The sequence below is a fragment of the Eublepharis macularius genome, chromosome 1 (genome assembly GCF_028583425.1).
Source record: "Eublepharis macularius isolate TG4126 chromosome 1, MPM_Emac_v1.0, whole genome shotgun sequence".
Lineage (NCBI taxonomy): Eukaryota > Metazoa > Chordata > Lepidosauria > Squamata > Eublepharidae > Eublepharis > Eublepharis macularius.
Window position 1 is genome coordinate 249146981 of NC_072790.1, and position 72089 is coordinate 249219069.

General features: G+C 43.1%; 1 long non-coding RNA gene across 1 annotated transcript; it reads right to left on the bottom strand.

Moving 5' to 3' along the window:
- Positions 1-12997: 12997 nt before the first annotated feature.
- Positions 12998-28432, bottom strand: LOC129336290 (uncharacterized). Its single transcript, XR_008597657.1, has 3 exons — positions 28366-28432; positions 17345-17502; positions 12998-13411 (listed from the first exon to the last, which is right to left on the bottom strand). It is a non-coding gene; the product is annotated as an uncharacterized LOC129336290 (long non-coding RNA).
- Between the last annotated feature and the right edge of the window lie 43657 nt (positions 28433-72089).

Consider the following 72089-nt stretch of genomic DNA (forward strand, 5'->3'; position numbering starts at 1 on the left):
TGGTGTTCGAGGAAAAGTTATCTCATGATGTGATGAAAATATGATGTTATTTCTTTATTTATTTTCTTTATTTTTGTTCTTATGATTTGACCAAAGAATGATAGCCCCAGTCTTGTCATTTTAGGGAGTTCTTCTAGGGAGAACTCAGGCTGGATTTGAACAAGAACCCACTAATTTTGCCATTCATGATATTTACAAATCTCTCCTCCAGTACCATATTTCAAAAGAATTCAATTTTCTTCCTGTCAGCTTTCTTCATTTCCGACTTTCACATCCCTACATAGCAAAGGGGACTACCACAATGTGGATTATATTGAACTTCATCCCCAAAGAGACGTACTTATCATCCTAAAGGATCTTTTCTAATTCCTTCATGGCTGCTCTCAATCTCCTTCTCATTTCTTGGTTGCAGTCTCCCTTTTCGTTGATGATTGAGCCAAAGAATAGAAAATCTTCAACAATTTCAATTTCATTAAAATTCTGTAATTCCTCATTATTTTTTTTCTTTTTGATGCTCACCTGTAATCCTGTGGACCTTTCTTCTTTAACCTTCATCATTATATCTTCACAACTTTTATGCCAGTAATGAGGAAACCTGGAGGTTGACCCTGGAGGTCCCTTCTGACCTTACGATTCTATAATTATCTTCTGACACTATGATTCTATGATGATCTAAAATGACAGTCATTATTACAGCTCCACAACTGGGGAACATGTTGAAACTTACCCAAAAGAATAAGAAATTAAAAATGAATCAAAACCACAAATGATATAGTGATGCTAATTGCTAGAATTTATGGCAAGAAAGAAATTGATGGAATAATTCGTATTCTGATCATTCAGTACAGCGGAAGACAGAATCCATTTTTCATGGAGACAAAAAACAAGTGAACATAGTAGTGTGTCTGTTACCAAAATGGCTGTCACTGCTTTGAAAGATATAAAAGTGATTTTGTTGCAGCCTTCAGAAAGCTTTGACTCTGCAGTCTACCGGCTTTCCCAGCTCCTGTCTGCTGCAATAACTACTGACTTTAATTTGTTGAACTCTATCTTCCAACACAGTAATTTTTCTGCTTTTGGACCAGTTTTGAGCAACTTTCTCTCTCTTCCAGCGTATTTAGCCTCACAGATCCTGAATTTGGGAACTGGAATTTTTGGCTTTTTTACTGGAACTCTGCATTATTTTTGGCCGTTTCTCCTGGCTGCTGTGTTAATTTTGATTTGCGTCTGTAAAAGATGTCCTCCCTGATGCTACGTGAAAGATGGAGCCTTTCCAGATACAGAGCTAATCTTGCTCGTCTCTTGGGATGTGACAACCTTGCAAAGCTACACCCATTTGGTCATTTTTTCTTTCAACAAGACCATGGAAGGGTGACGCCTGTCTTCAAATGTTTTACTTGCAACGAGAGAATTTTTCTCAGAGATGTCTCTCTAGCTGGAGATGCCTTTGGAACCCAGATACGGTCTGCCTGCATATCGTTAATCAGAGCTCACCTCGATGTCTGCTGTTCGCTTCGTTTCCTGCCCTGGCTGGAAAGCATCACCTTCGAGGAGCCTATGTGTGTGCATTCTGGGCGGCATCTCCTGGATGCGCTATTTGCTCTGAATCGTGCAGAGCCTCAACCTGATGGCAGAGAAGCTGTGATTCAGCCCCGTGTCCTTCCTGGGCCATCTGGCCAGAATGGAATTGAACCTTGAGGGAATCCACACTCTGTCTGATTTATGACGTCTCTGCAAAGCAGCAGCATGCAGTTTTGTTTTTTAACTACGGCCTCACAGCGGAAGATGAAGCTTCGCTCACAATGAAAGATTTTTTCCAGTGATCGTGCTTTGCAATTTTGTAGTTTCATAAAATTTTTATACCTTACAAATATATATATTCACACATTATGCTAAGCATTTATATTTTTGCACCATTTTTATATTTACTGAAATAGTTAAGTTTTCCGATCAGGGGAGGGTGTTATGCCAATATAGATTAAAATCATATGCCAATGATCAATACTGAACAATACTAGGCCTAGCTTCTATACTCTCTAGATGAACTTTTAAACTTTACATGAACTTTCAGTGTATTTTTTCTATGTGTAAGGTAATTCAACAGGTGTGCTTTCATCCTTTGACAATTAATTAAAATAGTGGACTCTACTGAGATTGATGTTCTTCTATCAGAGATTCAACCAATGGTGATCGTCCAACTTAACTTTTCCTGACACTTGTTAGAGATTTGTAGTTTTGTTTTGCAGTTCTGACTATGACATAATTTTTTAACTAATTGGAAGGCTGTACTATGAAATTATGAATATTCAGTGAAGTGTCAAACCAATCAATATTTGTTTGTGCTATCATGTGAATAGACCCTAAATATTTGCATATGATTAGGTATATAATTGCAAACACAAAAAGAATAAGCAGGGTACTGATGGAAGAGATCTCTTGGGAGAATTTAGGTGAGAAAATATTTCTACCTATGTATTTCATGGAAACTTTGAGCAATGTTAAACTTAGGATTTATTGAGAAATGTTAGTGAACTTATTTCTTATTGCCTTTCTATGTTCTGTTGTTATAGGATTCATATTAATAGCCATTTATATTTTGATTGCTTGCTTCATTAAAAAACTAGGGTATGTTTTCAATAAAGTGAAATAAACTCTAGATTGGTGTCTGTGTGTTTGATGGGGAGTTGCAAAGCAATATTGAACCCTATATAAATAAATGTACTGATAAACAGCTGGTTCAAAGAACTTATCTGTTTGACAGGTCTAAGGACTAACTGCTTTCGGCTTCCCCGGAGAGAGATCCATCTTTCTCCTGGCAAGTTGAAACTTGGTCTTAGACACGGGCAACTGTCCCGTTACAAACCCATATGGATTTTTACATGCTTTAAAGTAAAGATTTGAAGCCATATTTGAAACCATATTTGAGCTGTTCCGTGGACAATGCTGTACTTTCACTCTGTAAGTGATCTTTGCTCTGGAAAACAAGTTATACAAATCGTTTGCAAAGGTTATGTACAGAAGTCTTAGCAAACAGTGGCTATGACCGAGAAAAGGAATGAAAGGCAGATACAGTATTTGGGTTCTAAAATGGGCTGCTTCATTAAAATTACAACAATTAAACATCAACTACAGCAAGGGCCTAACTAGAAATACAGGTCAGGCCCTGGGGCCACCCCTTCTGGCGCCCCCAGTGAAACACCTAGGCTAGACATTCCTTCCAAAGCAAACAAACGAGACAAAATATTAGTTAAAGAAGCCTTGGAAACATCCCTAAGCAGCCTTTAGGTCAACCCCGTGCTTGCTCTACAGCTGCCAACCTGGCTAAAATGTCCTGCCTGCTGGGACCCTTGTCCTCCTCATCTGAGGAGGACAATGCGACAATGGGCCTCTTTTGACAGCGCCTCACAGGCTGCTTGCCCTTGGATGTGCCCACCCTCTTTTTGGGTGGCATAATTATGATCCCTAATGTTGAAATTCCTTCAAAATTCAAGCCAAATTGCACGAACAGGAGGAGAGGGGGCCAAATTCAATGTGGGCAAAGGAATAAAATGGCTGCCACCACCAAACAGCAAAAATGGCCACCAAGGGCAAATAACCCACCAGCTCCAAAATGGTCAACAAGGCCCAGTGCACTAATGCCCACCGGAGAGGAGGCCTAAATGCTATCCCCAGTGAACTGGGCCCCTGAATGCCCTCTCCAGGGGCAAAGAATGCTCTTTATTGGGTGGGGGTTATAGAGTCCAACTCACCGCCCTAGGAAGACCAACTAGATAAGGAGGCCTCCACGGGGCCTAATGACACAGCCATGGAACACCCCAGGCCAAGGCCCCGCGGCAAAGCCGCAAATTAATAAGCCCACGCCAGCAAAAGTAAAGGGGCCAGGAATATGGGGAAAAAACAGCAAATAAATGAGCGGCCAAAGCGCCGTGTTAGGAAGCACCCATGCTGAGCAAAAAGTGCGGCCCAGGAAACGCTCCTCAGCCCAAGTGCCCCACTGCTGCCTTGCTCCAGCAGCGCACTCGTTGAACAGCCAGCTGAACACATAAAACACCTCCCTCAGAAATCCTCTATAAGCGCAGCCGAGGGAAGCACTCTACTGTGCAAAGAGCCCAGCCACAGCCTCAATGATCACTGCAGCCAGCCGGGAGGAATCCCCCGATGCAGCCTCGCCCAGCCAGAGCAACAGCCAATGGGTCCCGCTGCATCTCCAACACTCCTCATGCCGGGTAAGCTAAACAAGTGTCCTGCTTGACCCGAGCCCAAGGCACAACTGAGGCAACGGGGATGGAGAAGCCAGCTAAGGCTACAAAACTCCACCCCCTGAGCTAAGCCCCAGATGCAGGGCATGCCTTCTGCCTTCCTCCTTCTGAGGAGGCAAAGAGTGGCCACCGGCCTGAGTGGCTATTGCCACTGGCCAGGATGGCCAAATTTTGAAGAAACTTGATCTGAATAAATTTTACAACTTTATGGATTGGCTACGTGGTTTCTTTTTGTTCTCCATTGGAACTGTGTTTCCAGTCCAAACTAGTAAAAAGATACTATCTAACAGCTGGATAAAGGCAAGGGAGCATTTCCACCTACTCCACTCCTTGTACCAGCTGAGTTAAGGCGGGGGGGGGCATTGCCACAGCTCTGCTCCTTATACCAGCTAGGTTAAGACAGGGAGTGGGCATTGCCACCTACTCCGCTCCTAATACCAGCTGGGTTAAGATAGGGAATGGGCATTGCCATCTGCTCCGCTCCTGATACCAGCTGGGTTAAGGTGGGGGATGAACATTTCCAATTGCTCCGCTCCGGATCCCAACTGGTTCAAAGGGATCCTTTGAACCCAATGGTTCAATGGAGCAGGTGGCATTGGAGCAGGTGGCATTGCCACCTGCTCCATTGCTGATACCAACTGGGTTATGGTGGAGGTTAGGCATTGCCACCTTCTCCGCTCCTAATACCAACTAGGTTAAGGCAGGGGTGGGCATTGCCACCTCTCCACTCCTAATATTAGCTGGGTTAAGTTGGGTGGTGGGCATTGCCACCTGCCTCACTCTTAATACGAAAACTACAAAACCCACCAGAATTATAATTTTTAGTTTTAATTTATAAAAGTGCCAAAGTGCAATGCAAAAATGCAATACCAGTGAAATAATAATAAATACATAAATAGGTGTTCAAAATACAAAAGGTGCGTCCATACATTATATACAAAATACAATAAATGCAATCAACAATTCACAGTCCGAAATATAGGAGTAAAGTGCAAAGTTCCAGCGAGGTGGAAAAGCGCTGCTTGGTGGAGAGCCAACCGCAGACCAACTTTGGAGCGTTGGGAGAGCAGAGCATAGAACTGTTGTGAATTTCATAGTCCTAATTGCTTCATGCCTGATGATGAAGTGAGTTTGCCTCACAAAACGCGTTAAATAGAAATAGTGCTTGCTAAACCCTGTCGGCACCATAACGTGTTTATTTTGGGACTGTGAAACTTCATGAGAAGACACTCGGTGGGCTCTCCACCAAGCAGCGCTTTTCCACCTGCTTTGTGATATATCATACACAAGGAGAAATGCAAGATGACATATCTTACTATATAATTGAGTAAGCGTGTTTCAGACAACTCACTTTATACCCTGGTGCACCACCAGAGGGAGCTTCCGCAATGGAAAACCAAGGTATCTCACCATATTGCTCCAGAAACCATGCCATGGTGGGAAGCCCAGGCAGGGAACAGAAGCGGACCAAATGGAAATGCCCTCCATGTGCCTTAACCTGGCTGGTATTAGGTCCGGAGCAGGTGTCAGTGCCCACCCCCCAACATTAACCCAGCTGATATTAGGAGCGGAGCAGGGGGCAATGCCCACCCCCTTTCAGCCAGCTGGTATTAGGAGTGGAACAGTTGGTAATGACCACCACCACCTTAACCCAGCAGGTATTAGGAGCAGAGCAGGTGGCAATGCCTGCCCCCTGCATTAACTCAGCTGATATTAGGAGCAGAGCAGGTGGCAATACCCACCAGCCTTCAGCCAGCTGGGATCAGGAGTGGAGCAGGTGGAAGTGCTGGCCCCCCACCTTTACCTAACTGATAATAGGAGTGGAGCATGTGGCAATGCCCCCCTTCATGCAGCTGGGATCAGAAGCAGAGCATTTAAAAATGACCACTCTCCCCCTAATCCAGCCAGTATTAGGAGCAGAGCAGGTGGCAATGCCCACCTCCCGCCTTAACACAGACAGTAATAGGAGCAGAACAGGTGGCAATGCCCACCCTTACCTTAACATAGCTGGTATTAGGAGCAGAACAGGTGGCAATGCATGCCAACTTCAGACAGCTGGGATCAGGAGTGGAGCAGGTGGCAAGGCCCACTCTCTGCCTTAACCAGCTGCTATTAGGAGCAGAGCAACTGGCTGTGCAGGCCCCCCACCTTAACCCAGATGATATTAGGAACGGAACAGGTAGCAATGCCCTCCCTTCACTCAGCTGGGATTAAGAGCAGAGCAGGTGGCAATGGCCACCCCCTCCTCAACCCAGCGGGTATTGGGAGTGGAGCAGGTGACTGTCAAGGAGTTCCAGACCCCTGGGGCCCAGCCCAGCTCAGGGGAAGGGACACAGGCTGCCTGGAAGGTCCTGTTGCAAATAGCAAACCAAGTAAGCTGCCACCAGCTCCCCAGTCTATCCCTAGGCTAAGGAGTTAGGGAGCAAAGCTCCAGAGCCTATTAGGGAACTTAGCCAAAGCAAAGTCTACCTTGCAAGGATAAATTTACAGGCAGAGTTCACAGCAAAAGAATAGTTGTTTGGTAGGTGGATCTCAAGCACACATAGGGTGAGTTCAACAAAGGTTTTATAGCAGTGAGGCTTCAGAGTCTTAATAACCCACACAAGATAAAAATATAAAGGTTTATTAATTCCAGGTGCAGGGTTATCACACATGAGACAAAAAGTGAGTACAAACAAACAAAAACCTACAGCAGTAAGCTCTACATACCACAGTAAATTCTTAGGAGGCAAAGCAAGTTGGTTTCTCAGTTGTAGCAAGCAAAAGTCCCACAAAACAGCAAGGCAAAAGATGGAGCTTCAGTCCTTCTCAACAAATAGAGCCAGAAACAAAGCAAAAAAGCATAAGCAGAGGTCTAAGGTAGACACTCAACATAAGCTTCTCCATGTTGGTTAACAGCCGGTTTATATTGGTTCAAGCTGGAACCAAAGTGAGGCAGGCCTAACCACACCCGCTCCCAACCTGACCACATCACCTGACAAGTACACAAAGGGACGTGTGGAAGGTCTGCAGCTCTTGGCACACGACCCCAAACTACAGGTGTGAAGTTAATTACCAATTAGCTAGTAAGGACAGCTTATCTTGACTCAAGGACAGAGCATACATAACTTACTGCTAGCAAAAGTGAAAAGCCTCTCCAAAAGGGGGGAGGGAATTTCTCCAGCCAAGGAAGCCTCCAACCTAGCTCTCAAAAGGGCTTCCTATACTCTTAAACATTTTTTCTTTACAGTGACAATGCCCATCCCCCACCTTAACACAACAGCTATTAGGAGTGTAAGAGGTGGCAATGCCCACCCCCACCTTAACCAAGGTGGCATTAAAAGCAGAGCAGGTGGCAATGCCCACCCCCCTTCAGCAAGCTGGAATCAGGAGTGGAGCAGGTGGTAATGCCTGCCCCTGCCTTAACCCAGTTGGTATTAGGAGGGAAGCAGGTGGCAATGCCCACCCCCACATTATCACAACTGGCATTAGGAGCAGGGCAGATGGCAATGTCCATCCCCCGCCTTAGGAGCAGAGCAAGTGGCAATGCCCATCCCCACACCCCACTGTAACCCAGCTGGTATTAGGAGCAGAGCACATGGCAATGCCCACTCCCTTAACCCAGGTGGGAACAAGAATGGAGCAGCTGGCTATGCCCACTCTCTGCCTTAACCCAGCTGGTATTAAGAGTGGAGCAGGTGGCAATACCCACCATCCTTCACCCAGGTGGGATCAGGAGCAGAGCAGATGGCAGTGCCCACCCGGTGCCTTCACCTGGGTGGGATCAGGCACAGAGCATTAGGCAATTCCCTTCTTCCATTCACTCAGCCGGGACAAGAAGTGGAGCAGGTGGAAATGCCTTCCCCCTTCCATCAACTGGAATAAGGCATTGAGCAGACAGCAATGCCCACCCCATCTTCACCCTGTTGGAATCAGGAGTTAAGCAGGCAGCAATCTCTGCCCACCTTCAACCGGCAGAAGCAGAGAAGGTGGCGATGCCTGCACCCCCTTCACCCAGTTAGGATCAGGAGCGGAGCACATAGCAAAGCCCACCACCTGCCTTCTCCTGTCGGGATCAGTCAAGGAGCAGAAGGTAATGCTCGCTCCTCCTGTCACCCAGCAAGGAACAGGTGGCAATGCCCACCTCCCTTCACCCAGCTGGGGTCAGGCTTGGAGCAAGCATCAATGCCTGCCCTCCTTCACCTAGCCATAATCAGGTGCAGAGCAGAAGGTAATGCCCATTTTCCCTTCACCTGGCTGGGATCAGGAATGGAGTAGGTGGTAATGCCTGCCCCCCCCCCCTGTACTCAGCCTGTATCAGATTTGCAAACCCCATCACACCTTCATGTTACTTAGATCAGGAGCAGAGCAGGTGGCAATGCCCACCCCACTCCTTCACTTGACAGGATCAGTGACAGAGAAGGAGGGAATGCCTGCCTGCCCTCTCTCCCCTTTCTAGAGCCCATTGTATTTTTTCCCACAACGGGCTTTGTTTCTAATATAGTATGTTTGAGGAAGGGCTACTTACTAGGGCTTGCTTGAGTTTCCACAAGGGTTGTCAATTCTGAATTGAGAAATTCCTGGAAATTTGGCAATACAACCAGGGGAGGGTGCAGTTTCAAAAAGGGTTTTCTTATTATGTAAAAAAATTATGAAAGCCTCAGCTTCATTGTTTTAACTTTTAGGAAGAATTCAGACTGGATTTGATCTAGAACCCACTTATTTGTCTTTTTGGCCATCCATTTTATCCGCAAAATTCTCCTCTCCCTTTCTTATTCCAGGATGGGTGGCTGGCATTTCTCATTCCATACTTGGTAAGAATTTGACAGTGAGTCTGTGGAATTTTGAAACTCACTTTGCTTGCATAGAAATTAATGTGATGGTCCTGTAGTTGCTGTGCAATTTGGCAGCCTCTTTTATGGAAGTGGAATGTACACGGAGCGTTTCCAGTCCATGGAGTATCACTTCGTTTTTTGTATTTATTGAAATATTCTTGTTAAGACTTTGATGGACTCAGTTTCTGTAGCTTGAAATAACTGTTTTGGTATATTATGTCCTCCTGATGATTTATTTCTCCTGATTGCTATGAGTGCAGGTTTCACTTCACTTTCTAATGCTATTATTAATGATCTATATATCCAGCTTCAATTTTTTCTGTTCAACAGTGCATAATTCTTGTTAGATAAACTGGGATTAAGAAGAATCTGAACAGGACTGAAAATTAGCATCACTGCCTTTCTCATACCAAACAAGCAATGATTGTTCTCTAAAGTGACAATTAGGGGTGTGCAAAGGCACACTGTTTCGTTAAGAATCTGTTTCGGATACAGGCAAAAGTTTTGGTTTTCGGCTTTCGGGTTTGTTTCTGCTTGTTTCGGCTTACTTTCGGCTTTTTCAATGGGCAAATGCCTCCGTATTCCCGGACGCCTGGGGGAGGCATTTTCCCACCGAACCATCCCACAATTGGTGGGGACCTTCCGCTAACCCCTCTTTAACAACCCCCCAAGTTTCAGAACGATTGGACTTTGGAGGGCCATGTTATGGCCCCCCAAACCAGGTCCCCCTATCCTCGCATAAGAAAGGGAAGGGTGAGCATATTGTTAGCTTGCTGCTGCTCATCTTCTTCTTCATTATTTCCTATGGGGGAAAAATGAAGAGGCAGGCTTCCTTTGCCAGGGGTGGTATTCTGCATGCAAAATGCCCCCCAACCCTCTGGGGCCCTTCTCCCACCCTTCCTCCCACCCCCCACCAAGGCACAGCCTGCTCCCACTTGGGGAGGCATTTCATGGCCTCCCCAAGTAGGTGCTCTTTTCTCTACTACTTACAGCTGGGAGAGGCTTGTCTTGCCAGGGGTGGCATTTTGCATGCAAAATGCCCCCCAACCCTCTGGGGCCCTTCTCCCACCCTTCCTCCCACCCCCCACCAAGGCACAGCCTGCTCCCACTTGGGGGGGGCATTTCATGGCCTCCCCAAGTAGGTGCTCTCAGCCCCCAGAGTCCACCTCCTACAGCCCCACACAAACCCAATTCCCCCCAGCTGCCACACACAGACCCAAATCCCCACATTAGCCCCTCACAGACCCAAATCCACCCCCAGCAGCCCCACTCCCATAACCCCAGGAACAGGCTGGCAAAGGCCAGCCCTCTCCCTTTGTTCCCTATGCTGGGAGCTTCTAAACTCTCTTTACGTGGGCAATTCTGCACAGCCCAGGAGTGCCACAATGGTGGGCACACTTCTGAGTGCCAGCTGGTCCTTGTGAAAGAGCACCTGAACCACAGACACCCTCCCTCAAATTCCCCCACCACCTACAGAGATGGCTGGCCAGCCAGCCCCATTGTTCCCTATGATGGGAACCAACTGCACAACAAAGAATAAAACATGAACAACACAAAATAAAGTTTTTTAAAAATTATTTTCTCCCTTTCAAAGTACAAGTAGGCAAAGCGTTATGATACATTGCACCAGCAGTCCCCCACACAGAAAAATAACACAACTCACTTCACATCAGAGAATCACAAAAGCACAATTCCTGTCAAAAACACTTTATTTCTTGAACAGCTTTAGGTTACACAGCAGGGGAGCACACCAAAGGGCATTCCAGCATTCCTCCTCAGAAAAATAACACAACTCACTTAACATTAGAGAATCACAAAAACACAATTCCTGTCAAAAACACTTTATTTCTTGAACAGCTTTAGGTTACACAGCAGGGGGGCACACCAAAGGGCATGGCAGCAGTATCTTACACAAAAATAACACAACTCACTTCACATCAGAGAATCACCCAAACACAATTGCTGTCAAAAACGGTGAAGTGGGTTGTATTATTTTGTGTATGTCCTGTATTATTTTGTGTAGCATGTCCTGTTGTGCCCTCCTACTGTGTAACCTAAAGCTGTTCAAGAAATAAAGTGTTTTTGACAGGAATTGTGTTTTTGTGATTCTCTGATGTTAAGTGAGTTGTGTTATTTTTGTGTAAGATACTGCTGCCATGCCCTTTGGTGTGCCCCCCTGCTGTGTAACCTAAAGCTGTTCAAGAAATAAAGTGTTTTTGACAGGAATTGTGTTTTTGTGATTCTCTGATGTTGAGTTGTGTTATTTTTCTGTGTGGGGGACTGCTGGTGTAATGTGTCATAATGCTTTGCCTACTTGTACTTTGAAAGGGAGAAAATAATTTTTAAAAAACTTTATTTTGTGTTGTTCGTGTTTTATTCTTTGTTGTGCAGTTGGTTCCCATCATAGGGAACAATGGGGCATCTCTATAGGTGGTGGGGGAATTTGAGGGAGGGTGTCTGTGGTTCAGGTGCTCTTTCACAGGGACCAGCTGGCACTCAGAAGTGTGCCCACCATTGTGGCACCCCTGGGCTGTGCAGAATTGCCCAGGGAAAGAGAGTTTAGAAGTTCCCAGCATAGGGAACAAAGGGAGAGGGCTGGCCTTTGCCAGCCTGTTCCTGGGGTTATGGGTGTGGGGCTGCTGGGGGTGGATTTGGGTCTGTGAGGGGCGAATGTGGGGATTTGGGTCTGTGTGTGGCAGCTGGGGGGGAATTGGGTTTGTGTGGGGCTGTAGGAGGTGGACTTTGGGGGCTGAGAGTACCTACTTGGGGAGGCCATGAAATGCCCCCCCCAAGTGGGAGCAGGCTGAGCCTTGGTGGGAGGTGGGAGGTAAGGTGGGAGAAGGGCCCCTGGCAAGACAAGCCTCCCCCAGCTGTAAGTAGTAGAGAAAAGAGCACCTACTTGGGGAGGCCATGAAATGCCCCCCCCAAGTGGGAGCAGGCTGAGCCTTGGTGGGGGGTGGGAGGAAAGGTGGGAGAAGGGCCCCTGAGGGTTGGGTGGCATTTTGCATGCAAAATGCCACCCCTGGCAAGACAAGCCTCCCCCAGCTGTAAGTAGTAGAGAAAAGAGCACCTACTTGGGGAGGCCATGAAATGCCCCCCCCCAAGTGGGAGCAGGCTGTGCCTTGGTGGGGGGTGGGAGGAAGGGTGGGAGAAGGGCCCCTGAGGGTAGGGGGGCATTTTGCATGCAAAATGCCACCCCTGGCAAGACAAGCCTCCCCCAGGTGGAATTGGTGGAGAAAAGAGCACCTACTTGGGGAGGCCATGAAATGCCTCCCCAAGTGGGAGCAGGCTGTGCCTTGGTGGGGGGTGGGAGGAAGGGTGGGAGAAGGGTCCCAGAGGGTTGGGGGGCATTTTGCATGCAAAATGCCACCCTGGCAAAGGAAGCCTGCCTCTTCATTTCCCCCCATAGGAAATAATGAAGAAGAAGATGAGCAGCAGCAAGCTAACAATATGCTCACCCTTCCCTTTCTTATGCGAGGATAGGGGGACCTGGTTTGGGGGGCCATAACAAGGCCCCCCAAAGTCCAATCGGTCTGAAACTTGGGGGGTTGTTAGAGAGGGGTTAGCGGAAGGTCCTCACCAATTTTGGGATGATTTGGTGGGAAAATGCCTCCCTCAGGCGTCCGGGAAGACGGAGGCATTTTCCCATTGAAAAACCAGAAACAACCCGAAACTTTTCGAGTTATTTTCTTTCGATTAACCTGAAACGTTTCGGGTTTCCCAAAACGTTTCGGATAACCTGAAACAACCCGAAACAAGTTTGTTTCGGGTTTCTTTCGGGTTTCAGAAACCCGATTTGCACAACCCTAGTGACAATCATCTTTACCCCTCCACAACTAGGAACATGCAAAACTTACACAAAAGAACAGAAAATTCAAAAATGAATCAAAAACACAAATGATGTTGTGATGCTAATTGATAGATTTTAATGGGAAGAAATACATTGGTGACATAATTTGTATTCTAATTATTCAGTACAGCAGAAGAAACCATGCATTTTCCCTTAAGAAAAAAACAAAATGAATGCAACTGTTCACCTAACATACCAAAATGGCTGACACTTGCAAAGCAATATTCAAACTTTTAAAGAGTGTTTTCAGATATGATTTCCATTGTTTTTCTTGATGATCTAAGTTAAGCAAGTCAGTGCTAGGACACCTAGAAAGCCATCAACATGTCTTTCTGAGGAAGAATATTCTCTCATAATCACTTCCTAAAAAGGTTGACATTGAAGACCACATCAGTAATCTTAACTGGAAACGGCAGTCTAATTTTGATAGGTTTTGGTTCCTTAATTGAAGAGGCATTACTGGACATCTTGAAAAGATACTGATGAATCTGAAATGTAAGACGATGGAGGTTTTAAATGTGAAACCCTCTCCAAAAAAGTATGCAATATCATTAATGCTATAGTCTGCTGGGTATCATGAATACTGCCCCAAAAGGTTCCTCATGATTTCCTTCGCGTACTCTTCCAAACAGAAGGTCATGGTTTATTCCAGCCTCAATGGAAACTACCGAAGTGTGTTGATCTTGCCCATCTGAAGAATGGAACCGGAATAAGGCCCAGAGTGAAGTTGTTGTGTTGGACCACAGGTAGAGGTAGTCTTGCACATATAAGGGTATTAGGCCATTAAAAACTTTGTATGTTATGGGCCAGAACCTTGAATTAGACCTAGCAGCTATTGGCCAGTCAGAGGAGTGACTACAGAGCAGGCGGAATATGCATGCACAGCCTAATTCTTAAGCTGTAGCTTTCTGAATTAAGTGGAATTTCCAAATTGATTTTGATTGCATAACTACCTGTAGAGAGTGCATTATAGTAGTCTAGCCTTGAGGATACCATAGAATGGATCCTGACAGCCAGCCAAGTTAAGGTAAAGGGCCATCTTTCAGGTTAAACTAAGTTGGAAGGGATTGTTTTCTTCAACTGCATTTGCTTTCCCAGCAGTTATCCTGGGTCCAGTGTAACCCCTAAGCTCATGACCAAGTCAGAAAGGGTCAGCTGAAGCTCTCAAAAGTGGAAGCCCAATATCCTTCAAGACCTCAGTCCTCCCAACCAGCCTCTTTTCTTGTGTCGTTTTCAGGTTTTTTTCCTTTCATCCAGTTAGCAGTGGCTCAACACTTCTACAGCATCCCCAGGATAAAGAGATATAGAGTTGAGTGTCTTTAGCATGCTGATAGCATCCAATTCTCAAGATACAAACTCTTTTTCCTAAGGGCTTTTCGTAGAGGTCAAGAAATGTGCGGATCAGACCACACCCTGTGGAACATCATAAAACAAATTCCACACTGATCATTACTAATCTTCAACAGCAGCACTCTGAATCTGGTCCATAAGGAATAAGTTAAACCCATCTAAAGTACCTACTGCTCCCTCCAAATGTTTCAACTAAATCCAACAGGAAGGGAAAAAAGGAGCATGGTCCAATCAGAAAGAGGTCATCAGCTAAGTCCCCCAGTGCCATCTCTGCCCCACGGACTTTAAACATGGGTCCGGATAACTCCTTCTTTGAATGACCGTAGGATGGTGCCCAGAGTTAGTGACTGGATATGAGAGATGCCTTATTTATATGATCCGGGTATGATTTCAGCAACCACAATGGACAAGGGTCCAGAGCACAAGTGGTGGCATTCATTGAACCCCGGATCCTGATAGCATCCATCAAGGTACCTGGGTCAAAATCATAACCCCCCTGCCTTTTGGAAAGCAGGGCCAAACTGGCTACAAAAATCCTATGAAGACCACATAAAGGAGTCCTTGGTGTCTATCATAAATCAGTCCCTAACTCAAGACACCTTCCCTCAGCTTTTCAAAAATGTTGGTACCTCTGAGATATTTTTTTAAAAAAAAATCTTGGCCAAGTGGTTGAGAAAGAAACAGCCAACCACCTCTAGGCCTGGTTGAGGAACTCTTGTTCATTCGACCCTTTTCAGTCCTGCTTTAGGCCAGACTGTTGAATTGAGCTGGCTCTGGTGGCTGTAGCTGATGACCCCTACCTGAATGTAGACAATCACCATGCTTTCTTCTTGCTCCTTCTGGATCTATCTATATAGCTTTTGCCACAATAGATCACACCATCCTGCTGAGGTGTTTGAAAGTAGAAGTAGTTATCAGAAGATGAATTGTTCCTCATGGCATGAACTCAAAGAGCTGCTATTGGAAATCAGCTATACTCAGTGAGGGAATTATCTCGAGGGGCTCCACAAGTTGCAATATTATCCCCATATTATTCAACCTCTATGTAAGACCTTGAACTCATTCACAGCCATAGAATTGGATGCCATCAATATGCAAAGTCCACTCCACTCTATAGCTCATTATCCAAATCCCCTGGTGATGCAGTAGATGTAATGAGTCACTGCTTTACAGCTTTGTGAATTGACTGAAAGACAAGAAGTTGAAGTTGAACGCAGTCAAGGGGGAAGAGATGTTTGTTGGAGAAGCAAAGACCGTGAAGGACATTGTGCTTCTGACTCTGAATGGGTTCAACTGCTAAAAAGGCCTTCTCACAATGCAGATTAGCCCGGAAGACGACCCCCTACCTTGACATGGCTGATCTGGCCATCTGGATTCATGGCACGGTAACATAGAAACTATACTTCTGTAATGCTTTCTACAAAGCTTTCCCTTCAAAGTTGACTCAGGGCCAAGCTACAAGTGACGAATGACACTTGAACGGCAAGTGTATTTCTCCCTGTTCACTTGCCCTCCACTCAATCCACTTGCCGTTCAAGTGTCATTCGTCACTTGTAGCTTGGCCCTCAGAGACTCCAGTTAGTGCGGAACACTGCAGCTTGTTTATCTCTCAGGAGGCAGACGGAGCATGCATATCATTCCCATTCTGCAGTCACTCCATTGGCTTCCCATCAGTTACTGGGCTCAATTCAAGGCACGACTATCACATTCAAAGTCCTTCATAGCCTTGGCCCCTCATAGCTGTGTGACCATGCCCAAGCTATGTTCCGCCACAACAGCTTCGCTCATTTGAACACGTCCTTCTGCAGATACCACTCTTCAGTTGAGAGACATGGACACACATTTGCTTTGCTTCTGGTAGCCCCCACCTTATAGAATGGCCTGTCTGATGACGTTCGGCGGGCTTCCGCTCTCCTAGCTTTCTGCAAACTATTTAAAACTGAACAATTCAGGAGAGCTTTCTACACACATTGCAGGGCCGTGTCATAAGAAACTCAGAGTGATGCCTTGCTCCTCTCTGCTGACGTTGACATGCACCTTCTAGGGAGATTCTTCTTTTTTAAACATGTCAGGTAGATTAGTTATGCTCTGTTTCAGAAAGATTTCATCTCTGCGCTTGACTTTATGTTTGTTTTTTGAATATCTACTACCGTATCCTACTGCATTTCTTCCTGTAAATGTCCTATCTGTTGTTCATTATAGTACTTTGTTCAGTGAAATGTCCTAGCAGTTGTCTAATCTGCCTTGAATCTCAGTCTGAAATTTGGACTATAAAATAATATGTTCTCAATGTTTAGAATGATGCAAACATACAGTTTTGCAATGTTGCTTTTGCCGTTCTCACAGTAGTACTTCTGTAATATTTCTTTGGTCCTTCTACTTTCCTTTTTCAGTTGCCCTTGCCCCCCTAATTATCTTGGAAAGACAGTTTTGAGACTGAGTTTTTATTTAATGTCATGTAAGACATTTAGTACCTTAATTTCCTAGAAACTAATAGAATGCTTTATGAACACATGACGTATAAACGTTGCTGTGTTCAAATGCAGAGTTCATGACTTTCCTCTGTGCCTTGAATATGCACTTGTTGGCAGAGGTCCCATTTCATACTTTTTTTTGCTTACTGATTTGTTTTCAATACCGCATTACTGACTGTGAGCAAACCCTGCCCAGAGTGTTTGCCCAGAGTGCACAGAGCCTGACATTTGAGGATAATACTTCCTCCCGGGGAACTGGTCTCTGTAGTCTCAAGATTGGGTGTAATTCCAGCCCCTTATCTAAACTTGGGAGCCAGCCCTTTAGCAGGTGTGCATTGTGATCTCTGCAACCATTTGCCCCCGTGTACCTAATTGTTAGGTGTCTCAGTGTCCCCACTATCGTTCAGCCCCTGGTATGCCTTGGATTTGCCACAACAGAGGTGCATCTCCAAGGTAACCCATATTGCTGGGTAGCTGTGCTGAGCTATAGACTTGTTTCTACCCCATAAAGAGTAAACTGTATATTTCCAGGGAGGTGGGAGTAGCAAACAAACACACAGCACGGGATACAAAAAGATCAAGTGAAATTATACTTACCTAGATCTCTGAGATGTAGAAGTCAAGAGAAGCCAACAAGCTGTTGGTTGGAAGATGCCGGTGTTGTCAGTGTTTTTATACTGTTTCTTGCAGGAAACGATTGTAAATCAACCTTGCATTGTCAAATGTGCTGCTACTGCTGGTAGATTATAGGGTTTCTGTTTGGGCAAAGCATAAAAAATAATTCTATAGTTAGTAATGTTCTTCTGAGGAATAATAAAGTTGCCAGGTCAGGGGGATATGGGAGGTGCAGGAATTTACCAGGGAGGTGTGATTATCATTTCTGCCCAATGTCACTTCTAGCAAGAACTGGAAGTGTCACATTGGGGCTGAATCTTTAGCCCTTGGCCTGAAGCGATCAACTCATCCTAGTCAGAAGCGATGAGTCTCTCTGCTTGTAAAGCCATAGATGTTAATTAACCTCAGCATCTCCAGTCTTGGCCCAGAGGCATAACGAAAGATTGATAAATACACAACAATTGCTGTAGCTGTCTGTGAAGCTGACAGAATATGGCCCTCATTAAGCAGCCATCAGGGCTCAAAAGGGAGAGCTTTCCTCCCTGACAAATGTTTGACCCCCTGCCCTCGCAGATGGTCAAATGTTGGGCCAGAACAGAAGAGCGTATAATAGGAAGACGGAGCATTTGGGGAGGCTGCAGAAGGTTGTGCCTCTAGCTGCTTTAACTACAGGAATGCTGGGTCAAGTGGCAACTGGTGGGGCATTGGGGGGACTTACTGGGTCTGGGGCTCACCAGCAATGCCATTACATTTCTGGCAACATGTTCATGTCACTTTCCATGCACAAAGAAATGACGTCACCAGGAAGTGACTTCAATATGCTGACCACACACAAGGTTTCCTGGTTCTTTTCCCCCAGTTGGCCAACTGAATGGTGGCAGGAAGTCACCACAGGCAGCCGGGGGCCACTCCTACCAGCAGGCACGTAGACAGCATGTCTACCAAGTACAGAGGTATGGGGAAGTGGGTAGATTAGGTGTTACTATGTCTTTGATACACTCTTTCTGAAGTCAAGAAGAGTTTAGGGTTTGGGTTTGGGTTTGGGTTCGGGTTCAGAAAGGTTCTTCATGCAAGTCCTGGACCTGATATTAAATTGTGTTTTTTCCCCCTTTTCGATCACTATTGCTGGTTTAATGTAGTCATTACACTGCATTTTTGATGTGCGACATGATTGGATCTATTAAGTTAATTCTGCGGTGTGTATTGCTGAAATATGACTTTTGGTATATCTTATACAAGCAGAAAAGCATGATGTCATATAGAAAGTTTCTTTGAGGAAGGGCTGCTTGCAAGGTCTTGCTTTTGTTTCCACAACAGTTGTCAACTCTGAGTTGACAAATTCCTGAAAATTTGGCAGTGTAGCCAGGGGTGGGTGGTGTTCGAGGAAAAGTTATCTCATGATGTGATGAAAATATGATGTTATTTCTTTATTTATTTTCTTTATTTTTGTTCTTATGATTTGACCAAAGAATGATAGCCCCAGTCTTGTCATTTTAGGGAGTTCTTCTAGGGAGAACTCAGGATGGATTTGAACAAGAACCCACTAATTTTGCCATTCATGATATTCACAAATCTCTCCTCCAGTACCATATTTCAAAAGAATTCAATTTTCTTCCTGTCAGCTTTCTTCATTTCCGACTTTCACATCCCTACATAGCAAAGGGGACTACCACAATGTGGATTATATTGAACTTCATCCCCAAAGAGACATACCTATCATCCTAAAGGATCTTTTCTAATTCCTTCATGGCTGCTCTTTCAAGTCTCAATCTCCTTCTCATTTCTTGGTTGCAGTCTCCCTTTTCATTGATGATTGAGCCAAAGAATAGAAAATCTTCAACAATTTCAATTTCATTAAAATTTCTAATTCCTCATTACTTTTTTTTTTCTTTTTGATGTTCAGCTGTAATCCTGTGGACCTTTCTTCTTTAACCTTCATCATTATATCTTCACAACTTTTATGCCAGTAATGAGGAAACCTGGAGGTTGACCCTGGAGGTCCCTTCTGACCTTACGATTCTATAATTATCTTCTGACACTATGATTCTATGATGATCTAAAATGACAGTCATTATTACAGCTCCACAACCGGGGAACATGCTGAAACTTACCCAAAAGAACAGGAAACTAAAAATGAATCAAAACCACAAATGATATAGTGATGCTAATTGCTAGAATTTATGGCAAGAAAGAAATTGATGGAACAATTCGTATTCTGATCATTAAGTACAGCAGAAGACAGAATCCATTTTTCATGGAGACAAAAAACAAGTGAACATAGTAGTGTGTCTGTTACCAAAAGGGCTGTCACTTGCAAAGGAATGTTCACAATTTTAATACAGAGTGTTTTCAGATGTAATTTCCCCAATTTCCCCTGATGGTCAAAGTTAATCATGATGATAGAAGGGCACATGTCTTTACGAGGAAGAATATTCTCTCATAATTGACTCGTAGAAAACTCGAGACAGAATTCTGGTATTGGCACTTGAACGGGAAATGGTTTTGGCACTGCTACAATCGACGGTGGTTGTTTCAGTACAGGTTCTTTATTTAAAGCAGCATTACTGGACATCTTGAAAAGATTGGAGAATCTGAAATGTCAAATAATGGAGGTTTTAAATTTGAAAAAAAAGTATGTGATATCATTAATACTATAATCAGCTGTATTTTACTAATACTGCCCCCAAAGCTATCCAATGAATTGGAATACTGTTCCAGATAGAAGCTCATGGTTTATTCAGGCCTCAATGGATACTACAGAAGTATGTTGATCTTGCCCATCTGTAGAATGGAACCTGTAGAAGGCCCAGTTCAGATGAGTGAAGCAGTTGTGTTGGAGCATAGGTAGAGGTAGTCTTGCACATATAAGGGTATGAGGCCATTAATGACATTGCATGTGATGGGCCAGCATCTGGAACTGGACCTAGCAACTATTGAGCAGCCTGAGGAGTGACTGCAGAGTAGGCAGAATATGCATGCACAGCCAAATTCCTGAGCTATAGCTTTCTGCATTGAATGGAATTTCCAAATTGATTTTGAGGAGATAACTACCCATATAAAGTGCATTACATTCAGGGCTTTTTTCAGCCAGAATGCAGTGGAACAGAGTTCTAGCACCTCTTGAAAGTAATTGCATGTCTGGTGGTCCCGCTCCCCTTATCTTGTTTCCTCCCCACAGAGCCAAACTGTTGCTGCTTTCAAAGCCGGCAGCTTTTTTCAACTGAGAGAAGGGGGATTCCCCTCTCATCAGCTGAAAAAAGCTGCTTTCAAATGCCTGCAGCTTTTTCAGCTGTGGGGAGAGGGAGGAGGGACCCCCTCCTTCCTCTTCTTAGTTGAAAAAAGCAAAGACATTTGAAAGAAGCAACACTTTTATTTTCTTTTTTGATAGTTTTTTATTGGTTTTTGAGTACAAATAAAGGAATGGGGATAAAGAAAAAAGGGAAAAAGGGGTGTGTCTTCATGATGATCTGCTCATAGTAGCATCTAATATATCTTTCAGTATTCTTAATAAGTGTATTATAATGTTATATTAGAACATATACTTACGTTTATATTTTGTAAAATAAAAAGATTCATCATTGTTGTTCATATGTGTTATCATTCCAGCAATAGGGTAGTCTCTACCATCCAGCAATCTCCTCCATCTCTCATGGTCTTTATTACCTTCATCTAGGAGAAGCTTCAGTAACCAACACATCCATCTTGAAGAATATAAGTGTCTATATGATAATATTAGCTAATATATATATGATCTAATATTATCTAATCACTATATAAAACCTTAGAAAATTGTCTGGAGCCTTAGACAATTGTTCCTTCTCTTACCAACTTTTTATATACTTTCTATTTTTTCTAGCCTTTACTTGAAATAGTCTTACATATTTTACATCTGTTATTTAAACATATAATAACATCCCTAGAACCTTTTTAAAAGAATTCTCATTTACATTTAACATGTTAATTGTTAGTATCTTGGTTTTCTATAGTTTATTCTATTGTTCTGCGTCTTTCTCCTAATTTACTTTTTGAGAGTACTTAATCTTATATTCTTTTATCTTTTTCATTCTTTACCTTAGTATACATACATTTTTTCTTTTTATCATTTCATCCAAAGCATATCACACAAGTTATTATATTCTTACATTGGTCCACCCTATATCGATGTTACCACTTTTCCATATCAAAAAGATAAAATTCCTTCAATTCATTTTCCAAATCTTTATAGATCCCAACTTTATCATATTCCATAAATATATGTCTAGCAGTTTTCGAGGCCTTGAGTTCAGCTATCGGTTGTCATCATTCCAGCAAACTTGTTGTTTACAGAGCTGGATGTCATGGTTATACTCTCCCCCCCCCTTTTTTCCAATATGCTTTCAGTTTGATTTTCAGTTTTTTTCCTTGATAGGTAAACTTTGGAGTTAATTTATTCAAACCTTTAAACATGTATTGGTTAATGTAGCTTAGATTGGCTTGAAATTTAAATGTGTAGCGTAGCAGAGTATCTTCCAACTCATCTTCCTTTAAGCCTTCCAAATGCTCCTCTGTCCTCTGAAAGAAGCAACACTTTTGTTGCCGCAAGTAAAGTGTTGCTGCTTTCAAAGCCTGTAGCTTTTTTCAGCTGTCAGGAGGGGGATTCATCTCCTATCAGCTGAAAAGTGGCTGGTGTTTGAAAGCAACAGTTTTCTTGCTGTTTGCAAATGGCAAGTAAAGTGCTGCTTTGAGCTTCAGTGTGCTTTGTGAAGATTCCCAAATCTTTAAGGAGCATACCAAAGCGTTTAAATACCCAAATCCCAAAGAGCCTTGCCACTTGCCACTTGAGAGTTCCACCACCTCTTTTCCCAGAAAAAAAAGCCCTGCCAGAGGTGCTGGAAAAGATAACATTATATAGTCTTGCACGTATGAGCATATAGGGACATTCAATAGTTTGTATGTGATGGGCCAAGTGAGGGAGCTTTAAGAGGGGACCATTTGCCTGACCAAATAACTTGCACCTAGACCGTGTAATCTGCCTTGAATTTCAGTGATAAAGGTGGACTATAAAATCATCATCATCATCATCATCATCATCATCATCATTAGGGGTGTGCAAAGGCACAAAGTTTCGGGTTTCTCGTTTCAGAAACAGCAAAACACGAAATGGCTAGCCGTTTCAGGTTTCACGTTTCGGGTATCGATTCGGGTTGTTTCAGGATGTTTTCAATGGGAAAATGCCTCCGTCTTCCCGGACGCCTGGGGGAGGCATTTTCCCACCGAATCAAACCAATATTGGTGAGGACCTTCCTATACCTCCTCTCTAACAACCCCCCAAGTTTCAGACCGATTGGACTTTGGGGGGCCATGTTATGGCCCCCCAAACCAGGTCCGCCTATTCTTGCCTAAGAAAGGGTAAAGTGAGCGTCTTTTTAGCTTGCTGCTGCTCATCTTCTTCATTATTTCCTATGGAGGGGAAATTAAGAGGCAGGCTTGTCTTGCCAGGGATGGCATTTTGCATGCAAAATGCCCCCCAACCCTCTGGGGCCCTTCTCCCACCCTTCCTCCCACCCCCACCAAGGCTCAGCCTGCTCCCACTTGGGGGGGGGGGCATTTCATGGCCTCCCCAAGTAGGTGCTCTTTTCTCCACCAATTCCACCTGGGGGAGGCTTGTCTTGCCAGGGGCAGCATTTTGCATGCAAAATGCCCCCCAACCCTCTGGGGCCCTTCTCCCACCTCTACTCCCACCCCCCACCAAGGCTCAGCCTGCTCCCACTTGGGGGGGGGCATTTCATGGCCTCCCCAAGTAGGTGCTCTCAGCCCCCAAAGTCCACCCCCTACAGCCCCACACAAACCCAGTTTTCCCCCAGTAGCCACACACAGACCCAAATCCACCCTCAGCAGCCCCACACCCATAACCCCAGGAACAGGCTGGCCAGCCCTCCCCCTTTGTTCCCTACGCTGGGAACTTCTAAATTCTCTTTCCCAGGGCAATTCCGCACAGCCCAGGGGTGCCACAATGGTGGGCACACTTCTGAGTGCCAACTTGTCCCTGGGAAAGAGCACCTGACATACAGACAACCACCCCCTAACACCCCCACCACCTACAGAGAAGGCTGGCCAGCCTGCCCCATTGTTCCCTATGCTGGGAACCAACCTCACATCAAAGAATGAAGCACACACACACACACACAATGATTCAAGTTTAAAAAACTTTATTTTCTCACTTTCAAAGTACAATAGGTCAACACATCATGGCAAATCACACTAACCATCCCCCACACAAAAGGACAACACAATTCACTACACATCAAAGAATCTTTAAATTTTTTTTTTTTTAACAAACTCTAAATTTTTGAACAGATTCAGGTTACATAGTAGGAGGGCACAACAGGGCATAGAAAAAGAAGTCCACTAGACAAAATTAACATAACTACTAGCTTCATACAACAAAACCACAAGACCTTTCAAAAACTCCTCATGAACAGCTTAAATTTACACAGCAGTAGGGCACAAAAGGGCATGAAAGCAGCATGCTTGCAGTGAGCCACACTACTCAAACATAACACAACTCAATAAATATCAGACAATCACCAAAGCTTCAAAACATCTGTTCAAGATGTGTGTAACACAGCAGGAGGGCAAAATGGGTCAAAAACACTTTCGTTCTTGAACAGATTTAGGTTACACAGTAGCAGGGCACACCCACAGGCAGGTCAGCATTGTCTTGGTCAGAAAACAACACAACTATCAAAAACTTATTTGCTTAACCCCTCCACACCTCCGCCATAACAACAAAAAACCAAACAAAGACCTTTTCTGTTTCAAAATTTCTTTATCTCTATGCGCGTGAGCCCATCTCCCAACCATCCCTCCATAACCAAACTTAATGGGGGGAAACCACTGCAACAAGGTCCAGCAGAACCAATGTCATTTCCTCTGGCTATGCTTTCAGTTCAACCACAAAAAGCTGGACTGGGCACTGCCAAGGCACTGGACAGTGGTATTTCTGGAGCAGTGTTGCAGAGGTTTCCCCCCACCCGAACACCAGCCTCAGCATTTACCTGGAAACATCTGCAAGACATCATCATTGGCTGGTGCCCAGCCCCAACTCTTCCCGCATTCTCCCCCCCCCAGCAAACCAAACAGTAACATTTCAACTTTTTTGTTGTTGTTTTTTAATTATAAATGAACATTGTTCAACTGTGAAAAAACATTATTACAACTTTTTTGGGTTTTTTTTTTTTTAAGAAAATCAACTCTTAAAAAACATTTCAATTTTTCGGTTTTTTTTTTAAACAAAGATTTCAACGGTGAAAAACATTTTAAACATTCCAAACAGCAGGATCTGACATTTTCCCATTCCCTAATCCCCACCTAAGCAATCCCTATCAAACCTATTTCTCCCTCCAGTGGCAATCCATGTTTCTGGGGCATTATTTTTCTGAATAAGTTTGGTCCCACAGGGTCTGTCTCAGTGCTGGGAGATGTTTTGAATTCCCTTGGGGGGGGTTCAAATTGCTGGGTGGATTCCCTTTGCCACTGGTTCCTAACAACCCTCCCTCTACTGGCTGGTTTCAACTGCGTCTACAGGGTTTTATGCAGGGGAGAGCACGATTCCAAAGGACTGGACTCGCAGAGGATGCAGGCCACAAGTTGGGCTCATCTCAGTCACTCTGGTAGTCCAGTCCTGAGAAATCGAAGAGGTGAGAGTTGACCTTCAGGAAGGTCAACTGCTCGACTCTCCATGGGAGAAGGCGAGTGCGATGTGGGCCGACAATGTCGCCCGCATGAGAAAACACACGCTCACTCTCCATGCTCTTCGGAGGGCATGAGAGCAGCCACTGCGCCTCGAGGGAGAGGTCCAGCCAGAACGTCTCCTTCCTGGCCCAGTAGCTGAGCGGATTGGTGGAGAGCGACTCGCAGGGCTCCATGAGGTAGTCCCTGACCATTGCCTCCGCCGGATCCTCTCTCATGGTCCTCACGACCCCAGAGGGGACGAGGGCCCACTGGAGCATCTCCATCTCCATCGGCAATCTGGTGGTGGCTGCGGGGGGTGGCAGAAGGGGTGTCAGAGGGGTGTCAGAGGGGCAGAAGGGGTGTCCCCCCTGTCGACAGGTGTCCCCTCTCGGCCTGCCTGCGCCTCACCCAAGATCAGAGCCCGTCTCTGGCTTGGGTGAGGTTCCCATCCCGCTCAGCAAAATTGCCCTTTATGCATGTATGACTTGATCTGCATGAGAGGAGTTAGCCTGGCAACTATGCCATGCTGCAGCCTTCTCACCAGTGCGCGCATGGCTGGAACAAGGTCAGCACGGGGCGCGACCCGGTCTGCAAGGGTGGCCAGATTCCTCTGGAGTGTGTGCACCAGGGGAATGACCAGACCGAGGGTTGCCGTGTCTGACGAGACTGCCACAGTGAAGTCCTTGAAGGGCTTCAGGACCTCCACTGTCTGGGAGACGGTGAGCCAATCCTCCCGGCTGAACTCACCCACCTGGCTCGCACCGCGGCTCTCGGAGAGCCACGCGTGGAGTGCGGCCTACTGCTCCACCAAGCGCTCAAGCATGGCACAGGTGGAGTTCCAGTGAGTGCTTACATCAGTGATCAGAGCGTGCTCCGGCACACCTGTCCTGACCTGTGTCTGGCGCAGTTCGTGCGTGGCTTTCACGCTGCATGAGAAGTGACTCGTGAGCCTCCGACATTTCTGGATCAGTAACTGGAGTTCACGAGTCCGGGTATCAAGGGGTTCCTTCGAGGAGCCGACCCCCAGCACATCTCTCACCACTAGGTGAAGTTTGTGAGCCGCACAGTAGATGCACTCTCGGCTCACTAGATGTGCCGCTGCCCTCATGTTCTTGCCACCGTGCATCCCACGGTGGCGGGTCCCTGGCCTACCCACGCTTCCAACTGTCTCCTCAAGGTGGCAGCGATGTTCTCTGCCATGTGGGACACATCGAGCACTTCAGTGTGAAGCAAGGCCTTGCAGTAGCCGGCCCAGCGGTCTCCCTTCCTTCCCTTGCTAGCTGTGCTAGGCACCTCCCGCTGGCCCCCACCCAGAACCGCCTCAGGTTCCCACCAGTGAGCAGTAAGCGAGAGGTACACTTGTTGCACACTTGGGCAGGTCCAGATGTCGGATGTGAAGTGCACAGTTCTCCCGGCAACCCGGGACAGCTGTGCCTTCATATGGTCCCTGGCAGCCCTGTAAAACGAGGGCACCACCGATCTGCTCAATGTCGTGCAAGCAGGGATGGCGTACCAGGGAAAGAAATTGTGGAGCAGCCCTGAGAAGCCGAAGTCTTCTACTATGGAAAACGGTCTCCCATCCACCACTACCATGTTGACGATGTGGCGCATGAGGCGCTGGCTCGCCCTCTGGATCCCCTCTCTGGGCACACTAGGGCCCTGCGTACCAAGCATCTCTGGGAGAGAGGCTTGGCGTCCCTTCCCTACAGGAACCCTTGGGGAGAGAGCACCAGAGGAGCTTGCCTCCTTCTGCCTAGCTGGCTGCCATGTGGCACCACTTGAACTTTTCCCCCAAAGAAGCACAAAGAAGCACCGCCTGGTGGTGCCTCTTCATGTGGGTCCTCATCCCAGACGTGGAGAGATGGTACACATCTCTACCACGGCTGACGTGCTGCCTACAATGCAGGCACTGGGCTGCTCGGGGATCCTCCGTTGTCTGGAAGTGCTTCCAGATTTCGGAGTAACAGGACGGCCCATGCTTCACAGGAGAATCGCTTTCGGGCCCACTCTGAGGCACCTCCTGTGAGGTGCTCTGGCCGGACACACCGTGTCCCACTCTCGGCTGGGCAGTTGGGGATGGACAAGGCTGAAGGGGCAGAGATGTGGGCTCTTCCACCACAGTCTCTGCCTCTTCCTCCTGCATCCTCTCCTCCTGCACAGCCGCGAGAGGCCTGCTGCTGGCCTCAGAGGAAACTGGGGTGGACCACCCCAGGGGGGGTCTCACGGGCAGTTCCTCCAACATCCTCTGGGTTCCTGGGGTGATTGTGAGGGATGGAAAAGTCACATGCCCCATGTCCATCCCAGGAGACACCACATGCTGCCCCTCCTCCAGCAGCTGGCTCGCAACCACTGGAGGAGGAGCAGCCTCAGCAGCAGACCCCTGCCCAGTGCCAGCCCCTGCCTCACGCACCCAGGTTGGGGGTGGCCCTCCAGCAGCTGCCTCAGGAAAGCCTTGCGAACCCTCTTCCTGTCACCAGAAGCCAGGCTGGTGAATGGCAGCAGCGCAGGGGAGGGCCTCCTCCGCTCAGATGGGGGGGCTGCCGCAGCAGTCCCCCTCTCCTTCCCCTCCTCCCGTCTAGATTTCTCCCTAACCTTTCCCCCGGGGCCCCTCTCTGCTTTCCTTTCTGCCATCCTTTCCCCTCACGGAAGCTACACTAACAACTCTGAAACCAAGGGAAAACAAAGGTCAACTTTGTTTTCGAGACCTAAGTTACCTGCTCTAAATCTTTGCTTCTAGTGGCTCTGTGACTTGGAGATGAACAACTAAGTGCCTTTTTAAGCGATCCTCTTTATGTCGGGGAACCTGAGCCTGCCAAACAGCTGAATTCCTCCGGAATTGAGCTGGCCCTAAACCCCAATAGCTGGTGACAGCCTTAGACACTCACACACTAGTATGCCCAGGCCAGCCTGGCACCACCACAGGTGCCAGAGATGGGCAGTGGAACCCTAGTTATGGGGGCACTAATGGGAAGCCTATTGACAGCTATTCCAAATTTGTATATATATAGAATTCAAACCTAGCTCTCACTCACTAATGCTTTTCCTGCTGAGTCCCTATTTAGTTTTTTTAAGAAAACTATGCTTGGTTTCCCTATTGATTACGTTGAGGGCAATTAGCCACTGAATACCTACCAACTGGCCTACCTACCTAAGACACTATTTAGCGGGAACAATGTTTCTGTGGTGTGTCGGTGTGGGGTGTGGATGTGGTGGTCTGAAAATGTGCCTCCCCCCTCCCAAGCTAGCACGAACCCACCCCTAAGCCCACCCAAATGTAAACCCGGACTCACCAGTCCTGCAGTCCAGCGATGTTCAGGCAGTCGTGCAGCTGATCCTCCTCTCCTCCACGATGCTGTCAAGAAAGGTGGAATGTTAACAGAGTCAATAACACACGCTGCACACACAACCCCCAAAAGTCAAGGCCCCGATCTGCTTTGGGCCTAGACAGTCATGAAGCCATTTTGAGGAAGTGGTGCCAGAGTTAAAAGTCAGGTGGCATGCAGGAACCACCCCCCCCAGAAAGGCTAGGGCCAACCAGTGGTAAAACACAACACATCCACCCTGCAGAGCAGGCCTGTGTGTAGGCCCGAAGCTGGCACACTCATTTTTTAGTCCTGGGAAACAGTAGATCAAGCCCACCCCACACTCAAGCATAACAAAGGAAACATTAAAGAAAGCAAGTACAACAATCAATACTGAACCCCCCCAACCCCCAAACAATGTCCTCTTGCCCAACTAGAAAATGTCCCCCCTAGCCCAAGCCATAAAGACCAAACTAAAGCATATGCTAGCAGATTGCCACAGCAGCAGCAATAAATTCAAAAAACATTTTTTTAAAAAAACCCTACCAGTCCTCCTCTCCAGATGTCCAGCGGCAAAGTTGATCCTCCACACACGCAGAGGTCTCCAGGCCGATGTCCTCCAAGTCCAGTCCAGTCCAGAAGAGGTCCACGAACGGCCAGCAACCTGTTTGAGAAGCATGCTTGTGTGTAGGCCAGAGGCTGGCACACTTGTTTAAGAGCCTGGTGGGAAGCATTGGATGAAGGGGACCAGACACAGCAAAACAAGCCACACCAATCCAGTTTGTGAAGCATAATTGTGAGAGCCAGCCAGCAGAAAGGCACCAAAGCCACCCAGCAGAGCTTCTGGCCTGTGTAGGCCCAAAGCTGGCACACTCATTTTTTAGGCCTGGGAAACAGTAGATCAAGCCCACCCCACACTCAAGCATGACAAAGGAAACATTAAAGAAGGCAAGCACAACAACCAGTGCTGAACCCCCCCCCACCCCCAAACATTGTCCTCTTCTGCCCAACCTTTCCCACCAGGCCATGCCAAGACAGACTAAACTGAAGCATCTTTTTGCAGAGGCAGGCCACAGCAGCACATTGCCCAGCATCAATAAATTTACAAAAATTTTAAAAAAGCCTACCAGGTCTCCTCTCAGGATGTCCAGCACAATTGATCCTCCAGGCAGATGGTGCAGTCTCTCTCCTCCTCTCTTGGGCAGCAGCAGCAACAGCAGCAGTGTTCCAGACCAGTCTTGCCCCAAATTTAAATCCCCTGCTGCAGCCTCAGCCAAAGATTTGAATCTATTGGCTGGCAGAAGGATGCAGCAGTGGGATTGGTGACTCCTAAAGTCCCCCCTCCCTTGCCTGTTAATTTTGGCTGGAATCTCAGATTGCTGCGGGCATTGCTTTGCAAATGCAAAGTGCAATGCTAATGCACCTTGCATTTGCAAAGCAAAGGATTCCCTCCTATGCAAGAGGGGTGAGGGGTGAAAGAAGGAGTGAGTCAATCACTCCTTCTCCCCCCCCTCCCCTCTTCTAAGAGCCTGTAGGAAGCCCTAGCTTCCAGCAGGATTTTGCTAGACGCTTGCAAAGGCAAACGCCTAGCAAAATCAAAATGGCGATTCTCGGTATCCGAAACAAAACCCGAAACAACCCAAAACATTTCGGGTTTGGTTGTTTCAGGTTACCCGAAACGTTTCGGGTTTCCCGAAACATTTCGGATAACCCGAAACAACCCGAAACAACTTTGTTTCAGGTTTTTTTCGGGTATCTGAAACCCGAACTGCACACCCCCAATCATCATCATTACCATTACCATTACCATTACCATTTTTTCCAAATGTCCACTCTCCCCAATGTAGTTTACATCATTTTCCTTTCCATTTGTTTGTCCTCATAAAAAACATGTGATTCAAGTCTGGCTGAGGTGGTGCGATTGGCCAAAGGTCAGTTAGAAACCTTCCTTCGGTTTCATATCCCTCACCAGTGATGGGATATGAATCTGATACAGTGATGGTCACAGGCAAAGGCAGCTTTAAACATGGATTAGGGAAGGCCTTGATCTCTATGCTCTATTGATAGCCCTAGAGAGTAACTGGTTGGCCACTTAGTGAGAGAGGCTGTGGGACTAGAAGGGCTACTGATCTGATCCAACAGAAATCTGCTTGTGTTCTTACATTTTTATGTGTTTGGGGAAGCTTGAAATAAAGCCAAGTTAGTCACCCCAACCCTCTGTATGCAAACGATGCTGTGTTTCAGCCTTCTCCAAAGACAGATATTGTGGGAATATATTAAAATCTCATCTCTGGAGTGGTTTTCTAATCTGCCTCCCCTCTCTATGCTAATAGCCACAAATCAGATTCAACAAGTAGCATCTTTGCACATGTGTAGTTCCATGAAAACGTGATGCAAAACAGATTGGCAGGCATTTCTGGCTTTGGTTGTTAACCACCAAGATGTCCTTTTGACTTCTTGGTATTTCATTTGAGTTTCCAGGCATTGTGGAAAGGGTTAACAGTTCTTACATTTTTTGCAAAGTTCCCTCCTTCTGAAATCTCTTCGGCTTTGGGGGCAACTTTCATTCACTTTTAGTCAAAACAGATTAGGTTTTGTTTAGAATTATACATACAGTTTTGCAATGTTGCTTTTGCTACCCTCACAGTAGTACTACTGTCATATTTCTTTGGCCCTTCCATTTTTCTTTCTCAGTTGCCCTTGCTCAGAATTTACAGGGTGGAGCCCCCTTATTATCTAGGAAAGATAGTTTTCAGACAGAGTTTTTATTTAATATTTTTATTTAATAGCATGGAAGACATTAAGTACCTAATTCTCCTAGAAACTAATGGAATGCTATATGTTCACATGGCATGTAAATGTTGCTGTGTTAAAATCCAGAGTCCAGGACTTTGTGCCTTGTATATGTAATTGCAGATACAGGTCCAATTTCACACTTTTTTGCTAGTAAGGTTGTCCACTCCAGCTTGGGCAATTCCTGCACATTTGGGTGGTAGTGTCTGGAGTGGGAAAATTGGGGTGGGATTTCTCCAGGGGAACTGGTCTCTGTAGTCTCTAGGTGTAATTCCTGCCCCCACACCAGGTTCACAACCCTATCTGGACTTGGGAGCCAGCCCTCTAGCAGGCATGCATTCTGATCTCTGCACCCTTCCCCCCAGTATTCCTCATTGTGAGGTGGTTCAGTGTATACAATATCTTTCAGCCCCTGGTATTCCTTGGATTTGCCTCAATATAGAGGTATCCACAAGATAACCCATATTGCTGCCTAGGTAGCTGTGCTGAGCTATGGATTTGGTTCTAGGACATAAGCGTAAACTGTATATTTCCAGAGAGAGAGAGAGTAGCAAACAAACACAAAGTGCTAGATATAAACAGATCAAGTGAAAAGATATTTACCTAGGTCTCTGAGATGCAGAAGTCAAGGAATGCCGACAAGCTGTTGACTGGAAGACTCCTGTGTTGTGAGGGTTTTTATACTGTTCCTTGCAGGAAAGAAATGTAAATCAACCTTGCGTTGTCAAATGTGCTACTTCTGCCTGCAGGCTATAGGGCTTTTGTTTGGGCAAAGCATAAAAAATAATTCAATAATTTGCCATGTTCCTCTGAGGAATTTTGGTAATGCTCTTTATAATTAGTTCCCTATAACCTTTTTCTTTCTAATGATGATTCCACATCTTAATTTAATTTTATTTCTAACCTGTACATTATTACCTCTCTACTTTTTTAAGGATCTTAGATTCTTATGAGAAGGAAAAATGGGAGGAGCTTAAAGAAGCCAAGGTGGCTCCATAAAGATGTTTCTAATCAGTTGAGAAATAAGCAAGACCTATTTAGGAAATGAAAGGAGGGCCTTATAACCAAGGATGAATGTAAACAAATAACCAAGGCTTGTAGGGAGTGTGTTAGAATAACTAAAGCTCAATATGAGCATAGGCTAGCAAAAGATTGTAAAAAGAAGAAGAAAGGGTTCTTTGTTTAAAAGAGCAAAGACATGGTAGACCTATTGCTTGAGTTTCTCAAGAACAAGTCATGTCAGGCTCAACTTATCTATTTTTGAGTAAGTTACAGGAGGATGCAGGATGATCTTGACAGGCTGGAAAACTGGGCTAAAAGAAATACATTGAATTTTAAAAGATATAAATCTAAAGTTCTGTATTTTGGTAGGAAAACTCAAATGCATAATTATTGGATGGGGGAGACTTGTCTTGGCAGCAGTATGTGTGAAAAGGATCTGTGGGTCTGAGTAGACATACACTGAACACGAATCAGTAGTGGAATGTAGTACCTTAAAAAGCAAATGCGATTGAGGGCTGTATCAATGGATGTACACTGTCCAGATTACGCAAAGCGATGGTATCATTCTACTCCACTCTGCTTAGACCTCACCTAGAGTATTGTGTTCAGTTTGGGGCACCACAATTTAAGAAGGATATAGAAAAGTGGGAACCTGTCCTGAGAAGAGCAAAAAAGATGATGAGGTGTCTGTAGACCAAGTCCTATGAAGAAAGGTTGAAGGAGCTCGGAATGTTTAGCCTGGAGAGGAGACGACTGTGAGGTGATATGATAACCATCTTCAAGTACTTGTAGGGCAGTCATATAGAGGACAGCTTGGAGTTGTTTTCTGTCTCCCCAGAAGGTAAGACCAGAACCAACAGGTTGAAATTAAAAGAGTTTTCATCTAAAAGTTAGGAAGAACTTCCCTACAGTTAGAGCAGTCCCTCAGTTGAACAGACTTCCTCAGGAGGTGATCGGTTCTCCTTTTTTGGAGGTTTTTAAACAAAAGCTAGATAGCCATCTGACAGCAATACTGATTCTGTGAACCTAGGTAGATCATGAGAGGGGGGCAGGAAGGGTTACATCAGTGCTTAGCCAGAAGACTCATCACTTACTTGCCCCAGGGCAAAGCTTCTCAACTTTGATCACAGAGGCAATCCAGTGAGGAGATTGCTTAATGTATCATCAAGGGTGTTGAACAAAGTGATGCAGAACTTCTCTACCTGAAACACGGGAGAACTGTATAGACAACAGCAACCTCAATAGATCAATGAGGAGTGTGGTGGAATGGCCCTGCCGAATTGTGTTTGGCTCTGTGTGGCATCTAGGAAGCATAAGTTGCCCGAGTCTCCACATGGCAATATGCCACTCTCCCGGTCCACCTGAATTTGAATTAAAAGTAAAAACATCCATGCACGCATATTCTCTTACAAGCAGCGGACAAAGAGAAGAATACAAAAAGAAGGTGCAAATGTGTCCTGCCCGAGTCTCTCAATCTATATATATACCCTAACTGAACTTACTCTGTAGCAGACTGTTTAACTTAGTAGTTATAGATTCCGAAAGCTTCTCATTACTTTGGAACCTTTCTAGGCAGCAGAACATTGGTCTGTTCTATGTGGCAATGGTGAACCATCAAGATGGAGTTCAGGTGTAAGAGCCCTTTTCCGTAAATGGAATCAACCAAACTGGACTTTCTCCCTCCATGCCAAGAGGTTTTATTGTCTCTGTTAGACCATCCCTTGTGGGTCAAAGAAGATGCAATCTAATCTTCCCCTCCTTCATTTGTGTTAGTTTTCCAGACAAAATGTCAGCTGTCCACTTGATTCTCTCTGGCCAGGAAGGCCTTTAGGATTTCCAAAACTTTGAAGCTTAACACTTGGCGAGGCCAATAGTAATGATTGATTCTGCTTCTTTTCAGCTATGAAAAACAAACAAACACACACACTGGAGAGATTTGATGCAGCCCAAACATCCAAATAAAATGCATTTCTCATTAAAAAGAGAGCAAGAGGGAACCTATTTCAGTGAAACCCCCATTAGCGTTCTGAAGCTCTAAGAATTGCAATGTGCACAATCTATTGGGGAAGCACTGTGGGTGTGGAACGAGGGTGAGCTTGATGGCTCACAAGTCTCTTTCCAGTTCTCTAACTCATTTCCTTCCCCGTGTTATAGAACATGTAATTTTCATTGTGAAGTCCTCTTTCATTTGGGATGATTATAAAGTTTGTCAGCATGTTTGAATAATGTTGTGTGTTCATTTAAGTGCACGTAGTTTAAAGTTTTTATTGCTCATTTAAGTTTATATAGGTTTTTTTAATCCCATCTTCCAGGCAAGGTGTTCTGGTAAAACACACAAAGTACATGTTCTATACCACAGGGAAGGAAATAAATAGAATCAGGCTAAGGAAGAAAACAATCAGGCCTGAAGCATCATCACGAAATTTAATGTTGTCGTGTTAAATCATTCACATCCACGTCCCGCACCATATGTGTAAAACCACATTCCAGAGATTCATGTTCATTCCACATTGTCCACATCCTGTTCAGGACATCAGCAAACTTGATAAGTCTGGTGGACATTTCCTGTGAGGAGGTGAAGGAACTGGGTATGTTTGAGAAGGAGAAGAGAAGCTTCCAAGGGTACATGATAACGTTCTTCAAGGACCTAAATGATTATCACATAGAAGAGGGGAAAGACATGTTTGCTCATCCTCAAGAGGTCAGATTAGATCTAATATGCCGAAATTGTAAGAGTCTAGATTTCAATGGATCCGTAGGAGAAATTTCCTAATGGTAAAAGAAGTTCTAAACACAACCAAATATCTTTGTGGAAAGTCGGTTCTTCTTCAATGGAGGTCTTCGAGCAGCAGCAGAACTGTTATCTGTAGGGACTTCATTCAATGGACCAAAATATTGGGGAACAGTTGGTGATGTGTCTTGCTGAGAAGGTCATGAATTTATGTTTCTGTACATCAGGAAGAGAAATGGTCTAGCCTCTCACCTAAACATGCCAAATAGGGTAGAGAGGCCTAGAAGTCAATAAACTTGCAGAGGTGTAAGAAAGAAAGGAGTCGCAAAAATAACAGGACCTTTTGTGTATTAGAAACACTCTACCCTATATCAATGGATAGCATGTGTTGAAATCCAGATGCAGAAGTCCCTGAGACTGACAAAAAAGGTCAAACTTGAAATCCCTTCTTAGTGAACCTCTACATCACAAAAGGAACCTTATAGCCAAATTTCATATTTCTAGGTCCAGGGGTTTGGGCTGGGCTTTAACAATTGATAGCTTGACTAACGGAGGTCTGTGTGGCCCAAAGAACAACTACTAGCATTCAAAATAGTAAAGCATTTATTAAACGTACAAATGCCCATGCACACATACTCTCTGACAATCACTGGACAAAGTGAAGAATACAAAAGAACAGTGGAAATGTGTCCTGCCACTGTCACTCAGTCTATAGATGCCCTAACTGACCTTATTCCATAACAGTCTATTTAACTTAGAAGTTATAGATTCCTAAAGCTTTCCCTTACTTTGGGATCTTTCTAGGCAGCCAGCCATTTGTCTGTTCTATGTGGCAATGGTAAACTTCAAGATGGAGTTTAGGTTTAAGAGCACCTTCCTCTAGATGGAATCAAACAAACTGGACCAATCTCTATGCCAAGAGATTTTATTGTCTCTGTTTGCCCATTCTTTGTAGGTCAAAGAATCTTTTACAGAAATCTCCAGGAAGATGCAATCTGCGCCCCCCCCCGCCCAATCTGTATTCTTCTTATGTGTCAGAGCCAAGCTACAAGTGACTCCAGACACAGGTTGGACACTTGTCAGCTTCCCTCAAGTTTTGATGGGAAATGTAGGCATCCTGGTCTTGCAGCTGCAATGGAGAGCCAGGCTGTAAAACCAGGATGCCTACATTTCCCTTCAAAACTTGAGGGAAGCTGACAAGTGTCCAACCTGTGTCAGATGTCACTTGTAGCTTGGCTCTCAGTTTCCCAGATAAAGCGTCAACTGGCCATTTTATTCTCTCTGGCCAGGAAGGCCATTAGAATTTCCAAAGCTTTGACAGTTGGTATTTGTCAAGGCCTGTAGCAATTGGATTTCCCCATCTGCCTGTCTTCAGCTATGAAACAGAACAAAAAACAAAACTCATTGGGGAGGTTTGCTGCAGGCCAAATGTCCAAATAAAACGCATTTCTTCACAAGAATCATCCAAGAGAGAACCTATTTTAGTGACATCCGTGTTTCCTTTCTGAAGTCTTATGGTCTGCATTGCACAAAATTCTTTATATCAGCTGGGATGTGAAAAGAAGATGTGTCAATAGAAGGTACAGGCAGGGTGTAAGTAGATCAATCAAGCTTGCTGTCCCAGAATTAAAATGTAACTTTAATTGAGGTATCACATTTCACAGAGAATCTTCCACAGCTATAGAAGTACATTCAAAACATAGATTTTCTTTCAAGTTCCACCCCAATAGAGGACTTCAGTGATTCCGGCAAGGATCAAGGGCACATCTCATAAGAAAAAGTTTTAGGACTTGGGAAGAATTTGTCTGCTGAAGAAAAGAGGTTGATGGGGCAGGAACGATAAGTGAAAGGTGGTCACCTGGAACATGATATGGCAAATATTTGGTATCCGTGTTTCCAGAGGTCTAAAAATAGAGGATTTACATTTCAGTTGACATAAAGAGAACATTCTCAATGGGAAGAGCAGCCTTAAAATAGAATCTAGGATCTGAGTGGAGGGGAAATTCTCCCTTGCCATAGGCCTTCAGCAGAGACTGGACACCCATCTGTTGGGGAAGCATTGTGTGGGGGGTGTTACCAGAACTGTTCTTTTAATGGGGGAATTAGCTTGCAGTCTGGATTTAAATTAGTGTGGGATCTTGACCAGCTATAGCAGAGTCCTTCTTTCAGAACACTCGTGCAATAAAGAGGCAAGACTAATAAAGATAAACGTGTTTTTACTAATAATGTTGTGTATGCCTAAACTAGCACACACCAACAAGGTAAACACAAGAGACTAAAAAATAAAGAGTAGGAAAAACAGAGCCGGTCGCATTTGCAGGAGAGCCCACTTGAGATCGATGGAACTGGGTATACTCACCTGGTCACGGCATGGAAGAAAGATGTAGCAGCAAAGCATGATGGTATCTAATGCCTGCACTAGACCCGTAGAGAGAGGCAGCGGAGGTTCAGGATAGGAATGGCACGCGCACCTCATGGCCAGGGAGGCCGGCTTAAATACCCCAAAACGTACCCTGGGGCAGGTGCCTTTCCCTGTGGTTCTCAAAAAGGGAACAAAGGCTTGATGGCTCTACAACTACCCTAGATGGGCCACTTTAGTGTGTGGTTGTAAGATTGTGACACCTCGGGAAGAAGGTACAAAGGAGGGGAAGGGAGTGCCGAGCGGGTTGATTGGATCGGCCAGGAGGCTGGCGTTGTCTTGACGGCATCAGTTCTGGAATGCGGTGGCTGCATTGAGACACGTCCATTAGCTGTTCTGGACAGTTGGCACTTAGCTTCCATTCCGGGGCGGTTTCCGAGATATGCAGAGCGGGGCGAGGTCGGCCACTGCGGACGTGACCAGCTCGCTTTCACGAAATGGCAGCCTCAAAGTAAACTGTCCAGGCTGGCTCCTTACTGCTTTGGGGACATGGCTTCTTCCTTGGCACAGCTTGGGCTTGTTAGCAAGTTGCCCAGTGGTGAGGGTAGACTCAGTGACCGGCCTGCAAGGGGCCCTCTGCTGGGACTGACCAGGGGGTGCCTGGCCGGGCTCGTGGAGACTCCCTCCAGCTGGCACTTTTGCTGCTGGCAGCATGGCTCTGGGCCTAGGTGAGATAAGCACCCAAGGAGGCAGGAGGCAGACATGGATGGCACAGTCCATTGCTGCAAGGAGAACAGGAAATAGGCACGGGCAATGCTGCCCTTAAACAGAGTCCTTGGTGGATCTTTAATCAGCAACACAGGAAACTGACACAGTTCATGGCAGGCCTCATTAACAGGAGGAGGAGGGGGTCCTTGGCAACAGGGGGGGCAGGGGTTGATCTTGACCACCTAGAAGGTGTACAGACAAATAACCCCCTGACCTCAGTCAAGAGCAGCAACTGCTCCCCAATATTTCTTGCTATGAATGAATCCCTACAGATAACAGTCCTGCTGCTGCTCGAAGACTCCACTGAAAAAGAACCTACTTTCCACAAAGGTATTTGGTTGTGTTTAAGACTTCATTTACCATTATGAAATTTATTCTCCTGATCCATTGAAATCTAGCCTTCTGAAATTTAAGAATATTAGATCTAATCTTGGCCTCTTGACGATGAGCGAACATGTCTTTCCCCTCTTCTATGTGATATCCATTTGGTCCTTGAAGAACATTATCATATACCCTTTGATGATTCTCTTCTCCTGCCTAAACCCATCCTGTACCTTCACCTTCTCCTCACAGGAAATGTCCACCGGACTGACAAAACTTGCTGATGTCCTGAACAGGTTGTGAACAATGTGGAATGATCATGAATCTCTGGAATGTGGTTTTACACAGATTTTGTGGGCTGTGGATGTGAATGATTTATCATGCCAACATCAAATTTCCTGATGATGCTTCAGTCCTGATTGTTTTCTTTCTTAGCCTGATTCTATTTATTTCCTTCCTTGTGTTATAGAACATGTACTGTGTGTATTTTACCAGGATACCTTGCCGGAAAGATGGGATTAAAAACAAAAACACTACATAAATTTAAATGAACAACATAAACTTAAAACTGCATGAATTTAAATGAACAAACAACATTATTCAAATTTCCTGATGATGCTTCAGGCCTAATTATTTTCTTCCTTAGCCTGATTCTATTTATTTCCTTCCTTGTGTTATAGAACATGTACTGTGTGTATTTTACCAGGATACCTTGCCTGAAAGATGGGATTAAAAAAAACACTACCTAAACTTAAAACTACATGAACTTAAATGAACAAACGACATTATTCAAACATGCTGACAAACTTCATAATCATCCCAAATGAAAGAGGACTTCACAATGCAAAGTACATGTTCTATAACACGGGGAAGGAAATGAGTCAGAGAACAGTGCTTCCCCAATAGATTGTGCCCTTTGAAGTGCTTAGAGCTTCCGAAAGCTAATATCGGTGTCGCTGAAATAGGTTCCCTCTTGCTTGCTTCTTATGGAGAAATGCATTTTATTTGGATGTTTGGGCTGCATCAAACCTCCCCAGTGAGTTTTATTTTTTTTTTCATAGCTGAAAACAAGCAGAATCAAGCATTACTATTGGCCTCGCCAGGTATTAAGCTTCAAAGTTTGGGAAATTCTAATGGCCTTCCTGGCCAGAGAGAATCAAGTGGACAGCTGACATTTTGTCTGGGAAACTAACACAAATGGAGGCGGGGGGAGATTAGATTGCATCTTCTTTGACCCACAAGGGATGAGCTAACAGAGACAATAAAATCTCTTGGCATGGAGGGAGAAAGTCCAGTTTGGTTGATTCCATTTACGGAAAAGGGCTCTTACACCTGAACTCCATCTTAATGGTTCACCATTGCCACATAGAACAGACCAATGTTCTGCTGCCTAGAAAGGTTCCAAAGTAATGAGAAGCTTTCAGAAACTATAACTACTAAGGTAAACAGTCTGCTACAGAGTAAGTTCAGTTAGGGTATATATAAAGATTGAAGGACTCAGGCAGGACAAATCTTTTTGGATTCTTCTCTTTGTCCACAACTTGTAAGAGAGTACGTGTGCATGGATATTTTTACTTTTAATTCAGGATTCAGGTGGACCACAAGAGAGCACATTGCCATGTGGAGACTTGGACATCCACTGCTTCGCAGATGCCACACAGAGCCAAACAGAATGTCACTTGTGATTCGGCAGGGCCATTCCACCACACTCCTCATTGATCTATTGAAGTTGCTGTTGTCTATGCTGACTGAGCAGTTCTCCCTTCTTTCAGATAGAGAAGTTCTCCATCACTTACTACATGATCCCTTTAATTGGAGATGCTTGATATAGAATCAGGACGTCCTGCCTATGAAGCAAGGGCTGTTAACAACTCCTCTCTTCAGGGGGAGATTAACAGGCCTTTCTAGGCTAACTTACCCCAGAACATTTGAAATAAAGTGCCAGTCCTTCAGAATGGGACCACTGAGATTGCTACTGCCCTCTGTCCCAGGATTAGCCATTCTACCATCACAACATTACCATCCTGACTCTCAGTGCTGCATGAACCAAGAAGTTTTTAGCACCAAGGGCTCTCACTCGAGTTCCCCTTAGTGGTGGGGCCGTGGTTTGGAACCTGTGTCATAGGTGTAAATTGCACATTTTGAGAGAGTGACAATTACATAAACACAGCAAGAGAAAACGTGGCATAGGATAATGAATTCTTTGATCACCATCACAGTTGGCAGGTGAGCTTTCCATGTTCAACACCCTTGATGATACATTAAGCAATCTCCTCACTGGATTGCCTCTGTGATCAAAGTTGGGTTGAGAAGCTTTGCCCTAGGGCAAGTAACTGAAGAGTCTTCTGGCTAAGCACTGATGTAACCCTTCCTGCCCTTCCTCTCATGATCTGCCTAGGTTCACAGAATCAACATTGCTGTCAGATGGGTATCTAGCCTCTGCATATAAACCTCCAGAAAAGGAGAACCCACCATCACCTGAGGAAGTCTGTTCTACTGAAGGACTGCTCTAACTGTCAGGAAGTTCTTCCTAATGTTTAGCTTGAAACTCGTTTAATTTCAGTCTGTTGGTTCTGGTCCAACCTTCTGGGGCAACGGAAAAGCTCCAAGCTGTCCTCTATATGACAGCCCTACAAGTATTTGAAGATGGCTATCATATCACCTCTCAGTCGTCTCCTATCTAGGCTAAACATTCCGAGCTCCTTCAACCTTTCTTCATAGCACTTGGAATCCAGACCCCTCACCATCTTTGTTACCCTTCTCTGGACATGTTCCAACTTTTCTATATCCTTCTTAAATTGTGGTATCCAAAACTGAACACAATACTTTCGTCCTGTATCCTGACTCTTTCTTCTTTATTTGCTACCCCTCCCAATCTCATATCATCTGGAAATTTAATTAGCATTCCCTCCATTCCTTCATCCAAATCATTTATAAAACTATTGAACAGAATAGGTTCCAGGATCGATATCTGAAGCACTCCACTTCTCACTCTTCTGAAAGAGGAAGAGGAACCATTAACAAGTACTCTTTGATTTCAATCTATCAACGAGTTACATATCCAACAAACAGTAATAGGATCCAAATCACATTTTACCAACTCTTCAACATGGATATTGTGCTATTCTCACACCCCTATGGAACATCGCACCTGTATTTGTGGTTTACCTACAGTGGAGAACCTTTCCCACTACCTACTTTATTGTCCATTATATAGTGTACCCAGAGCTAAATTTTTGGCCAGAATGCTACCAGTGACAAACACATACTCTGAAATCGAGAAGATTGTGTTTTTGTTATCTGACACTGATAATCATGTGTCCTATAGAGTCTATCAGTTCGCACTCGTAGTCAAAAAGATAAGATCTAAGGTGGTACTGAATGAGGCTGCATCGTGATCCCTGGGATAGTTTGGCATACTGTTTTGTTTTAATTAATTTTAGTAACTTATATAAACTATGATAAGGGACTTAATTGTTTATTAGTCAATATTTGGCGAATTGTGATGGCCTATGGCTATAGACAATAAACTCTTTTGATTGACTGATTGATTGATTGATTGATTGATATTGTGTTGAACCTTATCAAAATCCTTACTGAAATCAAGATAAACTATGTCTACAACATTTCTCTGATCCAGCAAGGTAGTAACTTTCTCAAAAATAAAGATAAGGTTAGCCTGATATGGCTTGTTCTTGAATAGACATGGGCACAAACAGAAAAAATATGAACATGGTGTTTGTTGTTCGTTGCCATCCATGAACAATGAACAACAAACATTGACAAACATGATCCTGTTCACGAACATGCCCGTTGTTTGTTGTTCGTGGGGGCCAGCAGGCTCTCCTCCAGCCATCCAGATCCCTACTGCACCACTCCCAGAGTGCTCTGAGCAAGCACCAGGAAAGGTACCAATAATAAATAATAGCTTGGCCCCAGAGCCTGGCAGCAGCCCTGGAACTTGAAGAGGTAGATCCCTAACAAACCACTCTCAGAAACCTTACCTGAGCAGGCAGCTCAGGTAATTAATTTATTTTTAATTAATTTTATTTTATTTCTATCTTGTACATTATTACCTCTCTACTTTTTTAAGGATCTTAGATTCTTATGAGAAGGAAAAATGGGAGGAGCTTAAAAAAGCCAAGGTGGCTCTATAAAGATTTTTCTAATCAGTTGAATAATAAGCAAGACCTATTTAGGAAATGAATGCAGGGCCTTAAGTTATAACCAAGGAGAAATATAAACAAATATCCAAGGCTTGTAGGGAAAGTGTTAGAAAAGCTAAAGCTCAATATTCCAGAGATTCATGTTCATTCCACATTGTCCACATCCTGTTCGGGACATCAGCAAACTTGTTAAGTCTGGTGGTCATTTCCTGTGAGGAGGTCAAGGAACTGGATATGTTTGAGAAGGAGAAGAGAAGCTTCAAAGAGTACATGATAACGTTCTTCAAGGACCTAAATGATTATCACATAGAAGAGGGAAAAGACATGTTCGCTCCTCCTCAAAAGGCAAGGATTAGATCTAATATGCTGAAATTATAAGAGTCTAGATTTCAATGGATCAGTAGGAGAAATTTTCTAATGGTAAAAGAAGTTCTAAACACAACCAAATATCTTTGTGGAAAGTCGGTTCTTCTTCAATGGAGGTCTTCGAGCAGCAGCAGGACTGTTATCTGTAGGGACTTCATTCAATTTCCAGAAATATTGGGAAACAGTTGCTGATCTGTCTTGACTGAAAAGGTCATGAGTTTATGTTTCTGTACATCAGGAAGAGAAATGGCCTAGCCTTTCACCTGAACCTGCCAAATAGGGTCTAGAGACCTAGAAGTCAATAAACTTGGAGAGATGTAAGAAACAAAGGAGTAACAAAATAACAGGGCCTTTTGTGTATTAGAAACACTCTACTCTATATCAAAGGATAGCATGTGTTGAAATCCAGATGCAGAAGTCCCTGAGACTGACAAAAAAGGTTAAACTTCACAGAATTGAAGATATAGCTCCAGTGGCTCCAATAAATACCCATCTTTGTGTGACCCCATTGTTTATTTTCACCATGGCAGGAACTGTCCATCTGCTCCTCTTATTTACTTTCTGTCATTTAACTAATCGTTGATCCAATAGAAGAACCACAATTAGAAGAACCATTAGCATGGAGTTCAGGTATGAGAGCGTGATCCCCTAGATGGAGTTATTCAAAATGGATCTTCTCCATTCATACCAGGAGATTTTATTATCTCTGTTTGCCCATCCCTTGTGGGTCAAAGAATCTTTTCCTGAAATTTCCAGGAAGGTGCACTCTCGCTTCCCCTCTTCCCTCAAATCTGTGTTCCATTTAGGTTTCAGATTCCCTGATAAGGTGTCCGCTGACCATTTCAGTCTCCCTGGGCTGGAATCTTACTATATAATTGAGTAAGCGTATTTCAGACCCAGAGGAGTTAGCCATGTTAGTCTGTAGTAGCAAAATCAAAAAGTGTCCAGTAGCACCTTTAAGACTAACCAATTTTATTGTAGCATAAGCTTTCGAGAATCAAGTTCTCTTCGTCAGATGCATGATCCGAACTGGTCAAATACAGAAGAGGAGGGGAGAGAGGGGAGAAAGAAGGGGACATATATCACAAGGGGACAGGATGCAATTAGCGGGGAGGCAACTCAAACATTCCTTTGCTAGTAAATGTAAACATCTCCTTTTGGTGTGGAGTCAGTTTGCCGTGTTAGTTTGCAGCAGTGAAAGCATCCAATTACTATGTAGTATAAGCCTTCGATAACCACAGCTCTCCCTGCCAGATGCATCTGACAAAGAGAACTGTGGTCCCTGTATTTCAGACAACTCTCTTTATACCCTGGTGCACCACCAGAGGGTGCTGCCATGGAGGGAAGCCTAGGCAAGGCACAATGTCCCTCCAGAAAATGTGCCACAGTGGGAAGCCCAGGATGGGAGCAAGATGAGAGCAAGCGACAATGCCCGCCTCCCACCTTTACCGGTTGGACATTTTAGTTGCGGCAATTGCCGGGTGTGCCAACTGATTGTCAGGGTCTGTTTGCATAGTACCTGAAGGGAAGCAACCTGAGTAATGCTATGTTTAATTCTGTAGTTGTTTAGTCTTCTTTTCCCTCTAGGCCCCACCACCTGCGAGGAGCCGATTCCATGGGAGAGGATACTGTTTTATCTATTCTTCGAGCTGATTCGACCTTGGCCAGTGTTCCCACAGAGAACTTTCCTGCTATGTAGCTGCCTCGCGAGATCATCATTGATTTTTCATCTAAGAGGATCCGGGACACTATCCTATATAATTCATACAATGCAGATTTGGACTTTCTGGGTAATAAAGTTAAGATATTGAAAGACGTCCCATTTCTAGTTCGGAAAAGACGTTTTAAGTATAAAAAGTTCGCAGCTCTTCTGAGAGAACGTGGAATAAAGTACAAATGGTTATTTCCGGAAGGAATCTGGTTCAGTCACAAAGATCAAGCTTTCAAGATATTATCAGAAGATCAACTAAGGGATTTTGAGGATAAAAATCCGGAATTTCAGTGCACCAAGCAAGACGAAAAGGAGAAGTCTGAGGGGGGGGGAGGAAACGAGCACTGCGGCTGCAGCTGCTCAGAGAGAATTGCGTCCGGGACCCAGGAGGGGAAGGAAAATTTAATTTGAATTTAAATTGTAATTTGCATTTAGTAAGGTCAACCACTCCATCAATATAACATAAAGCTTTAACTTTTGAATAATGGCAGTATGAAGGGAAAACATTTTGTGTAGCATAGTGGTTATATGTTGTAGTTGTTGTGTTGTTTTTTTCCTTCCTCCCCTTGTTCCCTTTCTTCCCTTTGTATTGTTAGTTAATGTAGTTAATAAAAAAAAATAAAATAAAATAAAAAAGAGAACTTTCCTGCTATGTGAACTCTGGGGAGAGGCTGGGCTCTGAGAGTGTGAAATGTAACAACTTTCGTTCTGTGTCTCATTCCTAACAATGCCTTGTTCAGCCAGGATCTCAAATCCTGGAATATGGACATCTGGGCCTGAATGCTGTCTTTCAAAATAAAACCTTTTGAAATCAAAAGACCTTGTCTTCTTGCAGAAGGGAGTAAGACAGACACTCGTGTCTGGAATGCCATAGTCTGACACTGATGATGAAGTCGAGTGACAGATTGTGCCTGGGACTGCCCCCCTCAATAAATTCATGAACTGCAACACCCAAAATGTGGTTTACTTGATCCAGTGTCCGTGTCCTTTGTTGTACATTGGCAAAACTAACAGGTCCATTAAATTACGCATATTGGAGCATCTCTCACGATTGAGAAATAAAATGCTGGAAGCTCCCATGGTCACTCATTGTTTGGAAAGGGGACACAAGGAGGCGGACCTTAAATATACTATCCTTTATGCTTCTTTGTAACATTTCCCTGATGCCATTAATGTGGATCTACTTAGAAGAGAGACCTTTTGGATCTATAAATTAAATACTATTATGCCAAATGGCTTAAACATCACGTCTGATTTCTCATGTTTCCTGTAATGACTGCATCCCAGGTCAATTTCCTTTAAGTGGCTTTTCCCTTTTGTTTGCCAGCTGTAATGGAGTGAGTGAGTACTTATTGACTGCTTGTAACTGCATTGTCATGCTGTATTATTGCCCTGCTCTTTCTGAAGTTAAGGGATAGCTTAGGTTATTAGGGTTAGGGTTGGGGTTAGGTTTAGTGTTGGGGTTAAGGTCAGGGTTAGGCAGGGTGCTGCATGCAAGTACTGGACCTGACATGACATTGCAGTTTTTGTCATTTCAAATCACTGTTGCTTTATATAAAAATTAAAGGTCCAATGCATATTTAATGTAGTCACTATACTCCATTTTCGAAGTGCCATGAAGGTTATTCATGGGCAGGTATTTCTGAAATATGCCTTGTGATATATCATACACAAGCAGAAATGCAAGATGACATATATAGTTTGTTTGAGGAAGGGCTACTTACTAGGGCTGGCTTGAGTTTCTACAAGGGTTGTCAATTTTGAATTGAGAAATTCCTGGAAATTTGGCAGTACAACCAGGGGAGGGTGCAGTTTCAAAAAGGGTTTTCTTATTATGTAAACAAATTATGAAAGCCTCAGATTCATTGTTTTAACTTTTAGGAAGAATTCAGACTGGATTTGATCTAGAACCCACTTATTTGTCTTTTTGGCCATCCATTTTATCCGCAAAATTCTCCTCTCCCTTTCTTATTCCAGCATGGCTGGCTGGCATTTCTCATTCCATACATGGTAAGAATTTCACAGTGAGTCTGGAATTTTGAAACTCACTTTGCTTGCATAGAAATTAATGTGATGGTCCTGTAGTTGCTGTGCAATTTGGCAGCCTCTTTTATGGAAGTGGAATGTACACAGATCGTTTCCAGTCCATGGAGTATCACTTCGTTTTTTGTATTTAATGAAATATTCTTGTTAAGACTTTGATGGACTCAGTTTCTGTAGCTTGAAATAACTGTTTTGGTATATTATGTCCTCCTGATGATTTATTTCTCCTGATTGCTATGAGTGCAGGTTTCACTTCACTTTCTAACGCTATTAATAATGATCTATATATCCAGCTTCAATTTTTTCTGTTCAACAATGCATAATTCTTGTTAGATAAACTGGGATTAAGAAGAATCTGAACAGGACTGAAAATTAGCATCACTGCCTTTCTCATACCAAACAAGCAATGATTTTTCTCTAAAGTGACAGTCATCTTTACCCCTCCACAACTAGGAACATGCAAAACTTACACAAAAGAACAGAAAATTCAAAAATGAATCAAAAACACAAATGATGTTGTGATGCTAATTGATAGATTTTAATGGGAAGAAATACATTGGTGACATAATTTGTATTCTAATTATTCAGTACAGCAGAAGAAATCATGCATTTTCCCATAAGAAAAAAACAAAATGAATGCAACTGTTTGCCTAAGATACCAAAATGGCTGACACTTGCAAAGCAATATTCAAACTTTTAAAGAGTGTTTTCAGATATGATTTCCATGATTTTTCTTGATGATCTAAGTTAAGCAAGTCAGTGCTAGGACACCTAGAAAGCCATCAACATGTCTTTCTGAGGAAGAATATTCTCTCATAATCGCTTCCTAAAAAAGTTGACATTGAAGATCATCTCAGTTATCTTAATGGGAAACGGTGGTATAATTTTGAGAGGTTTTGGGTCCTTAATTGGAGAGGCATTACTGGACATCTTGAAAAGATACTGATGAATCTGAAATGTAAGACGATGGAGGTTTTAAATGTGAAACCCTCTCCAAAAAAGTATGCAATATCATTAATGCTACAGTCTGCTGGGTATCATGAATACTGCCCCGAAAGGTTCCTCATGATTTCCTTGGCGTACTCTTCCAAACAGAAGGTCATGGTTTATTCCAGCCTCAATGGAAACTACCGAAGTGTGTTGATCTTGCCCATCTGAAGAATGGAACCGGAATAAGGCCCAGAGTGAAGTTGTTGTGCTGGACCACAGGTAGAGGTAGTCTTGCACATATAAGGGTATTAGGCCATTAAAAACTTTGTATGTTATGGGCCAGAACCTTGAATTAGACCTAGCAGCTATTGGCCAGTCAGAGGAGTGACTACAGAGCAGGCGGAATATGCATGCACAGCCTAATTCTTAAGCTGTAGCTTTCTGAATTAAGTGGAATTTCCAAATTGATTTTGATTGCATAACTACCCGTAGAGAGTGCATTATAGTAGTCTAGCCTTGAGGTTACCATAGAATGGATCCTGACAGCCAGCCAAGTTAAGGTAAGGGACCATCTTTCAGGTTAAACTAAGTTGGAAGGGATTGTTTTCTTCAACTGCATTTGCTTTCCCAGCAGTTATCCTGGGTCCAGTGTAACCCCTAAGCTCATGACCAAGTCAGAAAGGGTCAGCTGAAGCTCTCAAAAGTGGAAGCCCAATATCCTTCAAGACCTCAGTCCTCCCAACCAGCCTCTTTTCTTGTGTCGTTTTCAGGTTTTTTTCCTTTCATCCAGTTAGCAGTGGCTCAACACTTCTACAGCATCCCCAGGATAAAGAGATATAGAGTTGAGTGTCTTTAGCATACTGATAGCATCCAATTCTCAAGATACAAACTCTTTTTCCTAAGGGCTTTTCATAGAGGTCAAGAAATGTGGGGATCAGACCGCACCCTGCGGAACATCATAAAACAAATTCCACACTGATCATAACTGATCTTCAACAGCAGCACTCTGAATCTGGTCCATAAGGAATAATTTAAACCCATCTGAAGTACCTACTGCTCCCTCCAGATGTTTCAACTAAGTCCAATAGGAAGGGGGAAAAGGAGCATAGTCCAATCAGAAAGAGGTCATCAGCTAAATCCCCCAGTGCCATCTCTGCCCCACAGACTTTAAACATGGGGCCAGATAACTCCTTCTTTGAGTGACTGTAGGATGGTGCCCTGAGTCAGTGACTGGATATGAGAGATTCCTCATTTATATGATCTGGATATGATTTCAGCAGCCACAATGGACAAGGGTCCAGAGCACAAGTGGTGGCATTCATTGAACCCCGGATCCTGATAGCATCCATCAAGGTACCTGGGTCAAAATCATAACCCCCCTGCCTTTTGGAAAGCAGGGCCAAACTGGCTACAAAAATCCTATGAAGACCACATAAAGGAGTCCTTGGGGTCTGTCATAAATCAGTCCCTAACTCAAGACACCTTCCCTCAGCTTTTCAAAACAGTTGGTACCTCTGAGATATTTTTAAAAAAAGAATCTTGGCCAAGTGGTTGAGAAAGAAACAGCCAACCACCTCTAGGCCTGGTTGAGGAACTCTTGTTCATTGGACCCTTTTCAGTCCTGCTTTAGGCCAGACTGTTGAATGGAGCTGGCTCTGGTGGCTGTAGCTGATGACCCCTACCTGAATGTAGACAATCACCATGCTTTCTTCTTGCTCCTTCTGGATCTATCTATATAGCTTTTGCCACAATAGATCACACCATCCTGCTGAGGTGTTTGAAAGTAGAAGTAGTTATCAGAAGATGAATTGTTCCTCATGGCATGAACTCAAAGAGCTGCTATTGGAAATCAGCTCTACTCAGTGAGGGAATTATCTCGAGGGGTTCCACAAGTTGCAATATTATCCCCATATTATTCAACCTCTATGTAAAACCTTGAACTCATTCACAGCCATAGAATTGGATGCCATCAATATGCAAAGTCCACTCCACTCTATAGCTCATTATCCAAATCCCCTGGTGATGCAGTAGATGTAATGAGTCACTGCTTTACAGCTTTGTGAATTGACTGAAAGACAAGAAGTTGAAGTTGAACGCAGTCAAGGGGGAAGAGATGTTTGTTGGAGAAGCAAAGACCGTGAAGGACATTGTGCTTCTGACTCTGAATGGGTTCAACTGCTAAAAAGGCCTTCTCACAATGCAGATTAGCCCGGAAGACGACCCCCTACCTTGACATGGCTGATCTGGCCATCTGGATTCATGGCACGGTAACATAGAAACTATACTTCTGTAATGCTTTCTACAAAGCTTTCCCTTCAAAGTTGACTCAGGGCCAAGCTACAGGTGACGAATGACACTTGAACGGCAAGTGTATTTCTCCCTGTTCACTTGCCCTCCACTCAATCCACTTGCCGTTCAAGTGTCATTTGTCACTTGTAGCTTGGCCCTCAGAGACTCCAGTTAGTGCGGAACACTGCAGCTTGTTTATCTCTCAGGAGGCAGACGGAGCATGCATATCATTCCCATTCTGCAGTCCCTCCATTGGCTTCCCATCAGTTACAGGGCTCAATTCAAGGCACGACTATCACATTCAAAGTCCTTCATAGCCTTGGCTCCTCATAGCTGTGTGACCATGCACAAGCTATGTTCCGCCATAACAGCTTCGCTCATTTGAACACGTCCTTCTGCAGATACCACTCTTCAGTTGAGAGACATGGACACACATTTGCTTTGCTTCTGGTAGCCCCCACCTTATAGAATGGCCTATCTGATGACATTCGGAGGGCTTCTGCTCTCCTAGCTTTCTACAAACTATGTAAAACTGAACAATTCAGGAGAGCTTTCTACACACATTGCAGGGCTGTGTCATAAGAAACTCAGAGTGATGCCTTGCTCCTCTCTGCTGACATAGACATGCACCTTCTAGGGAGATTCTTCATTTTTAAACATGTCAGGTAGATTAGTTATGCTCTGTTTCAGAAAGATTTCATCTCTGCGCTTGGCTTTATGCTTGTTTTTCGAATTTCTACTACCGTATCCTACTGCATTTCTTCCTGTAAATGTCCTACCTGTTGTTCATTATAGTACTTTGTTCAGTGAAATGTCCTAGCAGTTGTCTAATCTGCCTTGAATCTCAGTCTGAAATGTGGACTACAAAATATAATATGTTCTCACTGTTTAGAATGATGCAAACGTACAGTTTCGCAATGTTGCTTTTACCGCTCTCACAGTAGTACTTCTGTAATATTTCTTTGGTCCTTCTACTTTCCTTTTTCAGTTGCCCTTGCCCCCCTAATTATCTTGGAAAGACAGTTTTGAAACCGAGTATTTATTTAATGTCATGGAAGACATTTAGTACCTTAATTTCCTAGAAACTAATAGAATGCTTTATGAACACATGACGTATAAACGTTGCTGTGTTCAAACGCAGAGTTCATGACTTTCCTCTGTGCCTTGAATATGCACTTGTTGGCAGAGGTCCCATTTCATACTTTTTTTTGCTTACTGATTTGTTTTCAATACCGCATTACTGACTGTGAGCAAACCCTGCCCAGAGTGTTTGCCCAGAGTGCACAGAGCCTGACATTTGAGGATAATACTTCCTCCCGGGGAACTGGTCTCTGTAGTCTCAAGATTGGGTGTAATTCCAGCCCCTTATCTAAACTTGCGAGCCAGCCCTTTAGCAGGTGTGCATTGTGATCTCTGCAACCATTTGCCCCCGTGTACCTAATTGTTAGGTGTCTCAGTGTCCCCACTATCGTTCAGCCCCTGGTATGCCTTGGATTTGCCACAACAGAGGTGCATCTCCAAGGTAACCCATATTGCTGGGTAGCTGTGCTGAGCTATAGACTTGTTTCTACCCCATAAAGAGTAAACTGTATATTTCCAGGGAGGTGGGAGTAGCAAACAAACACACAGCACGGGATACAAAAAGATCAAGTGAAATTATACTTACCTAGATCTCTGAGATGTAGAAGTCAAGAGAAGCCAACAAGCTGTTGGTTGGAAGATGCCGGTGTTGTCCGTGTTTTTATACTGTTTCTTGCAGGAAATGATTGTAAATCTTTAGCCCTTGGCCTGAAGCGATCAACTCATCCTAGTCAGAAGCGATGAGTCCCTCTGCTTGTAAAGCCATAGATGTTAATTAACCTCATCATCCCCAGTCTTGGCCCAGAGGCATAATGAAAGATTGATAAATACACAGCAATTGCTGTAGCAGTCTGTGAAGCTGACAGAATATGGCTCTCGTTAAGCAGCCATCAGGGGTCAAAAGGGAGAGCTTTCCTCCCTGACAAATGTTTGACCCCCTGCCCTCGCAGATGGTCAAATGTTGGGCCAGAAGAGAAGAGTGTATAATAGGAAGACGGAGCATTTGGGGAGGCTGCAGAAGATTGTGCCTCTAGCTGCTTTAACTACAGGAATGCTGGGTCAAGTGGCAACTGGTGGGGCATTGGGGGGACTTACTGGGTCTGGGGCTCACCAGCAATGCCATTACATTTCTGGCAACATGCTCATGTCACTTTGTATGCACAAAGAAATGACATCACCAGGAAGTGACTTCAATATGCTGACCACACACAAGGTTTCCTGGTTCTTTTCCCCCAGTTGGCCAACTGAATGGTGGCAGGAAGTCACCACAGGCAGCCGGGGGCCACTCCTACCAGCAGGCACGTAGACAGCATGTCTACCAAGTAAAGAGGTATGGGGAAGCGGGTAGATTAGGTGGTACTATGTCTTTGATACACTCTTTCTGAAGTCAAGAAGAGTTTAGGGTTTGGGTTTGGGTTTGGGTTCGGGTTCAGAAAGGTTCTTCATGCAAGTCCTGGACCCGATATGAAATTGTGGTTTTTTCCCTTTTCGATCACTATTGCTGGTTTAATGTAGTCATTACACTGCATTTTTGATGTGCGACATGATTGGATCTATTAAGTTAATTCTGCGGTGTGTATTGCTGAAATATGACTTTTGGTAAATCTTATACAAGCAGAAATGCATGACATCATATAGAAGGTTTCTTTGAGGAAGGGCTACTTGCAAGGTCTTGCTTTTGTTTCCACAATGGTTGTCAACTCTGAGTTGACAAATTCCTGAAAATTTGGCAGTGTAGCCAGGGGTGGGTGGTGCTCGAGGAAAAGTTATCTCATGATGTGATGAAAATATGATGTTATTTCTTTATTTATTTTCTTTATTTTTGTTCTTATGATTTGACCAAAGTATGATAGCCCCAGTTGACGTTTTAGGGAGTTCTTCTAGGGAGAACTCAGGATGGATTTTAATAAGAACCCACTAATTTTGCCATTCATGATATTCACAAATCTCTCCTCCAGTACCATATTTCAAAAGAATTCAATTTTCTTCCTGTCAGCTTTCTTCATTTCCGACTTTCACATCCCTACATAGCAAAGGGGAATACCACAATGTGGATTATATTGAACTTCATCCCCAAAGAGACGTACTTATCATCCTAAAGGATCTTTTCTAATTCCTTCATGGCTGCTCTTTCAAGTCTCAATCTCCTTCTCATTTCTTGGTTGCAGTCTCCCTTTTCATTGATGATTGAGCCAAAGAAGAGAAAATCTTCAACAATTTCAATTTCATTAAAATTCTGTAATTCCTCATTATTTTTTTTTCTTTTTGATGCTCACCTGTAATCCTGTGGACCTTTCTTCTTTAACCTTCATCATTATATCTTCACAATTTTTATGCCAGTAATGAGGAAACCTGGAGGTTGACCCTGGAGGTCCCTTCTGACCTTACGATTCTATAATTATCTTCTGACACTATGATTCTATGATGATCTAAAATGACAGTCATTATTACAGCTCCACAACCAGGGAACATGCTGAAACTTACCCAAAAGAACAGGAAATTAAAAATGAATCAAAACCACAAATGATATAGTGATGCTAATTGCTAGAATTTATGGCAAGAAAGAAATTGATGGAACAATTCGTATTCTGATCATTCAGTACAGCAGAGGACAGAACCCATTTTTCATAGAGACAAAAAACAAGTGAACATAGTTGTATGCTTGCTACCGAAATGGCTGTCACTTGCAAAGGAATATTCAAAATTTTAACAGAGAGTGTTTTCAGATGTAATTCCCCCAATTTCCCCTGATGGTCAAAGTTAAGCATGATGATAGGAGGGCACATGTCTTTACAAGGAAGAATATTATCTCATAACTGACTCACAGAAAGCTTGAGACGGAATTCTGGTATTGACACATTAACCGGAAACGGTTTTGGCACTGCTACAATCGACGGTGGTTGTTTCAGTACAAGTTCTTTATTTAAAGCAGCATTACTGGACATCTTGAAAAGATATTGGTGAATCTGAAATATCAAATAATAGTGGTTTTAAATTTGCAAAAAAAATACGTAATGTCATTAATTCTATAGTCAGCTGTATTTTACTAACACTGCCCCAAAAGCTGTCCAATGAATTGGAATACTGTTCCAAATAGAAGCTCAAGGTATATTCAGGCCTCAATAGATACTACAGAAGTATGTTGATCTTGCCCATCTGTAGGATGGAACCTGTAGAAGGTCCAGTTTAGATGAGTGAAGCTGTTGTATTGGAGTATAGGTAGAGGTAGTCTTGCACATATAAGAGTATGAGGCCATTAAAGACATTGTATGTGATGGGCCAGTATCTGGAATTGGACCTAGCAACTATTGAGCAGCCTGAGGAGTGACTGCAGAGTAGGCAGAATATGCATGCACTGCCAAATTCCTGAGCTATAGCTTTCTGCATTGAGTGGAATTTCCAAATTGATTTTGAGGAGATAACTACCTTTATAAAGTGCATTACATTAAGGGTTTTTTTCAGCCTGAATGCAGTGGAACAGAGTTCCATCACCTCTTGAAAGTAATTGCATGTCTGGTGGTCCCGCTCCTCTTATCTTGTTTCCTCCCCACAGAGCTGAACAGTTGCTGCTTTCAAAGCTGGCAGCTTTTTTCAACTGAGAGAAGGGGGATTCCCCTCTCGTCAGCTGAAAAAAGCTGCTTTCTTTTTTTTTTTTTTTTAAAAAATTTTTATTGGGTTAGAACATTAATATTTTTACATTACATTCAATTTTCCCCTAATTTTTCGTTTCTAACCCCCTCCCTTTCCCCCCCTTTTGTTGACTTCCAACAGCTTTCCCACCCTCTGTCCCTTTTCCCTTACTTCTATTAACTTCCTCTGTCTAAAACAAATATATATTCTCCGTTATATTAAGCAGTACATCTTTAACTCTTTTACTTATTATACATCCAAACTATACTTCTTTAGATAAACAATTTATCCCATTTTCCAGTTTTGAATATTTCTATATATCATAAACCATAAAAATTTCCCACATTTAAATCAAACAATTTGATTTGTTCTCTATATATTACTCATTTCTTCTTTTTATGGTATTTCTATATAACTCATCACATAATCAGTCGATTTAACTCTTCTATACATTCAGTTTGGTGCATATAAATCTTATCGAAAAAAGAAAATATTGTTAATTACTCAATCCTCATGTTTAAACCATTAATTATTCTCTATCAATATTCTATCAATTAACCTTTGCATATCTATATATATCTCAATCAATTAATCTAACTGCTTATAAATTGACATTTCTCTTCCTCCCCCGGTAAAGTCACCCCTCTCTTTTATACTTTTATTATACTTCAGTAGTTCTCAAACTGCCACAGTTTTCCTCCCACCTCCCACTTCTTCTCCAAATATTGTTTCAGCTTCTCCCAGTCTGTGTTAAACTGCCCTGAGTCCAGATCTCTCAGTTTTCTTGTCATCTTGTCCATTTCAGCCATATACAGCAATTTGTAGATCCAATCTTCAATAGTTGGCACTTCTTGTACTTTCCATTTCTGCGCATACAAAAGTCTAGCTGCTGCAGTCATATAAAATATCAACGTCCTATGATGGGCTGGAATTCCCTCCATTCCCAAGTTTAGCAGCAGGAGTTCTGGGTTCTTATTTATTTGAAACTGTAAAATTTCACTCATTTCTCTTATTATTTCCCCCCAGAACTGCCTAGCTACCTCACACGACCACCACATATGATAGAGGGAGCCCTCATGCTTCCTACATTTCCAACATTTATTAGAAGTGTTCAAGTTCCCTAGCGCAATCTTCTTTGGTGTCATGTACCAACGATAGATCATTTTGTAAATGTTCTCTTTAATATTAATACATGTCGTTGTCTTCATTGTAGTTTTCCACAAATATTCCCATGCCTCCATTGTTATTTCTTTATTGAAATTTATAGCCCATTTCACCATCTGTGTTTTAACTATCTCATCCTCTGTATACCATTTCAACAGTACTTGGTATACCTTGGATATTCTTTTCCTGTCTTCTTTAAGAAGGGTCTGCTCTAGTTCCGAGTTCTCTGTTCGTATGCCCCCTTTTGCAGAGTCCGAGTTATATAAGTCTCTAATCTGTCTATACTGGAACCAATCATAATTAGGTGATAGTTCCTCTTGCGTCTTTATTCTAAGTTTAGATACTTCAATTTTAGTTATATCTTTGTATGTTAAACATTGTTGTTCATTATCAGCAGCTCTCGGATCTATCACCTCGTATGGAACTACCCACAAGGGGGTTCCTTCTTGTAAGTAAATTCTGTACTTCTTCCAGATTGTGTATAGACTTCTCCTTACAAAGTGATGCAGGAACATCGAGTTGACCTTTACTTTGTCGTGCCATAGGTATGCGTGCCATCCAAAAATTTTTTTATATCCCTCTAGGGCTAGTAGTTTCTTATTCTTTAATGTCATCCACTCTTTTAACCAAACTAGGCAGATTGCATCATGATAAAGTCTCAAGTTGGGCAGTTGCACTCCGCCTCTTTCCTTTACATCTTGTAGAACTTTTACTTTCACTCGAGGCTTCTTGCCTGCCCAAACAAAATCTGATATTTTCCTCTTCCATTTTTCAAATTGTTTAGAGTCTCTGATGATTGGTATTGTCTGTAGCAAAAACATTACTCTTGGTAACACATTCATCTTAACTGCTGCAATCCTGCCCAACCATGACAAGTTCAATCTATTCCATTTGATCAAGTCTCTCTCTATCTGAGTCCATAATTTTTCATAATTATTCTTGAACAAATCTATATTTTTTGCAGTCAGCTCAACTCCCAAGTATTTCACCTTACTAGTTACTTCACAATCCGTTGTTTCCATTAACAATTGTTGTTTCTGCTTAGTCATGTTTTTGCATAATATCTTTGACTTCTTTTTGTTAATGAAGAAACCTGCCAAGTCGCCAAACTCTTTGATCTTATCTATCACTTTTGGCATGTTCTCCAATGGATCTTCTACAATTAGCATTATGTCATCTGCAAATGCTCTAACCTTATATGAGTAGTCCTTTATTTTTATTCCTCGTATTTCCTCATCTTGTCGTATTTGTATCATCAGAATCTCCAATACTAGAATGAACAACAATGGAGATAGCGGGCAACCTTGTCTTGTTCCTTTACTAATCGTCAATTTCTTGGTCAGTTCATCATTCACTACAATTGCTGCAGTCTGGTCTCTATAAATTTCTTTAATTGCTCTGATGAATCTTTCTCCCAGTTGTAGCTTTTCCATAGTGGCAAACAAAAAATCCCAGTTTAAATTGTCAAACGCTTTTTCAGCGTCTACAAAGAAGAAACCAACCTCTTTATCACAACGCTTGTCATAATATTCAATAGCATTGATCACTGTCCTTAAATTGTCTCTTATTTGTCTGTCTGGCAAAAAGCCTGCTTGTTCTTCCTCTATGACTTCCGAGAGCCACCCCTTCAGTCTCTCCGCCAATATCTTCGCAAAAATTTTATAATCATTGTTAAGTAATGATATAGGCCTGTAATTTTTCACGTTGGTCAGATCTTGGCCCTCTTTTGGGATCAATGATATATTCGCTTCACTCCAAGTGTCTGGAATCCTTTGATCCCTAAAAACTCCATTCATCACCTCTTTTAGGAATGGTGCCAGTTCATTGGCCATTGTCTTATAGAATTTAGCCGTAAGTCCATCTGGCCCTGGCGCCTTTCCTAGATTTGCGGATTGTATTGCCTTACTTAATTCCTCATCAGTTACTTCACTGTTCAATTTATTTCTCCAAGCTTCCGAGATCTCTGGAAGTTTGGTTTTCTCCAGATATGATGCTATTGATTCTTTGTTTACTTCTTTTTTGTTATACAGCTTAGCATAGAATTTATAAAAGGCTCTACTAATGGTAGTCTGCTCCAGATACGTTTTATTTTCTTCGCAAATTTTATTTATTATTTTCTTTTCCCTGAAAAAAGCTGCTATCAAATGCCTGCAGTTTTTTCAGCTGTGGGGAGAGGGAGGAGGGACCCCCTCCTTCCTCTCCTTATTTGAAAAAAGCAGAGACATTTGAAAGAAGCAACACTTTTGGTTTCTTTCTTGATAGTTTTTTATTGGTTTTTGAATACAAATAAAGGAATGGGGATAAAAGGAAAAAAAGGGGTGTGTGTCTTCATGATGATCTGCTCACAATAGCATCTAATATATCTTTCAGTATGCTTAATAAGTGCATTACAATGTTTATAACAGAGCATATAGTTCCTTTTATATTTTGTAAAGTAAAAAGATTCATCACTGCTGTTCATATTTGTTATCATTCCAGCAATAGGGTAGTCTCTACCATCCAGCAATCTCCTCCATCTCTCATGGTCTTTATTACCTTCATCTAGGAGAAGCTTCAGTAACCAACACATCCGTCTTGAAGATTATAAGTGTCTATATGATAATATTAGCTAATATATATATGATCTAATATAATCTAACCACTATATAAAACCTTAGAAAATTGTCTGGAGCCTTAGACAATTGCTCCTTCTCTTACCAACTTTTTATATATTTTCCATTTTTTCTAACCTTTACTTGAAATAGTATTACACATTTTACATCTGTTATTTAAACATATAATAACATCCCTAGAACCTTTTAAAAAGAATTCTCATTTACATTTAACATTTTAATTGTTATTATCTTGGTTTTCTATCGTTTATTCCATTGTTCTGCATCTTTCTCCTAATTTACTTTTTGAGAGTACTTAATCTTATATTCTTTTATCTTTTTCATTCTTTACCTTAGTATACATACATTTTTCTTTTTATCATTTCATCCAAAGCATATCACACAAGTTATTATATTCTTACATTGGTCCACCACCCTATATCGATGTTACCACTTTTCCATATCAAAAAGATAAAATGCCTTCAATTCATTTTCCAAATCTTTAGAGATCTCAGCTGTATCATATTGCATAAGTATATTTCTAGCAGTTTTCGAGGCCTCGAGTTCAGCTATCGGTTGTCATCATTCCAGCAAACTTGTTGTTTACAGAGCTGGATGTCATGGTTGTACTCTTTTCTTTTTCTCCCCCCCCCCTTTCCCCCCCCCCAATATGCTTTCAGTTTGATTTTCAGTTTTTTTCCTTGATAGGTAAATTTTGAAGTTAATTTATTCAAACCCTTAGTTTGAATTAGTAGGTATTAGTTAAAGTAGCTTAGATTGGCTTGAAATTTAAATGTGTAGCATAGCAGAGTATCTTCCAACTTGTCTTCCTTTAAGTCTTCCAAATGCTCCTCTGTCCTCTGAAAGAAGCAACACTTTTCTTGCTGCAAGTAAAGTGTTGCTGCTTTCAAAGCCTGTAGCTTTTTTCAGCTGGCAGGAGGGGGATTCCCCTCCTATCAGCTGAAAAATGGCTGGCGTTTGAAAGCAACAGTTTTCTTGCTGTTTGCAAATGGCAAGTAAAGTGCTGCTTTGAGCTTCAGTGTGCTTTGTGAAGATTCCCAAATCTTTAAGGAGCATACCAAAGCGTTTAAATACCCAAATCCCAAAGAGGCTTGCCACTTGCCGCTTGAGAGTGCCACCACCTCTTTTCCCAGAAAAAAAAAGCCCTGCCAGAGGTGCTGGAAAAGATAACATTATACAGTCTTGCACGTATGAGCGTATAGGGACATTAAATAATTTGCATGTGATGGGCCAAGTGAGGGAGCTTTAAGAGGGGACCATTTGCCTGACCAAATAACTTGCACCCAGACTGTGTAATCAGCCTTGAATTTCAGTGATAAAGGTGGACTATAAAATCATCATCATCATCATCATCATTACCATTACCATTACCATTTTTTTCAAATGTCCACTCTCCCCAATGCAGTTTACATCATTTTCCTTTCCAGTATTTTGTCCTTATAAAAACCATGTGATTCAAGTCTGGCTGAGGTGGTGCGATTGGCCAAAGGTCAGTTAGAAAACTTCCTTCGGTTTCATATCTCTCACCAGTGATGGGATATGAATCTGATACAATGATGGTCACAGGCAAAGACAGCTTTGAACTTGGATTACGGAAGGCCTTGATCTCTATGCTCTATTGATAGCTCTAGAGAGGAACTGGTTGGCCACTGAGTGAAAGTGTCTGTGGGACAAGAAGGGCTACTGATCGGATCCAACAGAGATCTGCTTGTGTTCTTACGTTTTTATGTGTTTGGGGAAGCTTGAAATACAGCCAAGTTAGTGACCCCAACCCTTTGTTCGCAAACGTTGCTGTGTTTCAGCCTTCTCCAAAGACAGATATTGTGGGAATATATTAAAATCTCAGCTCTGGAGTGGTTTTCTAATCTGCCTCCCCTCTCTATGCTAATAGCCACAAATCAGATTCAACAAGTAGTGTATTTGCACATGTGTAGTTCCATGAAAACGTGATGCAAAACAGATTGGCAGGCATTTCTGGCTTTGGTTGTAACCACCAAGACGTCATTTTGACTTGGTGGTATTGCATTTGAGTTTCCAGGCATTGTGGAAAGGGTAAACAGTTCTTACATTTTTTGCAAAGTTCCCTCCTTCTGAAATCCCTTTGGATTTGGGGGCAACTTTCATTAACTTTTAGTCAACACAGATTAGGTTTTGTTTAGAATTATACATACAGTTTTGTAATGTTGCTTTTGCTACCCTTACAGTAGTACTACTGTCATATTTCTTTGGTCCTTCCATTTTTCTTTCTCAGTTGCCCTTGCTCGGAATTTACAGGTTGGAGCCCCCTTATTATCTTGGAAAGATAGTTTTCAGACAGAGTTTTTATTTAATATTTTTATTTAATAGCTTGGAAGACATTAAGTACCTTATTATCCTAGAAACTAATGGAATGCCATATGGTCACATGGCGTGTAAAATTTGCTGTGTTAAAATCCTGAGACCAGGACTTTGTGCCTTATATGTGTACTTGCAGGTACAGGTCCAATTTCACACTTTTTTGCTAGTAAGGTTGTCCACTCCAGCTTGGGAAATTCCTGCACATTTGGAAGGTAGTGTCTGGAGTAGGAAAATTGGGGTGGGATTTCACTATCTATGGCTTAGCATAGAGCCTGTCATTTGAGGATGACACTTTCTCCAGGGGAACTGGTCTCTGTAGACTCTAGGTGTAATTCCTGCCCCCACACCAGGTTCACAACCCTACCTGAACTTGGGAGCCAGCCCTCTAGCAGGCAGGCATTCTGATCTCTGCACCCTTTCCCCCCAGTATTCCTCATTGTTAGGTGGCTCAGTGTATACAATATCTTTCAGCCCCTGGTATTCCTTGGATCTGCCTCAATATAGAGGTAGCCACAAGATAACCCGTATTGCGGCCTGGGTAGCTGTGCTGAGCTATGGATTTGATTCTAGGACATAAGCGTAAACTGTATATTCCCAGAGAGAGAGAGAGAGAGAGAGAGAGAGAGAGAGAGAGAGAGAGAGAGAGTAGCAAACAAACACAAAGTGCTAGATATAAACAGATCAAGTGAAAAGATATTTACCTAGGTCTCTGAGATGCCGAAGTCAAGGAATGCCGACAAGCTGTTGGTTGGAAGACTCCTGTGTTGTGAGGGTTTTTATACTGTTCCTCACAGGAAAGGATTGTAAATCTTTCTTCCATTGTCAAATGTGCTACTTCTGCCTGCAGGTTACAGGGCTTTTGTTTGGGCAAAGCATAAAAAAATAATGCAATAATTTGCCATGCTCCTCTGAGGAATTTTGGTAATGCTCTTTATAATTAGTTCCCTATAACCTTTTTCTTTCTAATGATGGTTCCACATCTTAATTTAATTTTATTTCTAACCTGTACATTATTACCTCTCTACTTTTTTAAGGATCTTAGATTCTTATGAGAAGGAAAAATGGGAGAAGCTTAAAGAAGCCAAGGTGGCTCCATAAAGATGTTTCTAATCAGTTGAGAAATAAGCAAGACCTATTTAGGAAATGAAAGGAGGGCCTTATAACCAAGGATGAATGTAAACAAATAACCAAGGCTTGTAGGGAGAGTGTTAGAATAGCTAAAGCTCAATATGAGCATAGGCTAGCAAAAGATGGTAAAAAGAAGAAGAAAGTGTTCTTTGTTTAAAAGAGCAAAGACATGGTAGACCTATTGCTTGAGTTTCTCAAGAACAAGTCATGTCAGGCTCAACTTATCTATTTTTGAGTAAGTTACAGGAGGATGCAGGATGATCTTGACAGGCTGGAAAACTGGGCTAAAAGAAATACATTGAATTTTAAAAGATATAAATCTAAAGTTCTGTATTTTGGTAGAAAAACTCAAATGCATAATTATTGGATGGGGGAAACTTTTCTTGGCAGTAGTATGTGTGAAAAGGATCTGTGGGTCTGAGTAGACATACACTGAACACAAATCAGTAGGGGAATGTAGTACCTTAAAAGGCAAATGCGATTGAGGGCTGTATCAACGGATGTACACTGTCCAGATCATGCAAAGCGATGGTATCATTCTACTCTGCTCTGGTTAGACCTCACCTAGAGTATTGTGTTCAGTTTGGGGCACCACAATTTAAGAAGGATATAGAAAAGTGGAAACCTGTCCTGAGAAGAGCAATAAAGATGATGAGGTGTCTGTAGACCAAGTCCTATGAAGAAAGGTTGAAGGAGCTCGGAATGTTTAGCCTGGAGAGGAGACGACTGTGAGGTGATATGATAACCATCTTCAAGTACTTGTAGGGCAGTCATATAGAGGACAGCTTGGAGTTGTTTTCTGTCTCCCCAGAAGGTAAGACCAGAACCAACAGGTTGAAATTAAAAGAGTTTTCGTCTAAACGTTAGGAAGAACTTCCCTACAGTTAGAGCAGTCCCTCAGTTGAACAGACTTCCTCAGGAGGTGATCGGTTCTCCTTTTTTGGAGGTTTTTAAACAGAAGCTAGATAGCCATCTGACAGCAATACTGATTCTGTGAACCTAGGTAGATCATGAGAGGGGGGCAGGAAGGGTTACATCAGTGCTTAGCCAGAAGACTCATCACTTACTTGCTCCAGGGCAAAGCTTCTCAACTTTGATCACAGAGGCAATCCAGTGAGGAGATTGCTTAATGTATCATCAAGGGTGTTGAACAAAGTGATGCAGAACTTCTCTACCTGAAACACGGGAGAACTGTATAGACAACAGCAACCTCAATAGATCAATGAGGAGTGTGGTGGAACGGCCCTGCCGAATTGTGTTTGGCTCTGTGTGGCATCTAGGAAGCATAAGTTGCCCGAGTCTCCACATGGCAATATGCCACTCTCCCAGTCCACCTGAATTTGAATTAAAAGTAAAAACATCCATGCACGCATATTCTCTTACAAGCAGCGGACAAAGAGAAGAATACAAAAAGAAGGTGCAAATGTGTCCTGCCCGAGTCCCTCAATCTATATATGCGCTGACTGCACGTATTTAGTAGCAGACTGTTTAACTTAAAAGTTACAGATTCTGAAAGCTGCTCATTACTTTGGAACCTTTCTAGGCAGCAGAACATTGGTCTGTTGTATGTGGCAATGGTGAACCATCAAGAGGGAGTTCAGGTGTAAGAGCCCTTTTCCGTAAATGGAATCAACCAAACTGGACTTTCTCCCTCCATGCCAAGAGGTTTTATTGTCTCTGTTAGCTCACCCATTGTGGGTCAAAGAAGATGCAATCTAATCTTCCCCTCTCCATTTGTATTAGTTTCCCAGACAAAATGTCAGCTGTCCACTTGAGTCTCTCTGGCCAGGAAGGCCATTAGAATTTCCCAAACTTTGAAGCTTAATACTTGGCGAGGCCAATAGTAATGCTTGATTCTGCTTGTTTTCAGCTATGAAAAAAAAAACACTCACTGGGGAGGTATAATGCAGCCCAAACATCCAAATCAAATGCATTTCTCATTAAAAAGAGAGCAAGAGGGAACCTAATTCAGTGAAACCCCCATTAGCTTTCTGAAGCTCTAAGAATTGCAATGTGCACAATCTATTGGGGAAGCACTGTGGGTGTGGAACGAGGGTGAGCTTGATGGCCTAGAAGGCTCTTTCCAGTTCTATAACTCATTTCCTTCCACGTGTTATAGAACATGTACTTTGCATTGTGAAGTCCTCTTTCATTTGGGATGATTATAAAGTTTGTCAGCATGTTTGAATAATGTTGTGTGTTCATTTAAGTGCACGTAGTTTAAAGTTTTTATTGCTCATTTAAGTTTATGTAGTGTTTTTTTTTAATCCCATCTTTCAGGCAAGGTGTTCTGGTAAAACACACAAAGTACATGTTCTATACCACAGGGAAGGAAATAAATAGAATCAGGCTAAGGAAGAAAACAATCAGGCCTGAAGCATCATCACGAAATTTAATGTTGTCGTGTTAAATCATTCACATCCACGTCCCGCACCATATGTGTAAAACCACATTCCAGAGATTCATGTTCATTCCACATTGTCCACATCCTGTTCAGGACATCAGCAAACTTGATAAGTCTGGTGGACATTTCCTGTGAGGAGGTGAAGGAACTGGGTATGTTTGAGAAGGAGAAGAGAAGCTTCCAAGGGTACATGATAACGTTCTTCAAGGACCTAAATGATTATCACATAGAAGAGGGGAAAGACATGTTTGCTCATCCTCAAGAGGTCAAGATTAGATCTAATATGCCGAAATTGTAAGAGTCTAGATTTCAATGGATCCGTAGGAGAAATTTCCTAATGGTAAAAGAAGTTCTAAACACAACCAAATATCTTTGTGGAAAGTCGGTTCTTCTTCAATGGAGGTCTTCAAGCAGCAGCAGGACTGTTATCTGTAGGGACTTAATTCAATGGACCAAAATATTGGGGAACACTTGGTGATCTGTCTTTGCTGAAAATGTCATGAGTTTATGTTTCTGTACATCAGGAACAGAAATGGTCTAGCCTCTCACCTAAACATGCCAAATAGGGTAGAGAGGCCTAGAAGTCAATAACCTTGCAGAGGTGTAAGAAAGAAAGGAGTAGCAAAATAACAGGGCCTTTTGTTTATTAGAAACACTCTACACTATATCATTGGTAGCATGTGTTGAAATCCAGATGCAGAAGTCCCTGAGACTGACAAAAAAGGTCAAACTTGAAATCCCTTCTTAGTGAACCTCTACATCACAAAAGGAACCTTATAGCCAAAGTTCATATTTCTAGGTCCAGGAGTTTGGGCTGGGCTTTAACAATTGATAGTTTGACTAACGGAGGTCTGTGTGGCCCAAAGAACAACTACTAGCATTCAAAATAGTAAAGCATTTATTAAACGTACAAATGCCCATGCACACATACTCTCTGACAATCACTGGACAAAGTGAAGAATACAAAAGAACAGTGGAAATGTGTCCTGCCACTGTCACTCAGTCTATAGATGCCCTAACTGACCTTATTCTATAACAGTCTATTTAACTTAGAAGTTATAGATTCCTAAAGCTTTCCCTTACTTTGGGATCTTTCTAGGCAGCCAGCCATTTGTCTGTTCTATGTGGCAATGGTAAACTTCAAGATGGAGTTTAGGTTTAAGAGCACCTTCCTCTAGATGGAATCAAACAAACTGGACCAATCTCTATGCCAAGAGATTTTATTGTCTCTGTTTGCCCATTCTTTGTAGGTCAAAGAATCTTTTACAGACATCTCCAGGAAGATGCAATCTGCGCCCCCCCCCCCCCCCCGCCCAATCTGTATTCTTCTTATGTGTCAGAGCCAAGCTACAAGTGACTCCAGACACAGGTTGGACACTTGTCAGCTTCCCTCAAGTTTTGATGGGAAATGTAGGCATCCTGGTCTTGCAGCTGTAATGGAGAGCCAGGCTGTAAAACCAGGATGCCTACATTTCCCTTCAAAACTTGAGGGAAGCTGACAAGTGTCCAACCTGTGTCAGGCGTCACTTGTAGCTTGGCTCTCAGTTTCCCAGATAAAGCGTCAACTGGCCATTTTATTCTCTCTGGCCAGGAAGGCCATTAGAATTTCCAAAGCTTTGACAGTTGGTATTTGTCAAGGCCTGTAGCAATTGGATTTCCCCATCTGCCTGTCTTCAGCTATGAAACAGAACAAAAAACAAAACTCATTGGGGAGGTTTGCTGCAGGCCAAATGTCCAAATAAAACGCATTTCTTCACAAGAATCATCCAAGAGAGAATCTATTTTAGTGACATCCGTGTTTCCTTTCTGAAGTCTTATGGTCTGTATTGCACAAAATTCTTTATATCAGCTGGGATGTAAAAAGAAGATGTGTCAATAGAAGGTACAGGCAGGGTGTAAGTAGATCAATCAAGCTTGCTGTCCCAGAATTAAAATGTAACTTTAATTGAGGTATCACATTTCACAGAGAATCTTCCACAGCTATAGAAGTACATTCAAAACATAGATTTTCTTTCAAGTTCCACCCCAATAGAGGACTTCAGTGATTCTGGCAAGGATCAAGGGCACATCTCATAAGAAAAAAATTTAGGACTTGGGAAGAATTTGTCTGCTGAAGAGGTTGATGGGGCAGGAAAGATAAGTGAAAGGTGGTCACCTGGAACATGATATGGCAAATATTTGGTATCCGTGTTTCCAGAGGTCTAAAAATAGAGGATTTACATTTCAGTTGACCTAAAGAGAACATTCTCAATGGGAAGAGCAGCCTTAAAATAGAATCTAGGATCTGAGTGGAGGGGAAATTCTCCCTTGCCATAGGCCTTCCGCAGAGACTGGACACCCATCTGTTGGGGAAGCATTGTGTGGGGGGTGTTACCAGAACTGCTCTTTTAATGGGGGAATTAGCTTGCAGTCTGGATTTAAATTAGTGCAGGATCTTGACCAGCTATAGCAGAGTCCTTCTTTCAGAACACTCGTGCAATAAAGAGGCAAGACTAATAAAGATAAACGTGTTTTTACTAATAATGTTGTGTATGCCTAAGCTAGGACACACCAACAAGGTACACACAAGCGACTAAGAAATAAAGAGGAGGAAAAACAGAGCCGGTCGCATTTGCAGGAGAGCCCACTTGAGATCGATGGAACTGGGTATACTCACCTGGTCACGGCATGGAAGAAAGATGTAGCAGCAAAGCGTGATGGTATCTAATGCCTGCACTAGACCCGTAGAGAGAGGCAGCGGAGGTTCAGGATAGGAATGGCACGTGCACCTCATGGCCAGGGAGGCCGGCTTAAATACCCCAAAACGTACCCTGGGGCAGGTGCCTTTCCCTGTGGTTCTCAAAAAGGGAACAAAGGCTTGATGGCTCTACAACTACCCTAGATGGGCCACTTTAGTGTGTCGTTGTAAGATTGTGACACCTCGGGAAGAAGGTACAAAGGAGGGGAAGGGAGTGCCGAGCGGGTTGATTGGATCGGCCAGGAGGCTGGCGTTGTCTTGACGGCATCAGTTCTGGAATGCGGTGGCTGCATTGAGACACGTCCATTAGCTGTTCTGGACAGTTGGCACTTAGCTTCCATTCCGGGGCGGCTTCCGAGATATGCAGAGCGGGGCGAGGTCGGCCACTGCGGACGTGACCAGCTCGCTTTCACGAAATGGCAGCCTCAAAGTAAACTGTCCAGGCTGGCTCCTTACTGCTTTGGGGACATGGCTTCTTCCTTGGCACGGCTTGGGCTTGTTAGCAAGTTGCCCAGTGGTGAGGGTAGACTCAGTGACCGGCCTGCAAGGGGCCCTCCGCTGGGACTGACCAGGGGGTGCCTGGCCGGGCTCGTGGAGACTCCCTCCAGCTGGCACTTTTGCTGCAGGCAGCATGGCTCTGGGCCTAGGTGAGATAAGCACCCAAGGAGGCAGGAGACAGACATGGATGGCACAGTCCATTGCTGCAAGGAGAACAGGAAATAGGCACGGGCAATGCTGCCCTTAAACAGAGTCCTTGGTGGATCTTTAATCAGCAACACAGGAAACTGACACAGTTCATGGCAGGCCTCATTAACAGGAGGAGGAGGGGGTCCTTGGCAACAGGGGGGGCAGGGGTTGAGCTTGACCACCTAGAAGACGTACAGACAAATAACCCCCTGACCTCAGTCAAGAGCAGCAACGGCTCCCCAATATTTCTGGCTATGAATGAATCCCTACAGATAACAGTCCTGCTGCTGCTCGAAGACTCCACTGAAAAAGAACCTACTTTCCACAAAGGTATTTGGTTGTGTTTAAGACTTCATTTACCATTATGAAATTTATTCTCCTGATCCATTGAAATCTAGCCTTCTGAAATTTAAGAATATTAGATCTAATCTTGGCCTCTTGACGATGAGCGAACATGTCTTTCCCCTCCTCTATGTGATATCCATTTGGTCCTTGAAGAACATTATCATATACCCTTTGATGATTCTCTTCTCCTGCCTAAACCCATCCTGTACCTTCACCTTCTCCTCACAGGAAATGTCCACCGGACTGACAAAACTTGCTGATGTCCTGAACAGGTTGTGAACAATGTGGAATGATCATGAATCTCTGGAATGTGGTTTTACACAGATTTTGTGGGCTGTGGATGTGAATGATTTATCATGCCAACATCAAATTTCCTGATGATGCTTCAGTCCTGATTGTTTTCTTTCTTAGCCTGATTCTATTTATTTCCTTCCTTGTGTTATAGAACATGTACTTTGTGTATTTTACCAGGATACCTTGCCGGAAAGATGGGATTATAAACAAAAAAACTACATAAATTTAAATGAACAACATAAACTTAAAACTGCATGAATTTAAATGAACAAACAACATTATTCAAATTTCCTGATGATGCTTCAGGCCTAATTATTTTCTTCCTTAGCCTGATTCTATTTATTTCCTTCCTTGTGTTATAGAACATGTACTGTGTGTATTTTACCAGGATACCTTGCCTGAAAGATGGGATTAAAAAAAACACTACCTAAACTTAAAACTACATGAACTTAAATGAACAAACGACATTATTCAAACATGCTGACAAACTTCATAATCATCCCAAATGAAAGAGGACTTCACAATGCAAAGTACATGTTCTATAACACGGGGAAGGAAATGAGTCAGAGAACAGTGCTTCCTCAATAGATTGTGCCCATTGAGGCCCTTAGTGCTTCCGGAAGCTAATATCGGTGTCGCTGAAATAGGTTCCCTCTTGCTTGCTTCTTATGGAGAAATGCATTTTATTTGGATGTTTGGGCTGCATCAAACCTCCCCAGTGAGTTTTATTTTTTTTTTCATAGCTGAAAACAAGCAGAATCAAGCATTACTATTGGCCTCGCCAAGTATTAAGCTTCAAAGTTTGGGAAATTCTAATGGCCTTCCTGGCCAGAGAGAATCAAGTGGACAGCTGACATTTTGTCTGGGAAACTAACACAAATGGAGGCGGGGGGAGATTAGATTGCATCTTCTTTGACCCACAAGGGATGAGCTAACAGAGACAATAAAATCTCTTGGCATGGAGGGAGAAAGTCCAGTTTGGTTGATTCCATTTACGGAAAAGGGCTCTTACACCTGAACTCCATCTTAATGGTTCACCATTGCCACATAGAACAGACCAATGTTCTGCTGCCTAGAAAGGTTCCAAAGTAATGAGAAGCTTTCAGAAACTATAACTACTAAGGTAAACAGTCTGCTACAGAGTAAGTTCAGTTAGGGTATATATAAAGATTGAAGGACTCAGGCAGGACAAATCTTTTTGGATTCTTCTCTTTGTCCACAACTTGTAAGAGAGTACGTGTGCATGGATATTTTTACTTTTAATTCAGGATTCAGGTGGACCACAAGAGAGCACATTGCCATGTGGAGACTTGGACATCCACTGCTTCGCAGATGCCACACAGAGCCAAACAGAATGTCACTTGTGATTCGGCAGGGCCATTCCACCACACTCCTCATTGATCTATTGAAGTTGCTGTTGTCTATGCTGACTGAGCAGTTCTCCCTTCTTTCAGATAGAGAAGTTCTCCATCACTTACTACATGATCCCTTTAATTGGAGATGCTTGATATAGAATCAGGACGTCCTGCCTATGAAGCAAGGGCTGTTAACAACTCCTCTCTTCAGGGGCAGATTAACAGGCCTTTCTAGGCTAACTTACCCCAGAACATTTGAAATAAAGTGCCAGTCCTTCAGAATGGGACCACTGAGATTGCTACTGCCCTCTGTCCCAGGATTAGCCATTCTACCATCACAACATTACCATCCTGACTCTCAGTGCTGCATGAACCAAGAAGTTTTTAGCACCAAGGGCTCTCACTCGAGTTCCCCTTAGTGGTGGGGCCGTGGTTTGGAACCTGTGTCATAGGTGTAAATTGCACATTTTGAGAGAGTGACAATTACATAAACACAGCAAGAGAAAACGTGGCATAGGATAATGAATTCTTTGATCACCATCACAGTTGGCAGGTGAGCTTTCCATGTTCAACACCCTTGATGATACATTAAGCAATCTCCTCACTGGATTGCCTCTGTGATCAAAGTTGGGTTGAGAAGCTTTGCCCTAGGGCAAGTAACTGAAGAGTCTTCTGGCTAAGCACTGATGTAACCCTTCCTGCCCTTCCTCTCATGATCTGCCTAGGTTCACAGAATCAACATTGCTGTCAGATGGGTATCTAGCCTCTGCATATAAACCTCCAGAAAAGGAGAACCCACCATCACCTGAGGAAGTCTGTTCTACTGAAGGACTGCTCTAACTGTCAGGAAGTTCTTCCTAATGTTTAGCTTGAAACTCGTTTAATTTCAGTCTGTTGGTTCTGGTCCAACCTTCTGGGGCAACGGAAAAGCTCCAAGCTGTCCTCTATATGACAGCCCTACAAGTATTTGAAGATGGCTATCATATCACCTCTCAGTCGTCTCCTATCTAGGCTAAACATTCCGAGCTCCTTCAACCTTTCTTCATAGCACTTGGAATCCAGACCCCTCACCATCTTTGTTACCCTTCTCTGGACATGTTCCAACTTTTCTATATCCTTCTTAAATTGTGGTATCCAAAACTGAACACAATACTTTCGTCCTGTATCCTGACTCTTTCTTCTTTATTTGCTACCCCTCCCAATCTCATATCATCTGGAAATTTAATTAGCATTCCCTCCATTCCTTCATCCAAATCATTTATAAAACTATTGAACAGAATAGGTTCCAGGATCGATATCTGAAGCACTCCACTTCTCACTCTTCTGAAAGAGGAAGAGGAACCATTAACAAGTACTCTTTGATTTCAATCTATCAACGAGTTACATATCCAACAAACAGTAATAGGATCCAAATCACATTTTACCAACTCTTCAACATGGATATTGTGCTATTCTCACACCCCTATGGAACATCGCACCTGTATTTGTGGTTTACCTACAGTGGAGAACCTTTCCCACTACCTACTTTATTGTCCATTATATAGTGTACCCAGAGCTAAATTTTTGGCCAGAATGCTACCAGTGACAAACACATACTCTGAAATCGAGAAGATTGTGTTTTTGTTATCTGACACTGATAATCATGTGTCCTATAGAGTCTATCAGTTCGCACTCGTAGTCAAAAAGATAAGATCTAAGGTGGTACTGAATGAGGCTGCATCGTGATCCCTGGGATAGTTTGGCATACTGTTTTGTTTTAATTAATTTTAGTAACTTATATAAACTATGATAAGGGACTTAATTGTTTATTAGTCAATATTTGGCGAATTGTGATGGCCTATGGCTATAGACAATAAACTCTTTTGATTGACTGATTGATTGATTGATTGATTGATATTGTGTTGAACCTTATCAAAATCCTTACTGAAATCAAGATAAACTATGTCTACAACATTTCTCTGATCCAGCAAGGTAGTAACTTTCTCAAAAATAAAGATAAGGTTAGCCTGATATGGCTTGTTCTTGAATAGACATGGGCACAAACAGAAAAAATATGAACATGGTGTTTGTTGTTCGTTGCCATCCATGAACAATGAACAACAAACATTGACAAACATGATCCTGTTCACGAACATGCCCGTTGTTTGTTGTTCGTGGGGGCCAGCAGGCTCTCCTCCAGCCATCCAGATCCCTACTGCACCACTCCCAGAGTGCTCTGAGCAAGCACCAGGAAAGGTACCAATAATAAATAATAGCTTGGCCCCAGAGCCTGGCAGCAGCCCTGGAACTTGAAGAGGTAGATCCCTAACAAACCACTCTCAGAAACCTTACCTGAGCAGGCAGCTCAGGTAATTAATTTATTTTTAATTAATTTTATTTTATTTCTATCTTGTACATTATTACCTCTCTACTTTTTTAAGGATCTTAGATTCTTATGAGAAGGAAAAATGGGAGGAGCTT